Genomic DNA, 72089 nt, shown 5'->3' with positions numbered 1-72089 from the left:
TTTTTTTAGAGATAAATAGAGTGCCAAAGCAGTGGAAAAAAAATGAAGTAGTTCTTATTGTTTTCTGAACATGCCTTAAAATTAAAGATATTTTTAGGAAGGTCAGAATGCCTTTGATGTATTAGGTACTCTGCTGTTGAGAAGCAGCATTAGATTCACTGAAGGCCTGTATGTCATGGATAAGTCATGGATAAGGCAGGAAAGGGAAAGTATAAGGAAAACTGCTTGGATATTGTTAGCATGTTTCTTCAGAAAGTTGTGTAATAATCTGAATTTTATTGGTGACAACGGCCTTATTTGAACCTTATTGATACACTTTGAGGGAGGTTGTGAGTGTAAAGCAACTTGGACAGTTGGTGTGGTATTTTTCCCTGGTTCTGTTGATAGTCCTGCACTTGAAGTGTGTGTCTGTTAGCTGGTGAAAAGAATGGTCTTCTATCATTAGGCAATAGAATTGAGCAAGAGATGACATCTTGTCCTGTGATGGAGAAACGAGATGCTTCTTGGAAATGCACCAGAAAGTCAAGAATTTTGATCAAACATGAAAACCAAACAGATAAAGAACAGCTTCTTTACAGGAGTTTCGGGATTATTCACTTTTTTTTTTTTTTTTTTTTTTTTTTTTTTTTTTACTAATATATTGAGGAGAGAGGTTTTAGATGATCATTTAGATGAGGAGATTGATTTTAGATGGTGCAAACGGCTTTTTGAGGGGCTTATCTCCTGCTTTCTTATAGCAGTGATAGTGACCACTATCAGAGACAGGATATAGAAGTTTGCAAGTTCCTGCGTACTCTGATTTGTTGGTTGTGTTTACATAAAGCATACTTTCCCTCTTCATTGCTTTTAGTTTTAATGGAGAAAACAGATCCAAAAAGGCTAAATAAAAAGCCTGTGTGCCAAAAGAGTACTTCATAAAGTACACAGGAGAAGTTTCATGCATTTGAGATGTAACTTTTTTTTTTTTTTTTTTAATTATATTTTTCTTCCTGTAGGCAGTAAAACCAGAAAAGTCTATTTTGTCCTACTTTTAGGGCTTTCATAACATTTTTTATTCCTGTTTTTTTTTTTTTTTTTTTTCTGTTGTGAGAAAAAAACAAGCACTATAAAACAGCTACTGAATGTTCCCATTTATGTCATCTGCCTGACTGTAGCCAGTTCTGGGGTTCAGGCTCTGTCCTGTTTATAATGTCTAATTTTCCCATATATCTAGATTGTCACAGTTTATTGGATTTGTTTCTTGCAATGTAAATTAATTTTCCTGTCTTAATACATTTTGTATATGGAAGTGTTTTAGAGGAAACAAACAGCAACAAACAAAAACAGCAACCCAAGATTAGATTAATTACTATACAAAGTATTCCCCAAAGAAATAGCAAGCAAAAGGAAGCCAAGATTATGATGGATAAGGAATGTCAGGCTCTTGTGGCCATCAATGCAGGAAGTAATTTTCCTCCTGGATCCTTTTTGAATATAAGAACAAAATAAAAATAAAAGTCTGGTGATTGTAGGTATAGTGGATGGGAAATACTGAAAGATCATAGAAGTGTCTGGGCAATAGGATGGAGGTATCCCCGTATTAAGACACAGGAAGTGCTTTTGAATGGGTGAAGAAAAGGTGAATGATTTTTTTCATGTTTATGAATTCATAGCTCCTGATAAATTTTTTTTGGACATTACCATTAGTACACCAGCATCTGAAACAGAATTACAAAACTTTTTTAACAGTAGATCCTTTCTTAACAGTCAACTGATGTGATTGGCTGACCCTGCCTTTTTGGTTTGAAAAGAATGTTTGTTCACAGAATTGAACAAAATTGGAAAAAAGCTAACATAAAAACAAGCAAACCTCTTCACATCTCTTTCTGTTACATCAACTACACAAAGTACCTGTAGAAGCTTTAGGCATTTTAATAATTAATTAGAGGGCTATATAGATTGATTAAAAAGTTAAATTACATTAATTACAAACACACTGTATAAATTATTAAATACAAACACACTGTATATGAAACAATTTTACCCTGCTGAGATAATGAATCAAAACAATTTAATCTCCAGAATTTTACCTTTGATACAGACCAAATACTACATATGTTTATCTCTACACGTGCTATTTTCTGTAGTTAATATGTGATTTTCAGCACTTATTTACAGTTCAACCAATAGTGTTTTAACTGCTTTCTCAGGGGACTTCTTTAATAAATACATATGAGTATTATACATAAGTTCTATAATCTCTTTATAAATATATTCTTTAAAAGATCTTTTTTTGGTTATACAGTTATGAAATATCTTGCTGTTGGATTTTTGACTCCAGTGCATGTTTTTTCATGTGGTATTTCACAGTTGATCCTGGCAAATTAAAACTTGTATCATGTTCAAGAAAAAAAAATCAGAACCAAATAAGTTTATTGCTTATCTGGACATCTCATTTTCCAGCTGCATATTTCCTGCAGCTCACTGACCTTTCCCGAATGTTTTACAAAATTAATTTTTATCTGTAAATATTCTTTTCTTGTTCTGCATTTAAATTAATTCATTTCCAGTTCTTATTGATAATAAACAGTAAGGGCAAAGCAATTGCTTTCACATTTGATTCAGATTCAAGTAGCTTCCAGAATTAACAGAAATAGAAGTTTGGTGAGATAAACAGTCTGCACATCTGACAATTTTTTCCTTTAAAATGCAAAACAAAAGTTTTTAGAATATGAAATTACAACACTGGAGGGAAATAGTCTTCTATTTAGTAGCTGGATATGGGGTTAGGTTAATCTTGTAGGTTATTTCTTAGTGTCTGAGAAAGTGTTCATTGTTTTGCTTGCTTCAACTAATTAAATGCTTGCTAGATGCAATACACAGCACTAGTTTGTGTAAAAAGAACAGGCCAAGTGGTTAAACAGCTACCCAGTTAAGTTTACTTCAAATGCCCATATGAATTTCGCCAATTGAAATACTACCTCTGTTGAAGAAAATGGTAAAAACCCATAGACTTCTTGAAGGCAGATATTTCATTCTTGGTATCTCCCTCTTTCAGGCTCTCACCTGTAGATTGTAGTATTGCGTTACTGCACAATCAAGCATACAAAATAGAAAATCTGCTTCATTGCTGTGAAAATGGGAACTGTAGTTATGTGTATGATAGTACAAAATGTGATTGCCAAGCCTGGGCTTTCTATAGTTTATTTAATGACTCTCTGTTTGGATCACAAACAGGGTTATGGATAGTATAGAGAAAAATTATGAAGTAATCAGTATTCAAGTAAATACAGTGGACTCTGGAGGACAGGATGCAAGCAAACTGAGTAATGAATACTTCATTTCATTAGTGGGTAGAAATTATGTTGCTCAGAATGTAAATGGAAGTTGACAGTTGACAATTTTTGTGTCAAAGGAAAAAATGTTTTATTCTAAGATGAAACATTTAAATTAAAAAGAAAAGATGATTTGTTGAAAGGAAATGTTTTTAAAATGACATTTATAACATTTCATTTCAACATTTTTTTTTTTCATAACTTATAACAAATTTTCCAAGCAAAAATCATGCAAATAATTTTCCAAACATTTTAGTGACAGCATACTGGCATTTTACCCCTAGCAAGCTTGGTGTGAAAGATTTCATTTAGGTCTCAATGTTAAAACAAAACAAACAAACAAAAAGATAAGTTTACAAAATAGCTTTCAGTCAAGATTAACTTGCTAACTATTGCTAACTATACCAATGTAAATTTTAAGATATTAAAGGTCTTGTGGAAGCTGTGGCGAGTCCTCTGAAAATTGGACCAAGATACTAGCCTTTGGAAAACTTTCCACAGGACTGTGAACTCTCCTCAAAATTTTGTCATGGTTCCCATAAAAAGATGTTTTTATTTATTAAATTAATTATTTTCCTCCTTCTAGGCTACTTTTCCTAAAAAGGTCTCAACTACATAACCTATTTTCAGCAGAAATCATATTTCTGAGAACACTAGGTTTTCTTGGTAAGTGTTTTGAGAAAGATTTTTGGTTTTGTTGTGGTATTAGTCATGTAAATATTTAGGGTCTATGTCAATACAAGTGGTGAGTGAGAGAAAACGTTGTGTAGTGTTTCTACTGTAACTTTTTGTGTTACTTGGAACTTCAGTTTTATTTATTATAATCTTCATTATTCACTCTGTGTCTTCTAGTTTGATCTTCAAATCCCTTTGCCAATGCCAGACAGAACCTGCCGGGTATTGTTATCATTTGAAGTTTCCTCGTCTTTACTATGGCTGGATTGAGAAAGAATTTCAAGATCAAGGTCAGCAAGGCTTCTTGTAGCAGGAAGTCAGGTTACACATACGAGTCTTAATTTTTTACTGTTGCAGATGCTTTTATTTAAGTTTGGTCTACTGATTTTATGTTGAATTATTTCTGCTGAAGATGACTCTCATGTGGAAATGCCCCAGGAAGTAAGAATTTCACAGGGCAAGTCAAAATCAAGAAGTAAAAAGAGAGAAAAATTATAAAAGTACAATTTAATTCCTGAAAAATTTCAGCAGCTCTGCAGTGGTGGCTACTCTCTGTAGTTTGGAAATTAAGTATTATTAAAAGTTAATCCAGTAGGCTTTCCTCCTCAGGCTGAGTTGAAAAAGTAGAACATGTAAACCTGGTCACTTACATATAAACATCTTCCTGCACGGTCAGGATATGGTCTTGCAAGTCATCCTCATGCCTCTATGGTCCCATACCAAGGCTGATGGTGTTGCTACCTAGTAGTGTGAACTTGCTCAGCCTTCTCAAAGCTGAGTCAGTGATGTATTGCGAGGTACAAAATACCATGGAGAATCTCTTGGATTACTTATGTGACTTTATCAGCAACTGGCTTATTTACAGAACAGCTCATTGAGAAAATGTGTAGCGTGACCAAATGGGATGAATGTCTGGCAGTGACAGAACAGGGGCAGTGTGGTTTCTTGATGCTACTTTTTCTTTTAACCTGTCATCCTAAATTTCAGCCCTATTTGCATATATAAACATGACCACCAAAGCTGCAAAGTGACCTTCAAAAATCTTTCTGGCTATCTTAAGTGTTTACAGAGAATAAGTTGTGTTATGTAGATGTTTTTAAATATTAATAAATATTAATTATCTTTTATAAACATTATATATTTATATTTTATAAATATTAATTATCTAAATATTAATTATATTTCATCTCTTTCCTCAATCAGTTTCTTTGCTTTTAAATATATTGCACATTGAAGCCTAATCTCTCAGCAATGTATTATGATAAATGTATGACAGCCAGTGTTCATGAGAAAAGTCATATTTAAAATCACTTACTAGTTTAGAAACAAAATTGCTACTCATACACAATAGGCTAGTCACAGGGTCAAAGTGAGTTTTACTTTCAAACTAATCATGAGATTTTTGAGAGTAAAGGTTGGTAATACTGGAGATATTTTCTGTGATATAACAGGCCTTGATGATCTTTTGGGTCTTTTCCAACCTAAATGATTTTATGATTCTATATTATCTTTGAAAAAGGAAGTATTTTGCCTGAGCTTTCCTACCTGTCAAGAAAAACAATAGAAGTCCATCTAATACTCCTACTCAAAAAATAGACCAAATATATATATATGTATATATATATATATAAGGATTATGTTTATCATTGACAATAACATTTTTATGTAAAACATTTTTTATCATTTGGATAAAATGAAACTTTCACTTTTTATCTTAGTAAAATATTAAGCCTTTTAAATGTGATACTAGCACAGCCAACAATGTCTTCAGAGAACTAAGATTACAGGGAAATTAGAAGTATGAAAATATTTTATTAATTAACAATTTGATTTTTTTATGTGTGGAAGCCTTCCTTACTAAAAGTAATCCCACTTAATTTGCTTACCGTCTTGAAAACTGTCTGCCATTGCAAAGCCAAATATGACTCTGTCTCAGTCTGTGCTGCAGCAGGGACATATGAGTGCAAGTGTCTTTCAGTCCTTCTTGCCAGCTTTCATTGTAAGCTTGCAGTGATGCTTTGTCTGTAATTTTCAAGTTGCAGAATCAGGACCAGAGGTGTCAGCCAAGGGATGCGCTTGTTGTAGGTCAGCTGATCAGTTCCTGCCAGTGCATAGGCCAAGGAAATGGGAGGGAGGCAGATACGGTAATGTCCCCAGATCTCCTTCTGGGCAGACCCCTTAGAGGGATATACAGACATTCAGATTTTTCTACTCCACTCCTGTCTGTCAAATCTGGAGTTTCCTTATTGCAGTACAAGGATCTACAAAGCCCTTTGATCCTGCCTTTTACACAGCTGCCCCCAGCTTAGAAGAAAAGCCTTTCTCTTTCTCAGCCTGATTTAGATGCGCTTTCTCTTTGTCAAGGGTACCACTTCAGAAGGTAACTCATGCACAATGTCATCATTGCTTCTGACATTCTGATATCTATTAGCAAAGCAGTTTTTTATTTTATTTTATTTTATTTTATTTTGTTTTGTTTTGTTTTATTTTATTTATTTTATTTTCCCTCCCATAATTAGTATTTTTCCTTCCTTCCCCAGCACAGCAGGATGTGCATATGGAAGCAGAACTTTTCAGTCAGTGGCCAGCATTATAGTTGGTATCCGTTGTTTCTGCTTTTATTTTTTTTCCCCTCTTACTTTGCAATTAGCACTGTTGTTATCAATTGCTTGGTATGAGATAAAAACATGAAGTCTATTCGTCCATGTATAATTTCTAAACCTCTGCATCTTACATAGGAAGTGGAACTTAGCAGCCACACTCAGTGATTGCAAGATAAACCAAGAACTTCACATCCAAAAATGGATTTTGCCTTTCTTTTCCTTCTGACCCAAAGCCTAGAACTGTTTTTTCCTTTAGCAAGCAAATTCCTAGCTGTCCACTGTACAGTGGGTCTTGATACCATTGCTTGCCACCATCTGTCATGAGCAATTTGTCAACAGATTAGAGTTCAGGGTAGTTGTGTTATGCAACAGTCTTGTGCAATGAATAATTTCAGAAGCATGATGCCGATTCAGAGGATGTTAAAAGAGTAAGAAATGTGTAGAAAATCATAGAGTACTCTGACCCAGACAAGATGTCTCTAATGAGGCTTTCCTGTAGCTTGGGTGGAATCTTGTATCTCCCCTTTCCTGCTATACTCTTCATTGGGACTGGTTCATATTCTTTCTCCATAAGAATTTTGACGCTTCATTTCAGGCTTTGGACTGGTCTCAAAATACTGGTCTTCAAATTGTTCTTTATTTAGTCATCTGGTAAACATGTTTCTCCGGAATGCGTTGAAACTAACTCAATACCCGTCTGATTCTAAATATGGGGAGAACCTTCAGGTACTGTTTGCACCAATGTGACCCCAACGTCTACAGTTTTCCTTTCTTAATGACTACCTCTATTTCATATTTTCATCCTTGACCATCAGACAACCCTCTCTCAAAGTGTAGAAACACAAAGTTCTAGGTGTTGAAAGGTCAAACATGAAAAATAATAACTTAGACCTGACACTAACACGAAGTCAATATTGTATTGTAAGGAAGAATGAACTGCATTTAGAGAGGCCCCAGTCCTCAGCTATCAAATTTTCTATCTGACCCAAACCCGCACCAGTTTAGAACAGGAAACCAAGAAAAATCTGTTTCCTCCAGATCGTGTTGATGTAATGGTATGCAAGGTAATTTATATTCTGGATTTCAACCTGACCCATTGGAATCCTCAAAGGCAGAATGAGACAAGGAAGCAAACAAAACATTTCCTTTCTTTTCCAGAGAAAGATAAATAGGAACAGAAAAACAAGCTCTGACAAGCTTTAAAATCAGATATGAAATTGGATTGTGTTATACCACCTAAAGATGATAGCAGAGTTACCAAACTGATAAGAGTTGGTTGTTCCACTAAACAAACCTCTGTTTTAGGAGGAAAAAATAACAGCTGTTGACTAGAAACCCTAATGGTCCAAAACCAAAGTGCTATCTCTGAGACTAAAAGCTGAAGGTTTAAAAAGCCTAAACATTTTCTCGACATTAGAGGATGCAAAGCAAACTCTAAAGTCCTTCCAATCATTCCTCAAAAACATTTTTGTTATTGTTGTTGTTCTTGGGCCTGTTAGTTAGGAAACAACTCCCAGAGGTGTGAAATTTGCAGGAAAATAGTTGGACAGATCTCTGAATGGTGCAGACCAAATGTTATTGTATTTGGTATTACATCCAACTTTTGCTTAAAAAGCAAAACAATCTGCCTGAAGTTTACTGCCTGTCCTTTCCCTAATTTGATTAGGTAGAAGGTGAGAGAGAGAGACCAAATGTGCTTTTGCTCTCTGCACACGTGGCTACAGATTTGCAGCAGGCTACAGTTGCTGGTATTTGTAATGAACTGATTTAGTTGGCTCTTTTGGTATAGAGAAGATACCAAAAGTATCTTCTGCTATCAGAGAAGATACCATATCCTAGTGGGTTTTAAAGCTCTTCTTTTGATCAAAAGTGTGATGTATAGCAAGAGCTTTGGCTCTTACCAGGTTCAAGTTTTTCTCTTTTCATCTGCCACCAGGTAAGAAGGTAGTGCACTGATGTCCACTGAATTTAATGAGTGCAGTTTTAAAATTAATTTTATAAAAAAATTATCGCTTCTTTTATTTATTTATTTATTTATTTTTATGTGAATAGAGTTGTGTATCCAATGACAGATATACAAAACCCTCAAAGGCTGCCAAAGAACACAAGTTATACAAGTGGGCATGTCACAGGCTGACTCAGTGACTCAGTCTTGGCAGCTGCCCTATAAACAAAGCTACTGAATTGGTTTGAATCTGTCTCATCATAGAACTTCTTATGCAGCTCACTTTCAAAGATATGTCTTAAAGAATTACTAGAGAGTGAAAATATGATCAAAATGCATGAATTACTAATAAGTTAAAAATTAGAGTAGGCTTTAAAAATCCAATTATAATAGCTGTATTTCAGTCTCTGGGTTTTAATCAGACATGAGTACATGCTAAATCCAAAACAAAGATTTGTGAATCAAAATGCATTTTCATTCTACATTACTGTAATTTGTATTTCTGCTTTGGGACTTAGTCTCCAGCTCCTCTGCCAAACACCACTGCCAGAATTTTTAATCAACTACAAAAACTGATTTTTAATATCAGACAAATTTGGAGGATCCAGTAGTTGGTGTAGGTTGCTTAGTGGATGTTTAGAGACCTGTTCACACATTCTGAATTTTTAAAATTATATATAAAAAAAAATGCAGAAAAAAAAAAAAGTAAATAAAAGCTAATAGTTAACAATCTGTAGGTTAGATCTTTCCACAAAGATGTAAAGCTATAGAGGTAGCTGTGTTCCAAAAGGTAATGCTTGTTAATATATAACACTGATATTTGCTGGTTTAAAATGCATTTATATTTTAGAGTTTGATTAAAATGAGTGTTAAGCCATAATATTTGTTGAGGATACCTTTGCTAACATAAAATTTTGCAAGCAAGCCCTCTCAAGCAAATCTCTATAAATATCAAAAGTTTAGAATGATTTCATACTATAATGCTTTGTAGGTAGATTTGTGTTAATATCTACCTGTGACTGTGAAAAAGTAATTTTTACAGTTCTTTTGTTTTCTAATCATTTCTTCTGGAATACTGTTTGTTGCTACCTGTCCCTGGAGAACTAAGTATTTGTGGTTAGTTTGGTGTGACAGTGGTATTTTTGTTTAGAAACTGAGCCCGAGTTCTCAGCTTCTACATGTCTTTAAATATGATTAGCAAATCTTGACAGTTTGTCACTTCTGCTCTGGAATGATGTGTACTGTTATTTACAGCTTAAATCCATGTAAGCCAACTGTTTCATCTGCATTTTCTCCAGATTTGTGCAGCTCAGAAGCTGTGACCCAATAAATCTTGAGATGAGCATTAGTTTTCTGGGATAGTCCAAAAAAAACCACCAAAAACACAACACTTTGAACATTTCTCTGAAAATCCAGAAATTGTAGGAAGCTGGAGGCAAAGATAAACAAAACAGCTAACAAAATCTGCTTTTCTCCAGGACACAGCAATATTGTGCAAGAGGCATTAGAGTGAGGCAGAAAATTCTTTTTTATTGTGGGGATTTTTGTATAGCTCTTGCTTTCCCTGACTACAAGTGCTGTCCAAAACACAGAGTCCTCACTGGAATATTTGGCAAAAAGAAGTTTTGTGCCTTCAGGGATCTTTATGTAGTTAATATCTTGGTGCTGTATGATAATACATGACTTCTTGTCTATAGCACATATCTAGACAGATTCAGTTGACCAGTATACTTGTTAAGATCTCATAAACTGATGGGATATGAACATTTGCCTGAAGCTGAGCATGCATTTTAAATGCTTAAATGCCCAAGTTCCATTTTATTTTTAAAACAAAAATATTTTGTTGCAAATCTAGCACCAAGGCCTGGTGCCTACACCAATTTACAGAAATTAAATATATTTAGTTTATTTAACAGACTGATTTTCCAGCTATCACTAAATAAAAATGCTGTTAAAAAAGTCTAATAAATGTTTAATCCCCATATCTGTTAAACAGACCACACAGGTCTTTTTTGCACCCTATATTTCCATTTATGCTATCTTAGCATTTATGCTGTTCATGATCAAATGTTTTGAAAAACTGTCCTTTGAAATTAAGTTTGAATATTCCAGCACAGAGCGACTACTGAACCTTTTTTTTTTTTCCCAGCAGTTTATGGTATGATGTCAAAGTGAGGGAAAATTAATAGACAAAAGCAACCTTACTATTCATACCAGTAAGTATACAGACAGTTTTATTTGTTGCTCAGACAGATAAGTCTAATTCTTTCAACTACAGAGTTAGCACCATAGGCAAATATCTACCCTGAAAGAAATAGCTCTTTCTTTTTCTTCAGTTCTGTTTAGTTATACAAATTTTGTAATTTACAGAAATGTTTTTTTCTCTATTTGTTTTTGAATGATTGATGTGTTAGGCAAAATAAGGAGTGATGAGGAATAATGAGACTACTCAGATAATCATTTTTTCAATCACAAAATACAACACAATCCCTGAGGTGGATTTCCTTATCACAAAAGAACCTATATATTGGGGTTTGGACATGTTGTAACACTAACTTTTTAAAAGCAAAATACTGTTGTGTTCAGTGGACTGTTCTGTTCAATAAATGTGATGGCAATGTAGGCTCTCTTCTGCTTTTCTACTTGTCGTTATTCTTTGGATGAGTAGCTTTCAAAGGGAAGTTGTTTTTACATATCCCCACATAACATTTCTTTCCCCATGAGCATAAAGTAATACTAACAGCTAAGAAAAAAACAGGAGGAAAAAAAAAAGGAAAAAAGTAAATTCCTCCTGCCACAAAGGCTGTTGTGAAATTTTTGGGAAGTTTTCAGTACTTAGAATCACAAGAATTTCACTGACTGTGAAATTGGTCCACTTCTGATAAATAAGAAACAAAAAATGCAGAAGGTATTCTAACAGATAGGGTGATATTAGCAGGTGAATTTTTTAACATAGTATATATATCTCTCAGATTTTATGTCAGTTAATGGGAGAATGTTTAAATTAAAGACAATCTAATCTTGGTATAATTCAATAACTAAGAAGAAACATGAAATTGTAAATTAAACTTAGGCTAGATAAAACTAAAAAACAGTTCATGCAGCTTTTTAAGTGTATTCTGTAACTTCACCAAATGTCTGGCAGATGAATGTCACTGAAAAATAATGCTTTACAAGTTTTTATTTATTTATTTATTTATTTATTTATTTATTTATTTTTGGTTTGTTTTTGTTTCTAGCTTCAGGTACATGCATAGATAATGTATGCTGCTCCACTACCAAAATAATTCCTATTGAGTGTGTAGTTATGCAGACACAAATAGTTGTGGTGAGATGTATGTAATATACACTCATGTACTGAAGATGTAAAAATGAAAGCATTATAGTCCCTGTAAAATGTCAATATGTACTGTTCTTTCTCAAGGAAAATGTGAGTGTAAGATGAAGTGCTTGATGTAACATTCATTTCAAGCACCGAGCATGTGTGAAAACATAGCTCCATTTTCTCTAGCCTTTTGTTAACGCATACCAAGGAAAGTAACTCTCTTAAATCAAAATAAATTGAATATTTTTGATAAGTGCAACTAATTTGTAAGCATGGCTGAGGGCAATGTATTCAAACATGCTTACAAATTCAGAGAAGAAAAGAGCTCCATAAAGGAACACTGTATCTATTTGAAGTGAAATTGCCAGAAGGATTCTATACAAGGAAGCTGATTCACTTTTATAAGAGCTATACCAGAGTAAGTGGCAGAGATTTCAATGTTCTCTGCCCACCTGTGGGTCTCTTGAACTGCAGCATTCATGTGTATACAAAGTTAATTGCTGCAATACCTCTTCAAAGTCAGATGGTGTACAACATCCTGAACTCTTAGTCGTTTATGTAAATAGAAATATCTAGATGAGCTAAAATATAGCTTTTTCTGAAGAGTTATAAATTCCAGTGTTCTAAAAATATCTTTATTTCCTCTTCTCTTCTGTAGGTTTTGTTTGCAGCTGTGGGAAAGTGCACTGTTAGTTTTGCAATTTTTCTGAAACCAGGCAGAAGTGTGCTTATTCTCATGTGCTATAGGGAAGGGTCAAAGACGTAACTGAGAGCCCTATTTCCTATTCTTCTTTCTTTAGTTTCTCAAGATTGTGGCTGCTCAGACAAACATGCATCACAAAGAAAAGTGCTACTGAAGTATCTTGGGCCGTTTCTGTGGAGCATCATGTGAGCTGAAAAAATGACCTTTCAGTTTGTCTGAAATCAGTGAAATGGGTGAGTATGTTCTTGGTGACTGCTGAAGAGAGGCAGTTGTGTGGTGGTATATCTGGAGCTTATCTTATTGTTGAAATGCTTGTATTCATGGTTGTCCAATGGAAAGATACAGAAAGGGAAGTGGCAAGGGTTTGATTAGAGTGTCTGATGGATCTTTTACATTCTGCTTGGATATGACTATGCTAAATCACTGCTTCACAAGGCTAAATCTGGATGGCTTGAAGACATCCAGAAATCCTGGCACAGGTGTCAGACCTATCACCAGATGACTATCCTACCCTGAGTGATCTCTCTTTTGGATAAAATTAGGAGGGCTAGAAAACCTCTGATGAAAGTAAAAGTTGAGAAAGTACAATTCTGTACTAAGAAATCAATTCTGCCTCTTCAGTGATAATACTCTCCATCAGATTTTCCCAGCAGATGACAGCGATGAATTAGCACAGTTTATGAATAATTAAAGGACCTGAATACAGGTCCTTTACAATACAAGTTATGAATGCTTCACTGCTTAAAGCATGATTGCTTGAAAGTGGTTATGTTTTTTCATTAAGGTTTATTTTCACTCAAAATCTCCATCTTATCCTCTGAATCCCTAAAATAGTATGTTAGACTGTCTCTGTACACAAGTCAGAAGACACGAGCTTAGATTTGGTACGCAGTTCAGAATAATGTCTTTCTATATACACAGTGGGATTAAGCTGCTTATTTTAAAGATGTGTTTTAGGTTTGGCCTGTTTTTTCTTTTAGCACTTTTACTTCTTATATCTCTTTACCTGCCCCATTGTCTTACTGTTTATTGTCCCCTTCAAAGAAAGAGCATAACTCTGTGTTTACTGTCCCTATCGGTTTAAATTACAGATCTGACCTGATATTAAACTGTTCCTTTTTTGTACTGGAGGAAAAAAAAATACAAAACAGTAAGTCATATGATATTATCCTTCACTTTCATTGAACCATCTGGACTTCTGGAGCCAGAGCCACAAACTGTCAACATCTCTTGATGCAAAGCAAATAGACTTGGCTAAAAGGGAAGTTCAAGCTTAGAGAATCATCCTGTAGAAAGTTTAGAACAGTTCAATGCTGGAGGAAGGAAATAATTATTTGTCAGAATAACCCCATCCTGCCCCAAAGCCATGGCATTAGAACATGCTTAATGCTGTTCCCTTAAAGATTAGGCTCGTATGGAAGACTTCAGTGGAAATCAGATATTAGTTACAATGAAGTTTATTTTTTAGTTTTCTGTTTGCAAAGCTTATGTCCCAAACAAGAGAAAGAGGCCTAGCCTCACACATCAAGCCTCCCTTAATTAAAGTAAACTAGTCGGAGGACTAGTTACTGCTTGGATTGCTCCCTCAATAATAAAATTGACACATACGATTTTGATATGCATAAAAAAAAAGTCAATTTCAGGTTCCTGAGCTGTACAGAACCATAATTATTGTGGTGATTGGGATTATGTACATTTTCCCAAAGACTTCTTTGAATCAAGGAACTAAATAATATAAATAAATTAACATTGAAATGTCACAGAAGGGTGGAAATGTCTTATGAACTGGTCTTTCATGTGGAATTATAAGTGAAAAAAGTGTAATATTTATTCTTTCCCCTGAAGAGATTCCAGATTGAGACTAAGGACATTCTGAGAAATAAGCTTGTATTTTATAGAACCATAGCATTGAATGTTCATTACAAATAATGATCACCATTTGAGTCTAGATTATTACTTGTCATTTTATGTTCTTGGCAATAAGCATTTCTAATTTAAAATATTTATTTTTTCTTTTGGCTAAATTTCCATTAAGAACTGGAACAGTTGTCTTAAAATGATGATCTCCCAGGCAAAATAAATTAAGTCTTGGAATTATGTCAAGACTTTTAACTGAAGACAAAGTTTCAAAACAATCTTTGTGCAAAATGAAGCTTACTTTCTCCCTTTAGCTCATCTTTCTACCTACTGCTACTCCGGGTGTTTCTGTCTGTAAATCAAACATATGCTCTTTCTCTTGCTTTCTGGAAGACTTCCAAAGTTTGGGGGGAAGTCTTACAGGAAGCCTTTCCAAAACATATTTAGGAATTGTTCTTCCTGCACAGATGAAACCCTCAGATGTGTTTTAATACAGGCTAACTGAAACTAGAAAAATACAATATTTGGTTTGGGGCATTTTTTTAATTAAAAAGTAGAGGCTTGATGGCTATTTTTTCCTTTTAGAATTTGCATCAGGAGTTTTAGTTCATTGTTACTTCCTTGTTTCTTTTAGTGAGTTCCAGATGTGCTAATAATTTGAGATTTATTTTAGTATAAATGTTTATTTGATCAAATAAGCCTGTATTACATTCTGAGACTTCCTTATCAGATGGAACTGAATGCAGTCTTTACCCTTCATGAAGGAATGCTATATGGTTTTGATTCAAAAACTTCTGTCTTTGAGTTACAAAAATAATCCAGCATAAAAAACCTATATGTATAAGAAAGATATGGCTTTAATTCTTTCCCAAACATGGTCACTGATTTTCCAGGTGTTCTGGAGTCTAACTGTATATTTTATTAACCTGATTTTGTCTTGTGTGACTATTTGATATACCACATAAACTGAATCCATTCTTGGGATCGTACCAATTCATAGATTTAGAATTTTTTACCAGTGAAACACCACAAGTTAATTTTGCAATATCTAAAGTGATTGGCTCTAATTAACTTTAAATTTCTTTCCTCTCTGTATTTCTTTTTTGTTTTCTTTTTTTTTTTCTTTTTTCTTTTTTCTTCCAAAACATCAGAATTCTGACCTTCTATTCTATTATTTACACTCTTTAATTACAACTGATTAGTATTTGTTCTTTCATTGACCGCCTCCATGTTTAACAGATATTTGTTTTGGGGCACCAAGGAACAAAAGTGGTCAAGGCAACAGTTCAGTACATATATGTTCAGTACACATACTGACTTTATACGGTATTCCCAGCATTAGTTGAAGCATGTTATTAAGAGCAACTGCTGGGATACTGTCTAACTTAGTGTGGTCTTTGCTAGTTAGTTGCTTTTGCGTATGCTATCATTATTGTTATATATTCCCTTCTTAGTAAGCTGTCCTGAAATACCACTTAACAAGGAGAGAAGCAGCGGTAGGCGATTATCAGTATTAGGACCTGGCTAAAGTTTGGTTTATGTCATTTTTTTTTTGTGCTGTTTATTCACATATTAGGAAATATTCAGATCTTCTGTATCCTGCTCTGATGTTATTGAAATAGAAGTAGAAATTAATACTATCAAGTCAGGTAGCTGCATTAAGGAATGCTGATGGTATGGATATGATCATATGTAAATAGGCTTTAAAAGTATCAGTGTTAACATAGTCGAAAATGAACATGGGGTTCATTTTGAGTAATTCAAGGTATGTGTGTCTGCTTCTTTTCTTCTCCCCACAGTCTTGTTACTCCCTGACTTCCACAGAAGATAAATATTAGTGCTTCCACTCTTTAGTTATAATTCTGAAAAAAAGAAAGGAAACCAACAACAATGCTTAAATCACTGAAATTAAAGTCACTACTCCTAAGGAGGGTGACACATTTTTTCCTAGCTTTGCTAGGGGTTATTACATCATCTCATGCTATGAGCATATAAATTACCGTGCACAACTGTATTTTTATTCAGGAATGGAGCCTACAGGTTTGCTTCATAAGTATAACTAGTGATTGAACTAGATCAGAGGGTCCGGAGGAGCTCAGAAAATAGAAGTTTAGCTCCATTGCCATTATATGATATGCTCCATCTAAGAAGTCATGGCACCAAAATGGACACGTACAAAATATAAAACAAACAGATCACTCAGGATTTAATTCAGGTTTTAATCAATCAAGGAAGGAGATTAGATTTAAAGTTTCAGAGAATGAGATTTGATGAGTAAATAGACATTTCTATCAATGCCAAAATATTCATCCTTGTATATACAAAGAGAGAAATTTCACATATATATATATATTTATATATAAAAGAAAAAATATTTCAGAAGTATTTTATAAATAGCTAAAATCCAAGAAGAGAAAAATCTGTACTTTCTTGTATGATATGCTACATATTCAGTTTCATATATCAACGAGGAAAGATAATTTCGCTTCTTGTTCTATTTTACATATTTCATATAAGAAAAAGTAAATTTTAATTTTTTATAGGTATATTTGTCTCCTGGAGTCCTGAACTGAATTCCTGGTTTGAGGAATTCAGGATGTAAATAAGTAGGCACTTAGTACAGTGAGAAGAATTATACTAAGTCATGTCCAGAAAAATAGACATGGAATATGTAGATCAGATAATTGCACAGAACTACTGGAAGGAAAAAAACTGGCCCTTACTACTACATAATCAGAAATCTTCAGAGCAGTGTGCTTGTTCTACTGAATAAATGTAGAATCAAAGTAGGATGATAACATCTTCCTCATCCCCAGAGATGGATTTTCTTCTCCATTTCTGTTATTAGGATAATTTTGAATACTGTCACTACTCTGGGTACAAAATTAACATTTTTTCCAAAAGTTATTTTTTCCAACATTTTTTCTATTTAAGAAAAGCAAAAGATAATTAGCACAAAACAATTAGATTTATCTCTTCGATGATGTATAAGGCGTTTGGCTGTATTGTTGAAAATGAATCCCTTGGGATGCTGTAATCTTCATAACTTCTCCATTTAGCGTATCGTCTTCAATTATTGTTATCAGTCCTTCGGCAATTATTGATGGGCTTAAAAAAAAAGGGAGAGGTGGATGTTATTTAAGAATCTTGGAATATTGATGTAATAGAACATGTGAAAAGGACAGGTATGGAAACTGAAGGTAAATCTATACACCCTGGAACTTAATCTGAAATTTGAACAAATTTGTTTTCAGAAAAGCAAAAGTGGTATTATTGTTTCAGAAGAGAAATTTTCTCCTTAGTCATGACATACAACATAAGGCTGCAGCTTTACAAATCATCATTTATTTGCTGTAAGTATCCACATCCCTGTGGATATAGAGGTGCTGCTGAAGTTTTCTCTTCTGGGGAAGTGGGCAGAAGTAACCCTTACACAATCCTCTGCAGCTCCTTGTTGATTGTTTATCTTGGTTATTGTTGCAGGGCTGACAATAAGTTGAACTTTGTCACATCGGTTTGTCGTGGTCAATAGATGCAACATATCTGACATATGAAAAAGGACAGGCAAAACAACACAGATTTCCTTTGTTTGGAAGGAGGCGAGCAGCTAATTGTTAAGAGACTGAGAAAGCATTCTAAAAATATCACTTTAGGCCTGTCTTGTTCATGTACTTTTCCCTAGGTATCTGCTTTTGTCCTTTCTTGGCAATACCCTAATGGTCTAGGTGATGACTGATATGATTCACCATGGTTGGTACTGTGCTTTTATGAACTTAGTCCAGTTTTGTCCGTTGTTTGACGTCTATCTTGTTTCAATTCCAGGTGTTGTGGAAACCAAACCCTGAATCTCATAAGAAGTTTGATTAAACAAATTGATGGAACAATCCAACAAAGACTATTAAAAACTAATACACTGTCTTTAATTCAGGAATTTGATTTGCATTTTGCTGGAATTGGGAATGCATAAAGGGTATTATTACTAAATAGGTGATGCTCTTAAGTATGTGATGCCCTAAGTATCTGCCATTATTCCCTTGTATATAGGATAACACATTTGATTGACTTTGGTTTGAGACAGCATTTCCCTTTTTTAACTTTAATTTTGCCTGTTGAGAATCACTTGAAAATGTTAATGAGTGTACTTGTTCTTAATTTACAAGGGTCAAAAAACATTGTATGCGACTTGACTTACTCCATGACGCCATAGAACTGCATCATATTTTTGATCTCATCTTTGTATGAGAAGTATTGTCCCATATTCTCTTCTTTATCTATTGACTGTAGAATCGGCGTGTTGACAAATCCTGGACAAATTGTGTTGAGTCTCACACCATAGTTTTCTATGTTAGCAGCTAACTAGAAAAGAGGAGGTTAGGTATTCATCATCAACATTTTTAAATGGTATTGTGCATCTAATTTTTCAAAGAAGAAGATTTATTAGTAAGTATATTTCAGACTTTCCTAGTTAGCAAAATTTGTAACAAATTTGTCGTAAATCAACTTGTTTTGTTTCAACATCTAAGCTTGAAGTATGCTTTTTCTAGTAATTATATTTTTATTTTCCAACATCTATTTTGCTGGGAGAACAATTATACAAGAAATTAACACTTTTTTTCCATATATCTGTTTTTCCCCAAAATTTTTGTATCAATGCTCTTGACGTGTCATTTACCTACCTCAACTCAACTGAAATAAGATTTGGCCTGTACCGCTAAAGCAGTAATGCTAAACCTTTATAGCTGTTTTATTCTCCCTGCCAAGGAAGAAATCTATCACCAAGTATATACACTGGAAAATCCCTGTGAACAGGAAAGGGGCAGGGTTTTTTTCATGAGGCAGCTCAGGAATATGAGGAAAGTAAGCAAAATGTCTGGCTGGATCCTTCCTTTGTGGTGCTACCAGTGCATTCTTGTAGCAAAGGAGAAGTCTGATCAGCAGCCAGGTTGAATGCTGGATGAACTTTCTTAAAAATTGCGTAAACCTTATGAACTGTATAGGATATATCCAAGAATAACCATAATTGTTCAAAACTAAATTCCATATATGTTAACATTTTACAGGAACCCTTTCTGGTATCATGTAAATCACATTTCATTTTCATGATATGGTAGTTTGCCCTTTCAGTTTGAGAAAAAAAAGAAAATGAAGTCATAGACACTTTGTATCACACCTGTACAATGTTAGGCTGGACTGCCTTTCCTGGGAAGTATAGTTTATTATTCTTTTTCTTCTCAACTGTATCAGGTTCAATAGAAAGACAGCATTTCCTCTAATTTTCTGTGGACTCTTTTATTTTTGACCTTACACTGTGATGTTAAATTACATTACCATGTGAAAGTAAAACTAGAAAACCAGGTATGAAGTTCTTTCTGTGGCTAATATGAGATGTGCAACATCTCACATGTACAACAGTGTGCTGTTCTGCTTAATCTTAAGGAGTAATTTGTGTGGAGTGTAGGGAAATCAAATCTAGATAGCTACTGAAATGATTTTTTTCAGGTGCTTTATTCTAGAAATGAGTTTGGAATTCTTTTATAAGTAGACTGCTTAATCTATAAAAATGTAATTATATTTCAGTATCTCCAAGTTGTTTTCTCATACTGTTTGATTTGACTAGAAAATTTTGGAGTCAGACTAAGATGTGCTCATATACTATCTAACACATCCCATCCTAACTGTGTCATTTTACATTGTTAGTGTGTTAAAAGTTGGTAAGAATAAATAATGGTCAACATATTTGTGTTCAATCACTTTTTGCACTCTTTAGTACCTGTTTATCATTAAAAAAAAATATAATAAAAAAATAAAAAGAGTAATCAACCTGGGTTACAAATAAGGAAAACAAAATGCTAAATGACTGGGATGAAGTTATGAAAAATATTTTTTTAAAGCTTGGAAAAGAATGCATGACTTCTGGGCTCCTCCTGCTGTCCTTATATTATTTTACAATGTCTCTCCTGTGTTCCCTAAATCTTCCTAAACTTCAAATTGTTCATAAACACGCACATGCCGTACTTATTCCATCTTTAGATTCTGTTTGTAGAAGGAGGGAAACTCCAGCACTTCAGACACTATTTGCTTTAAGAAAATTAGTTCCAGTTATGTGACAATAAAGAGGGAGCATGAAAAACTTAGCATGTCCCAAGGAGCTGCTGACTCTGCTTTCAAAAATATATACTTACTGCTATTGAGCGCGTAAATCCAATTACACCATGCTTTGTAGCACAGTACACAGGTTGGAATGCAGCAGGCATGAGTCCTTTAAAATAAAAAGGTAGGTGAGTAAGGATGTTGGGTACCTCTACTTATGATTACCTTAAACATATATGTAAGTTAATAATGTAAAATATCAGTGATGGATTTATAGAGATGCAACAAAATAGACAGTTTAGTAAATATCTTCAAATTCCATTTTGTAATCTGAAGTAAGCTGGGAAAAAGGAATGAAATAGATAAAAACACAGGAAAGCAAAAGAGAAATATTGAAGAAAAAAAGTATAGTTTAAGATAAAAGTTCTCTCTCTCTAGTGTAAGACAAAACAGAGGACAAGATCTGGAAGAATACACTCAAAACCAAGAATTTTAGAGCCTTGTTTAATGAATCTGGATATATGCAAATAAATACTCTGATAAGTGATACCTTAACTACTGATACACAAAGAGGACACTTGCGTTCATTTTAGGGAAGAGGGAAGGTGAGGGAAATAGTGAGGGAAACACCAATGTCCATTTTGTCTACTGTAACTGAATTAGTATTAAGTGTTGTAATACATCACTAAATCAATAAATAAAATATCTGTCATAAATCCCTTGATTACAGTTTTTTTTTCTCTCTCTCTCTCTCTCCTTTTAGATCTTTTCCCCTGGCCCTAGTGCAGGAGAGAGGAATGCACATGCTGCTCAACTGACAGATGTACTGACAGATGTGCAGTCAGGCATTACATCTGCCCATGAAATATCATTGCTGTTTATTTGACAACATAGTTAGTACTATAACTATAACTATATAACTATAGTCAGTACTAACTATAACACAGTTAGTACTATAACTAACATATAGTTAGTACTATAAGAGTAACCACTATAACAAAAGAGTACATGCTCCTTTGCATAGTGTTTTTTGTTCAAAGAAGCAAGCATAAACAAAATATTTCAGACAATGTGCCATCAGATGCAGTGTAAAATTTACTTTACTGACAGCACTGCTATAGTAATATTTTGTAGGTGATGTTTTATAAGAAGAGATTTATATGAAATAGGGAAGTAATTCTGCAATAAGTAATGGAAAAAAAAAACACTAAGGAGTGAATGCAGGACCTCAGTGAAGAGAGGGTATGGAGATAAGTCAGTAAACACTGTAAATTGAATGATAAGATGAACTCAGATAGTGAGCAGAAAGAAATGAAAGCAGAGATATGGACAGGAAATTTTCTTGAAGCATTTTTTTAGACTGAATTAGGTAGTCTGAAAAGGGTTTCACTGTATGGTACATCCTACAGTGGGCCCTGTTCTGAGATGAAAAACCAGGATGATGCTATTTAGGAGGGGACGGGAACAAAAGAGTTAACAATACTTGGTAATAGCACTGCTATCTTTTAAAAAGAAAAGGAGAAGCAAAATGAAAAGTGACTTCTGATACTGTGAACCTTTGTGATGGGAGTGGCAGAGCATACAAACTTCATTTACTGTATTGAAAGAAGAGCAGAGGCATTGGTGGAAAAATAAGAACTTAGTTCTAGTAAGACTGAGTTTGATGGCAAAGGGCTCATCAAGAAGAGATGGACCATGGGTGTATATATGTATTTCTAAACATCATGACAACAGTATCCACTGTAAAATAAAAGCTGAACTGGACCACATGGATGCTCTGGTTCCACCTGAATGCTAGGGTCCTAGGAATAACAAACCACAGCCTGTCTTATAGTTAGGACAGGCTGATGACATTTGTGTTCTTGAATGTGGTATCATAAAACCTGGATGCTGATTTTGATGCCTTCATGTTTAGTTCTAATGGAGATAAGCTGGAGATAAACATATCTAAGATATGTTTCTTATTTCATATTTTTAAGTGATATAATCAAGAAAGAGTGTGACTTATCTCAGTGAAGATGATGGATATAATACTCAGCTATAAAGTATGGATTTGTCAGAAAAATATGTATGCCAGAGGTCTTTGCTCTGGAATCCACTTTTCCCAAAGAAAAATACTTTCTACGAAAGCTCTAATTACAACCCTGACAGCTTCAAGATTTTATCTTGGTTTAAATACTACTCTGGTGATCTGGTGAAAGCAACACTGTTAGTACCACTGTCAGTGCTGGGAAATGAACAGCTTAATCTAGTGACTGGTTATGTCCTCAGCTTGGATTAATGTATTTTGCTTCTGATTGAGAATCTGGTTTTGAAAAATGTCTTCCATGGTGTTTCCTCTGGGTTGTGATTGCAAGACTTCTCATTCCTCTGTTTGGTGACTTCTGATTGTCATCCATCATCACCATTCTTCATGATAATTAGAAATGTTGGGATGCTCACACATTGGAAATATATTATTATTATTGTTGTTGTTGTTGTTATTATTATTATTATTTAACCCTTGAGTAGTTTTACATATTTTAAAGATGAAATCAATTCCAATAAGGCCGCAGGTAACAGACATACATAAAATGTACTGGGAAATACAAAGGAGGAATTGAGAAGGTAATTTTGTTTGTTTTTTAAACCACAGTAAGGCAAGTTACTTTTTTTTTTTTTTTCTTGAAAGGGAAGAGAAATAAAGCAAGGAAGGAAACAGCTCACTGTACTGAAGTGGAAGAAGGTTCAAAGACAAATGTCAAAAGAGAGCAGAAATAATTTGACAGGAAGAGAGGAACAAATAAATCATCATTTGGTTAAATGAAAGCATTTAAACCAGTTCTGATTTATTTATTTTCCTTTCTAAAATGGAGAACTAAGAAGAAATCAACTCACTTTCAGCCAAAGCAGTGACAATGAAGAGCTAGTCCTAGCATCCTTTACAATGACAGTCCTGCCTCACTTTTGTTCCCAAGTTCAGTACTCAGTACCACAATGCAGTTTTCAGCTCTGAGCCATTGCCCTGCCCCAGGGAGAGCTGAACCTGTATCTGCTAATGGTGTGTCCTAAGGACTGTGCTAGGAAGTGTCTTGGGATGGACTGCTGTGTGACATTGATTCTGCTCTGCCTGAGTATTTATTCTACCAGTGCATGAAATGATTTCATAACATTTGTTAGTGCATTCATTTGTTAGAACATCTGGATTCTATTTGCTGATCCCATAAATATTTAGTTATCTTATGCAAAGTGGAACGGCATCTGAAACAGGCTGGAGAATGTTATGCACAAAATAACTGGGGGGGAGAGGGTGTTCACATGGGTGATGACTGAGGGTGCCCTTTGGGTTACCAAAAACAGTGCATCAACTATGTAACTATGTTTTTTTGTTTGTTTTTCTTCTTAGTTCTTCACAGGCTGACAGAGGGGAGCAGCTCATGCCCTTATTTATACCTGGTAAGGTGTCAAGACCAGTCGTTACCATTTCAGACATGGTGGCAGGCTTCTCACTACAACGGCTCAAGGTCAACTACAACCAAGGTCAATAGGTTTAGTTGAGTTTCGAGGTCCACATCTTGAGAAATTGTTATTGGAGACAGAAAATTGAATCAATAAGCTTGATTTGTATTAGTAAGCTTTATTGAAACCATTTTCTTTCAGTTCACTTAGGAATTTTAATGAATAAAGAGTTAAGGATTTTTTTTTCCAGGTATGCTTACCCACTGAATATGTTTCACTCTGAAATTTGAGCAATCTTTGGATAATATCTTATCTTTGGATAAGATATATTAGCATTTAGGTGCCTTTTCCAGTCTGTTTTCTTCATGAGTGCACAGTTAAGCAGCTTGGGACAAAATTGATTTCTGTTTGATAGTATCTTTAAGTTTCACTAATTCTTTGAAAAGTGTACATTCTGTTTGGATGAAAATATCATAGAGAATAAGAAACCACAGTATGTTTTCTAACAAGGCTGTTCATCTCACAGAGACTTTGAGCTCATCAGAAAGCAGTGCTTCTACACTATGATTAAGCTCTATTCCCAGTGATGCTTTAGGGAAATATGTTCATGATTAAAACATTTAAATATTCTATTAAAATATTCAAATTATCTCACTAGTGTTTCATAATATCAATACCTCGTACCATCCTAAATTTCTAAATTTTATTTATTTTAATGGAAATGGAGAAAATGCTGAAAGGTAAGTTTTGGGTCACTGATGGAATCCATTTTAAAGCAAACCAAAAGTGTGCTTCTTTGTATACTGGAAAATATTGCCAAAGTAGTTTGTTTCCCATACTATATTGGGTTTGTTTTTATAAAGTATAGCTATTATTGCAACACATAGAATACTTACAAACAAATAACATCAGAAAGATTTAGCCACATTTATTTAAATTAAATGTCTTTCCAAACCACATTACAGAAATCTCCTTTGTTACCCTGAGGCAAAAGTCTGAATAAACAGTATGGAATACGCTTACAACATCCTCTGATGGTCAAAGCCATGTGTGAAGAAGCAAATATATGTAAGTAGAAAAATGAGCTAAGGGCACAATGGTCCTACAGAGTGATGAGAGAATTGATTAAAAGGGTTCATATAATACCCTATACTTAAGAGTATGGTGGGATACAAGATCACGTTCACTATGGCAGTTGTGCTACTGTGATCTGTGCCAAAATCAAGGAGACATAGAAAGCCTAGCAAAAATTGTAAGCTGTGTCATTTCTAGGAAATTTTGTAACAGTGAACTGAAGTCTCTAGGGAGTAGTTTCTAAATTTTCTCATCTCATTCCTGTGGATTCTGCTAAGCATTCTCATTATTTACATAAGAGAGGAAACAGAAGCTCTGTCGTGATGCTGAACTGAAGGATTCAGTTGTACTGCCATTTATACCTTTACTCCACTGCACTGCATCATCATGATAAAGTCTTGCCTTTACTCAAGATGATATGAACCATATGCTTGGCTTTGTTCTTGTGAGATATATATAGAGGATCAAATCCTTAAAAAAAAAAACAAAAAAAACCTCTTTGTGAGGAAAGACTTTATATATTTCCTTTGGCTGAAGCTTTCTACAGGTGGAGGACAAACTCTCTGCTTGTTGGAACCTGTATGCTTCAAGTTGAATCAAATCACTGATATGATGATACAAAAGAACTATGCAGATCCACTACATATTGAACAACCTCTCATAAAAAGTTAGCATGTTAATTAGCTAAATATTTTAGTAGGTTTTAAGCTCTCTATAAGTTGATTTTTTGTGGAGTCCAGAAAGATACAAAATCAGTTTTACAGAATACCTTCTTAAACGTATGAAAGCTATCAAAAGAAATACGCACACATGAATTCCCTATTCCCTTCATTTACTAAAAGTGTATAGGTGCCAGCCACCAAAAGATAAGAGACAGTACTAAAGTTAGTCAAGTAAATAATTTCAGGAGTTAAATTTAGTATTGTATGGTTTTCCTGTTGCTTATAACTTCTCTGTTAAAGAAAATGAAAATTAATGTAAGTAGTTTCCTACAGAAGGAGTTTTAAAACAGTTTACTTTTTAAATCTGGAATCAAGTTTACCACAACGTATTCAAAAACCTGCTGCTGTTGGCATTCTCTTTTGGCAGTAAAGTACAAATTTTCCTATGATCTTAGAGTTTTACTGGAACTACTTCCTCTTAATCTGAAATCCCAGAGAATTAAGAAAGCTTCATAGCTTTGAGGAGCAGTGGGTTAGGAGTTGAGTGCTCCACGTGCTTATGTATTTCCTTCCCTTTCATAGTTAGTCCTGACTTGCTGAGACACTAAAGAAAGGAAGATTCAATACAGGAAAGGAATGGTGGGTGCTTTGGCTTTCACCCATTGTGAGTATCCTTGTCATGGGAAGCATTTAAGTAGGCTCAGGGGTGTTCTTTGAAAATATAAAACAGTAAGGCTAGATTCTGCCTCTAGTTCAATTATTGGAGAACTTACCATTGTTAAGAACTGGAAATTAAGAACTGTGTGAAGCAAATCTTATTCTTACTGAACATTACATAAGCACTACATATAACTCTACATGCTGCTCAACAAGATACAAGAACACTTGCTGTCTGTAGAGCATATCTGATATAATCTTATAGAGAAATTATATGGGAGGGGGATCAAAACCATTTGAGAGTTTAATGATCAACAGAAGCTAGCTCTGAGAAAACACTTGCAGGGAATATTAAACAAGCCCATGGCAGTTTGCCTTTTTTATATGGGGTGAACTGTGGGACTTAGACCTTCAGACTGTAAAGGAAAATTAGCACAGATAGTAAAATAAATAAAACTATAAAAACTGGGTGTATGTCAGCTTTTATAATGTGGCTTTCCTTATGTCTTTGGAAATGATTACTACACAGAAGACGTGTAAAAGCAAACAAAGGACACTTTGTTTTTGACAGATAACCACAACCATTAGAGCATAACATTAATTAAGTAAATAAATGCATATTTTAATAAGTACAATAAAATGAGCTGTTACCAAACGAAGAAAAAACAAGCTGTTAGATCGTAAAAGCAAAACAGTTTTTACTCAGTTCAGAACAGATAGAACAGGAATCAAGCTGCTTGCTACCTTTGCCCTTTCTTAAGCACTCCATGGGCATCAGCACTTCTGTGAAAACGTTTAATCTTTTACTTGTGTTGATGAACTCTTTTAGTGCAATAGCATTTTCCTTCAGGCTAATTTGGTCCCAGTACAATGTCAATTTTAGCCAATGAGATAAACATACTGGCTTCAGTAGGCAATGTGTCAGGCATTACTGCAAGTGCTGACTTAAAGGGACATGGAGGCTTTTACTAAAGAACTCCTCACCCATAATAGGCATGTGTATGTATTATGTCAGATCCTCATATGCTAAGAGATCCTCATGATTTAGCTCAATAGCGTGAACTGGATTTCTCATTACAAAGCCCAGGCTTACAATAGAGTTTAACAGTACCCAGGACACTCACACCTATTCTGCACTTATCCCCATCCACAATCAGGACCTGGGGCCACTGCTGTCTTACTGGCTTTTCACTGTTAGAGCACATAGGAGTACCCTGGAAAAAAAGTACTATTATTTGGTATTCTACATGGATACAAAAGAAAGCAGTGACAATCCAAGGATAAACCAGCATATATTTCCCAGATGTCATGACAATAGCAAGAAAGAATGCAAGCATTTCCCCACATGCTTTTTGAGGAAGGGTATCGGGGGCGTATCGTTCTATATTTATCATTTCCCTGTTGGTAGTGTTTTTTTGCAGTGAGCATGGCAACATCAAGCCTACTTGCAGGAAAGGGTATACAATTGTGCCTCACAACTCAGCAGCAATAATCCTGACTGACTTAGAAGCCATATAATTCTATTTCTGTGCCAATAAATTGGAATAGAGTTATAGCATAAACAAGCAGTTGAGCAAAGAACATGTCAACTTCTCAGTGAAATATGAATGTTAATTTTATGGCTTCTCAAGCAGAGGTGGCTCACCTCTGAGAGGGCTTGGAGCATAGGTATAGTGGTATTTGACAGTCTTCATTAATAGGTAGATGCAGCCTAATCTTAAATAGTATCACAGCTGGGCCCCTATGGAGGTGAGCAGAGGGCCTACTACTGCTTCCTCGCTTTCTGTGAAAAAGCTTATATGATTTTCCATATTTGGTGCCTGATAAATGTTTTATAATGTCAAAAATAATCATATTTAAAGTAACCTGAATTAAGGTTAGGTCTTCACATTAGATTATGTTTCACACTGTAGAGCGCATATTGTTGTAACTCAGCAATGTTACTAAATAGTGTGGAATAAACATAATGAATTAAGGCTAATTAGGTTTTGCTCAGTGTGGTACTACTGAAACCTGAAAAAAAAAACATGCTGTATTTACATCATGCTCAATATTATTAAATATGAGGCTGATATGTTAGGAAAATTATTGAATATTTTAAAGCAAATTAAAGTTATGTTCCTTTGTAACTTCTGTTACTATGATGAAAATGGGCTCCAAATGAGAATAAACAGGGAAGAGCCATAGAAAAGAAGAAAAAGTGTGAGCGATCAGTATGATTCATTGATTTTAGAAACAAATCAGTGAGGAGAAAGTGTTTATATACAAAATATTCTCACCTGCTAAGGATGAGATATTAATGATTACTCCTCCATCACCTCCATTTCCTTTTCTCATATATTCTAGGCCAAGGTAGGTTCCTCTAATCACAGATGTCTGACATAAGGGGAAAAAGGATAGTTATATTCAAAATATGTTTCTTAAAATATGTTTCTTTTGTGCTCCTAAAAACGGTCTTGCTTTAGTTGTGATGCTTAGAGTCTGTATTACTTTACTTGAGATTTTAGTTATACTTTGAAGATTATAAACAGAAGATATTCCACAGTAATGCAGCTCAATAACTTCAAAAGCACAATTGCAATGAATAGAAATTATTATTATTTCTTAATTATTTTTCTCATAAAGATATCAATAATAAAACTAAATAGTTGCAGCCTGAAATAAGCACTGTAAAGGAGATGAATCCAGACTAATTTATAAATGAAACGCATACTTTCTCTATAAGGAGTGGATGAACTGATCCAAGTCCCAGCATTTTTATTTAGATGAACTCTTTGTTACAGAAGATGTAAAGACTGAATTTGAAGATGTTGCTAACACTGATGGCGCCATTTGGCCATTTAAGGGCCAAAGAAACTTGCACTTTATAGGATGTGATCCTAAAAGAAGTTGTGAGATCTATTTCTGGTCCTAAAATTTGTATTTTCTGACTGAAGTTACATCATTTTTACAATGCCTCTCAAATGAAGGTAAGCCCAAACAGACAGATACAGATAAGTATTCTAAGAGATGTGAAAGAAGGTGTTGTCATATTTGCTGCAGCATGTTATTTTATTTTATTTTATTTTATTTTATTTTATTTTATTGTATTTTATTTTATTGTATTTTATTTTATTTTATTTAAGAAAGATCTTTGAGGAAGAAGACATTGTTGAGACCTGTACAATCTTGATTGCTTAAGATCTGTTTTAGAACCCTACTGCTGGGATTCATCCCACCGAACTTAAGACATCTAAACAGATTCCTAAATGTATGCCGAGCCTGAAGTTATCAGCCTCCTAACCCAGAGGAAGTCTGTCTCCCAGAAGGTAAGTTGCTTTACCATAGACTTTAAGAAATTGCTAATAGAAAGTTATGGTGATGCTTCTAGCAGAAGATAGTATATTTAGTGAAATATTGCTGCATTTACTTTAGTGAAATGTTACTGCAAGTTTCATAAATATTAATTGTTTATATAATTTTCTTAGATCTCTGCTAAAACATTTCATATTTGGTTTACAATTTCTACCTAAAATTAAAAAAATCATTTAATCTCTTTTATTTTTCCAGAAATATTTAAGTTTTTAAACAAGAACTCAATTTATATTTTATTTGTGTCTAATGCTATTTATTTGACCCAAACAAATTAAGATGCTCAACAAATGAAGTGTCCCTACAAATCTGTCCACATCTGCATGTAGTCACTTCCCTGAGAGTTCTGTTAGGGAGAGGATCAAGAAAGGTTTGCAGAACTATGAATCATGGAGAAGGAAATGTCCCAAAGTAATAAAACACAGTGTGTTTAAAAAAATAAATAAATAAAAGGAAATTTTAAGGCATGTATTGCATCTCATTTTTACTAGCTGGTGTTTTTAGACAGATATGTTATAAAACATAAGAATCTTAATTCAAGTCTTTTTGCCTTCTACAAGAAATATGCTTGTCGTTTTAACCAGAATCATATTTGCAAGACTGCCTGTGTTATGGCTTTTTCAGTGTCTGAGTAACATCAATAAACTGCACATTTACAGAGACAAAATAACTTGAAATGTCATTATCAAGTTTGCTTTCTAATATTGACATTGAATGAGCTTTTTAAAATTTTCTATAGTTGTAGTATTTTGTGATATTTTAAATATAAATATGTTTTCACAATACCATATTCTGCAATAACATAAAAATCACAATATTGGAATATTTCAAAGGTCTGAAATAATTTTTTATATTTTTTAAATTAAAACTTCCCATAAAAAGCTTTTTGTTTTATGTTTTTATTCTGGAAAGTTTTGGCACTAGAAGCATTTTGCTTATTATCAAAACGATGTTATTTATTGAACGCTTAGTAGTAGTCTTGCAGTGTTTAATGTTGATGGCCACATCTAAATTTCAAAGGATGTATTGAAAAACAGGATAATTTATGTCTAGTACCACTGCTGTGTGGTATATTTAGTCTGAAGGTAAACTCAATGACAGCTCAACTGAATTAGACTTGGTATTAAGGATGGACGGTGAGTTTATATATATATATATATATACACATATATATATGTACATATATACACATACATATGCATGATACTAGACATTTTAGAAAATCAAGGGTTAATGCTGTCTCTGTAGAGCAGGTGCAGGTCCTATCATGCCCTGCAGCAGTGGCTCAGCCTGCTGAACCAAAAAGGAGAATTCCATTTAGGATGATTAGAGGAAATAAATCAGCTGGAGAAGGAAGTAGCTTGGGGCTCCTTGAGGGTTTTTCTATTCCTCCAGCCTTCTAATTCAAAGAGATAATAAAGCAAGATGAGTCCTCGGCCAAACCACAATTAGAAGACAGGCAAAAAGTGGGTAGCTAGATGTTTCTATCAAAATCATAGTACTGCTCTTTTTTCTCTCTAGACTCCACTAGCTTGGCATCTCTTGGTGAGCTTGGTTTTGTTACATAAACCATCTTTGCAAGTGTTCAAATTGCAGCCTAAGGCTTCCTTTTTTATGAAATGTGCCTTTGGTTTCTGATGTGTTGGAATGAGAATATTATGGCTGAATTCTATAAGAAAGTTTATCAACTATTACTTTACTGCAACATCAAATTCACAACAGAAAGTAAGACAAAGAATGATGTGTTTTGTGCACCACATTTTCCTGGTTTTGGGAATATGATGGAAAAATGTCTACTATCTACTTTTCAATAAACTAAAATAAACTGAAGGTGTTTTCAGGTGGTGGAATTCTCTGTGTATATAAGAACAGTAACTTAATCCTATGCTCCTAACCAATAACAATTTGTAGTTTGTCTTTTTTAATTAGAAATTCTGGGAAAGTTCATACTTAAAATTTCCTAATTGGAAAAAAAAAAAAAAAAAAAAAAAAAAAAAGCCTGACATTTTATATGGCAAAGATATCCTGTGAGAATTAACTTCTTAGAAGAAAGAGTTGCATTTTAAGGTAGAATTTTTTTACAGTTCCTTAGTTTACAACTGCACACAGCTGTATGGATGTTCTCCATAAACATGTCAAGAACAAAGAGTAGGGAATTAGCCAAATTTACAATTAAATGCAGGAAAAGTGAAAATTAGGACAGTCGGCTCTTTACTAGCTTGTTTGCTCCTGGCTGCTGATAACTGGTAGAATGTCTAATGTTATAAGGTTGTCCTTATAACTGTTGGGAAAACAAAAACAAAACAAAACAAAACAAAAACAAACAAAAACAAACAAACAAAAAAAACTGTGATCTCGGTGATACTGCTGTTTGTTTTTTTTTTTTTTTTAAATCAAAATATAATATTTTACTCTAGCAAATAAAGAAGACAACCTATCAAGGTGTACTGCAGGTCTGAGTGTGCTCTCAAGGGAGGCAATTTTGCTCTATTCCTGCCAGTAGAAACCTTTTCAGTTAAATCTTAATGTCTCCTAATATTAGCTTCTGGAAAACTCAGATTTGCATTAGAGGAGATCAGACATTCTGAAGCATAAACTGATAAAACTAAAACTTAGTTTCTCACAACATGGTAAATTTTTAAAAGTAATTGTTTGAATGCTCGAAACATTTGCAGTTGCTATTGGAAGCATCCTATCAGTAATCAGCAACTTATGTAACAAGTTGTTTGGCAATTTATGTGTCAGTGTCAAAATCAGAAACAAAAATCTGAGGCTCTTGACAAGTCTATGTATCCCACAGCTGTATGGCTTTAATTCTTGCTCTAAAAGAAAGTATATATCAAAACTGATTCTAGTCAGACTGCTAGTCTGACCTCTAATTCAGTTTGTTCTGGCTCTATGAATCTGCTTACCCAGTGTTGTACAATGTTCTTGTATTCCAACCTAACACCTGTAAGTCGATTTTCATACTCTGTATTTCATTTTACCTCTTAGCATGATCTACAGGTAATAATAATAATAAAAGTATTTTCTTTTGTAGTGGTGGCTTCCAGAATATCTTTAATCATCATCATTTGCAAATGGCAATTCTTTGGGAAGTAATTTACTACACACTTTTTTTTAGTGTTTCAATGCTGAAGTAGTTTCTTATGACTTCTTTTGAGAAAACAAAATGGTAATCGGTCCTAAAATATAATGTAGGTTTCTGAGCTAATGGAGCCCAGGCCTTTGTGCTAGGCATACTGCACATAAAATGAATGAAAGAGCCATTGATTCACAGTTTCATAACCCATGGAAAATGTTAGCAGTTTTCTTGTAGGTCAGGGAGGTGGGATTTTTTTGTAGATCTTCTAGGAGGCAGTTGGGTAAGCATGCAAGTCCCTTGGCACTCCTATTAGTTTGCTTGCTATATGAAAGGAAATTTCAGGGTCTTGAGTTTGAGTTTCTGCCTCAAACTGTGGAAAGCAAGAAGTCCTAGGGAGGGAGAGGCAAAAGGAAGGGGTAGTAGGATTTGTTCCTTTTCTAGAATTCAATAGCTGTTTTACAGCATGGGAGTGAAATACTAAATTTAAGTTGTTTATTATGCAGTTTTTCTTTGCTTTTTTTTCCCAAATGTTCCTCAGGGACAGAGGAATAATATTGCTTTTTAAGTAGCTAGGCCCTATTTCAAAGAATGTGTCTTTCATTGTGTTTCAACATTGAGTACTGTAAACAAGCATTAAAAATTAACCTATGAAGTTAATTGACTTACTGTGCAATTAAGGTAAATCTGTGTTTCCTAAGACAATATGGACAGTAGAAATTATTATGCTTACAGTTGTTTTCTTTAATGTACTTAGAGGATTGATCCTCACTCCACCAATTTTAAGATGATAGCTACTTCTCACTTTTTAGTGTCCGTATCTCTGCCTAGGCACGTAGTCCTGTTTCTAGCATCAGATTATACCGAAGAAATAAGTGACTAAGCCATTGAACAACAGAGTTTGTGCATTTCTTGTTGCCTTAGAATGCAAGCTTGACAAACTAGTTACTGGTGCCATTTACTCACCTACAGACAGCACTGTGTTTTGTTTTTGTTTTGTTTCAGAAGGTTTCACTTTGAGCAGTTATGTTAGTAGCATTAAGAAACAGCACTTGCTTGTCTGTACTGTGGGGCCAGGTTGTAATTCCCAGCTGCTGAATCCAGCCATATGTCCTGTTCATATTATTTTGGGATGAAAGCTCAGCCCTTGTAATTTCTCCTGGTACACTGGGAAAGGAAAGCAAGGTACACGAACCTTGCTGCATACACCCTCCAAAGCAAGGTGAAGGTTGTAGCACACGCCCAAGAGATTCCTTATCTGGCTTGCACAAGGGAATGGCCTTGCAATGATCACCAAGTATTTGTCCCCAAAATCAATAAAATGAATCACTTCTGATGTTTGCCTACTTACCCTTAAGGTTGTTATTGAGATGCTAACTGGCCTTTCGAGGAATAGTTCCTTACTGATGAACACATCAATTGATTCTGCAAGGTTTGCTAGTTGCTGGAAATTTTATTTCACCATGAACTGTATTAAACTGAGCCTCACATTCATGCTTCTCCTAGTGTACTTCATCATGTGCACATGAAACTTAACTACCTCCTTACGACCCAGGAAATGAGCAATGCAAATGGGGTACGCAAGGGAGTAAGACAGCTCTCATTACTTAATTTAATTATCAGAGCAAATGATAGCTAGCTACTCAAATCTTTGGGGATATTAATTCTAAAATTTGGCTAGCATTTCAACATTTCCCTAAATCTCTTCCTGTGACTATCCTCAAAGACCTTCTAGATGTTAATAAACCTCTTCACAGGCAGTTCTTACCCCTCTACGCATACTTCCACGGTATATCAGGAAACAAAAGCTTGGTTTGCCTTAAGAACACTTCAGTCACAAATTTCTGATAACTGACTTTGGACATTTTGTATTTATGCTGACATATTTTGTAAGTATATTTTTATTTTTTTCCTTTTTTTTTTTTCTTTTTCTTTTCATTTTACTGGTGTTACCATTACAATGCAGACAAGGGATTAAGTAAGAACAATTCCACTACATAGTTTACTTCACACTATTTTATTCTGAATCCTGAATTGAGGTAGCATGCCAACTTTCCCACTTTCTTCTACTTTTGCCTAAAACCACATCTTCTCTTATTTTATTAAGATTGAGGAAATAATACATGTTTTAACTGTCATTTAAAATTATGAACTGTCCCTGAAACAATTTTCAGAACTTTTTATTACAATACAATATTATTACGTCATTTTTGCTTTAGAGCATAAAGAAAAAAACACACCACACAACAACAAAAAAGCTACCTCACAATTCTTTTCCTGTGAAACTAGATAAATAAGATACATAAAAACTAAACAGGTATTCACCTACATGTTAATTAATAGTGCTTTCCTAGCAGAATGCTTTAGAGATTTTTAGAGGCTTATACTTTCTGGACCAAATTTGTATATCAGGAAATATATATAATCTTTGGAGATCAGCATTAAATTTCTCTTTAAAAAAACATTGACATTTAATTATTAAGTTGTTCCAAAATAAATTAGATGAAGCTATGATGCTGAGCAGGGTAACACTTTAATAATTGGATCCCGTGTGTTCTTTTTTGGTGTAAGAAAGAAAATAACATGGTCAAAACTTTATGTAAAATGCTCCTGCACTTTGAAATCAGGTAGTATTTATGATGTAAGGATATGTGACTCATGTACTGTTTCATTTTAACTGTATAGTGTGACCTATGTCAGTCTTCAGAAACCTCTACTATGAGCATAAAAAGGGACCTTCAAGTTAATTTGGGAATTCTGTTAGTATAAAATGTACTAAATACATTTGTAGAGAAAAGATACTGTAATTATAGCAGCCACTATAGAAAGCATACAACCTCAGGAAAATAAAGCCTTTCAGAACAACTTGTGTTTTAAAGCTCATCAAAATTTGGGCACTTTTTTTTTTTTTTTTTTTTTTTTTTTTTTTTCTCATTTAGGTGAAAAGAAGGGGGGAAGTCAAACTATAAAATATCTGGATTCCTTAGGTGTAAGTTCTTGTGAAGCTGAATGGAAGAAATGCTGCTTTTGTCATTCTGGATGACTGTAGGTAGGACTCTTGGTAAGAATGTATGTTCTTATGTCTCATTCCTTTCTGTGTACGGGTATGTTTATGTCATGGACTGTTGAAACAACACTGGTAATATCCACTTATGGTGGAATTTATATGGATATCATAGTTGAATCAATGTCTCAAGCTAATTTTGATCAAGTCAACACTACCAGCCTTGGAGTTTTCTGGTGGGGAATGTATGGCATTGCTGGAATGCTGAACTAAGAGTGTTAATAAAAATATTAATAAAGTAATTAAAAGGTGGATATTGTTTAGTACAAAATATAGCAAGATCTGGAAAGCACTGCAAGAAAAATCTTTCTAGTGGTTGATATTCTTTTTTTCCTTCCCATGTTTATCAAGCTGTCTTGTTTGCTTCACAGGAATCTGTACTGGATACAAGCAGGGATTGTGTTTTATCTCCTCTTTTTCCTTCTGTAGCATATCCCATTGTAGCAGAAATGTGCTCTTCATTTCTGTTCCTCATGTTTTTTTAAGCAGTGCTCTCAGGAAACTTCCTTGCCCTCCTTTAAAAAAGTTCTTGAAGACCAACCGGTTCTGTGAACTGTTTTAGCCATAAAGAACACACCCCGTATGTGTTTGCTCTGATTTATCTTGCTCTGTACTGCTCTACTTTTGTACTTTGTACTTTAAACTGGGGCAGGGAATATTTGTTGTACAAATATATAAATAATATCAGCAAGACAAAGATTGGCATGTAGAGTTTTTTTTTCCCCCTTAAAAAAAAAAATTAAAAAAAATCTGTCCAATGTTTGCATAATGTGTATCAAAATGTGTGCCTATTGAGGTTATTCATGTTCTTAGAGATAATGCAAAGGATACTTAAATGGCCTACACGGGAGAAATAGAGACATTTTTATATTGCATTTTTTGTACATAATTTTTCCTTTCTCTACCAGAAGCAAAACATATTTTATGGAACTGGTCAACATAGCATATTGCATGCAGCAGATGTTATTGTTCCGTGTTACAGTTAATAAGTAAGAAGCATAAAATGTTTATATCTTGGTTCATGGAAATTACAGTAACTAGATAGAAATGTCCTATGGAAATAAGCTAGGTAGTTGGCTCAAGGTTAGGTAGTTAAAGAATATTTAAATCAAAAGAATAATTAAGATATTTATATCTTAATGTGTCCTTAATTTAACCCACATGGTTGTGCATATACTTGGCTTGATCATTTTAAATGTATTTGTTCTAGTCATGAATTGATGCATTTATTCAACATTCAACTATGAATTAAATCAGAAGGACACACATAGTGAATTAACCCAAACAATCACGTATAAATTACAATATCCTCCCCCTACCTCCCACATTTGCAAATTTGTTTGGACATCAGTCTGTAAGTTAAGATATTTACTTGGGCATTAAATATCTTCAAGATTTGTTGACCACAGATACCTTCATTTTTTGAGCTAAATTTATATGTGAATCACAGACAAATGAGTTTCTCACATGGCCTTCATTTTTTTTGTGTGTGTGTTGTGACTAACTATGTGCAAGCACTTTTGACACGTGGATGGCTGCCTATAGTAAATTATATCTCATATTAATTCAGGCACAAAATAAAAAGAAATAAGTAATCTAGAACTTGAATTCCTTTAAATTCAAAGGATCTTTGACAATATGTATTCACGTTGCATTTAACTGATGATGTCACACTTCTGTAGGTTCACAATATGAAATATCCTGTTGTTTAATTTGTCAGAATACTTCAGAAATGAAAGAGAGGAAAAAATACGTATAGTTACATCTAAAGGAAGATATAAAGGAAAGACAAAGGAAAATGAACTTAATAAAAATAATCATTTCTCTTATTGTGGAAACGTTAATCTGTGGTCTCAGTTTAGCGCCTTCCAAGAATAAGCAAATTTGACCTTGGATAGATTTAAAAGGTAAAGAAAAATATTGCTACATTTATAACTTTTTTTTTTTTTTTAATATGGATTTCTCCATTGTTTTTCTAGAGCTTGTCTCATATACATCTTGTGTTACTTATCCTGGTCTTTTTTGATTGTCTGTTAGTTTTCAGAGAGATAGAATTCAAAGACTCAGGTACCTTTGTCCATAAAACTTTTGAGAAAACCAAGCTTTTAGTTTTCATATCCTGAGCTATACTGCTTGTCTGACAAATTCCACATTAATGATTGGACTCAAACTCCAAATAGTACTCTTCCATGCTTTCTTTTGCTAGTGCCTTTGCAGATCAAGATTGCTTTTAAGCATGGCCATAGGAGTAACTTGATGAATCACCATCCAATTAGAACTTCATAGGTGGTAGAACGCAAGCTGGCCAGAATTTTATTAAACTAGAAATTTGTTCTTTCTTTTGGAGCTTAGATCTCCTAACTGTGTAGCCTAAATTTTAAAAGCAAACAAAACAAAACAAAAACTGAGATAGTTACTGAAGTCTCCCCTCATGAGAGGAATAAGATTTTACCATAGGGTTAGCCAGATACCAGATAACGTCAAAGAACCAGTGGCAGTCTGCTTGAAAATAAATTTTACACATTCATTGAATGTATCTGGTTTTATCAAATGCTCTTAAGTGGTGTGATAGTGAAATAGCCTATATTAAAAACTCAAGCTGTATGCTCAGTGGTGAAGAAAATGTAGGAGTTCGTGGCTGAACAAGTTTTCTTGTAGTACCAACAGATGGCAACTTATTCTCTAATGCAGTCCAGCTGACTCTAACAGGGGACTAAAATATTCTAAAACATTCATATACACCTACTGGCCTCATGTAGGTGTAGCTCTATTGCGTTGGATACCAATTACACCTATGTGGGATTTCATTGGGCTTCATAAGAAGGAGAATGTTGTCTGGTATATGGCATAGTTACTCAGGCTAACATCTTGGATAGACAACATAAAGGACCCACCACACAGACATTTGTTTTTTGTACACATGCAGTTAGATGGTTATTATTTGAACAGCTGTGCTTGCCAGACTAATAATCCATGTTTTGTCACGTGGCATGATCTGTATAAGCCAAGGAGTGTTAAGTGTATTCCAGCATCAATTACTGAGTATGTGAAAAGAGATAATACTTACCAAATTAATTTGTATAGTGCTTTCCCAATCCTTCTCGTTGTTCACTCCAGCATTATTAACCACAATATCCAGCCTTCCAAAATGTTCAATTACTTTTTTGAAAGCACCTATAGTAAAATCCAAAGTTAAACTAGTACTTATAGAAAATAAGACACAGAAATAAAACGTGTATTCATTAAATATAAAAATACAGCATATACTTACAAACACATGCTTTATTAATCCACCAAAATGTTTCAACTGTTTTCTTCATCACTAATGAGCAACACAGAATTACATGTTTTATCTAACCATTCACTAATATTAAACATACTTAGGAAAACTGAAAGAATTAAGATACCACACTAAGCTTTTCATTCTGTTTCAAAATGTCTAACAACATGAGCAAATGAAAGTTCTTAGCACCCATACATTTTGTATTAGATAGGATGTTTGGCACCCTTATTATATAAATTAAGCACTTACATCTTGAGTTTGATGTAGTTAATAAATTCCAGATCTGTCTCCAACTATTTTAAATGTAAAATAAAAGCTTCATATGTTCAGAACCATGGACTCTGGTCTGAGTCTGAATTTAACTTATTTTAAGAATGCAGTACTTATCCAGTGATATAACTAATATGAATCTTTCAAGTAAAAACAATTCATCACAGTTCTTGATTAAATGTATCCATTTATGAAAAAGTTTTTATATGTCAGGTAACTTTAATAACATCTCACAAATTCACATCTTCTTCTGTTGATGAAAATAATGACCTGTCTTCCAAAGAATTTAAAAATAAAGAACTGGGAAACTTCCACAGTGACACTGTGTTCTCCCAGGTGACAGTGTTTGAACTAAGATAAAAGATGTGTATGGAAAAATACAATGATGTCATAGTGATGAGCAAACACATCTACTCTGGCCCTGCTCTGACAGAACAGTTGGATGAGATGACCTCCAGATGTTCTTTCCAGACTAAGTTTTTCCATGACTGCAGACCTTATCTGAAATACATATATAGCTTTTTTGTTTTTCCCTCCAGATATTTCTCATCACTAAACATTTTTCATTATGCAAAACACCCCTCCTCCACTATATTGTTTTAAAAAACATCAGTTGGTGACTGATTGAAAACCCAGAGTATTTCAGGTATAGTGAAATCATGCTCAGCGGGCCTTAATGAAACTGCTTCACCAAAGGGTGATCCCAGGATCCTCTGAATTCTCTGGTATTTCTCTGGTATTTCTTCTTTGGCTATTAGTGTGTCAATTAGGTCAATAGTAGCAGTAGCTCTGAGAGATCTAGCTATCTAGCTTTTTTTTTTTTTTTTCTTTTGGTAGTTGCAGGGGTTTACAAAAGCACCAGATGTTGGTACTGTTACAAGTTTATATTTACAAGCTGAATGACACAGGTCCATCACTGTCATCATCTTGAAATCAGAACAAGAGCTGGGCAGTAGCTAGGAAAGGTTTTATTTGTCCAACTACCCTTATTGTACAGACTTTCTAATGTTCTTCTGTAACAGAATATTTTAATATTTTAAAGCATCTCTTTTTGGCTTTCTGCCTTTCAGGGATTTGTTATGTTTATTGCTGTCTCATTCTCTGATCCCTTAACTCTTCAATCATCCTTCCTCATCTTCCCAGTCCTGCACAAGCAAGGGCAACTAAAAACTTGGCTTAGGAGCAGAACTGATTACTTTAGCTTAGTTTCAATTAATACAATAAATGCAGTTTGAGTACTCAGTTAGCTTCCAAATTTTGCAAAATGGCTCTCCCATTCACTTTTAAGCCTTTTTGAAATAGCCTATTTTGTCAACTCCACTCTTAAGAGAATCTTTTGCTTTCAAAAACACCAGAGATAGCAGTACTTCTGCCAAATAATATGCATTAACTATTAAATTCACACATTGACTTGACTAATTGTAGTTTTCTAGCTTGCACCTTAAGAAAATAGCAAAATGTTTTTCAGCTGTTTGCATATCTATGTTAAAATAAAGAATGATTATGAAATTTAAAATATTTCTGGTAGAAGTTTACCTGTCTACAATAGTCCATCTGTTACCTTCCCACAGAAAAGAAGATTCTCACTACAAATTCTTAAGAATCACAGAATCACAGAATCACAGAATTTCTAGGTTGGAAGAGACCTCAAGATCATCGAGTCCAACCTCTGACCTAACACTAACAGTCCCCACAAAACCATATCCCTAAGCTAACAGTCCCCACTAAACCATATCCCTAATCTTATCATCCACTCATTTTTCTAAACTGATTTTTCATTCTTCCCTTTCTGAATAGAGAATAATTCTGTTTACACTGCTAAGACAACTGTTAAGACTAGTTGTCTTATGAAATCATATAAAATAAAAGCAGACGATCATGCAGAACATTGATCATTACGATGAAGAAGAAGATCCATTTACATGGAGAGGAAACACAGTGGAAAGTAAGTCATAAGTGGAATACCAGTCATAAGTGAGCTTCCTAAGTTTCCAGGGAAAGCAAAATTCAGTGTATGGTAACTTAAAAAGTGGAACAAGGTTGAAGATTTTTGTGGGGGAACGTGTGAGAGTGCCAACAGAGAAAAAAGCACAGGCAAGAATTGAATATGGATAAAGCAGCTGCTTTTCTACCCATAAGCTCTAATGCTGTGACTTGTTTTGTATTGAAAGACTTAAACTAAGAAAACTAATGACATTGACTGTAAAAAACAAGTATAGGACTCAATGCATCCACTAAATGCATAAAATTCTAGGTTTATTAATCAGCAGTTTGCAATTAAAAGTGAGGAAAGAGAAGAGAAGGTAAAGCAGTAACAAACAGAAGTCCTACAGGATTTGAAGTTGTGATGGCAAATTTTTGCTAAGCACCCTGAAACGGGAAAAATGCAATATCAGAGAAGCATAAGGAGCTTCTTGCTCTTGCTCCTTGCCATCACTCCAGTCTTATTCTAATCATTCTTTTCCTGCTAACTTGGTTCCAAATCCTCCCCCACTGACCCATCATTCTTCCAGTTCCCAGAGCTCAGCCTTTAGGCCCTACAGTAGCCTGGCACTAAAATGAGGAGGAAATGTGGGAAGTGGGAGAGAGAAAACATGCTGGGGTAACAGCCATGCTGCAGCACTGTACTGGGTCTGGCTGGAATGTTAACTTTCCCGGCAGCAGCCCATACAGTGCCGTACTCTGTACTTGTAGCTGGAACAGCAGTGTTATCACACCAGTGTCGTGTCTACTGCTGAGCAGCAGTGGCACAGCATTGGGCCTTTCTCTAACCCTCCTAGGGGGTGGGCAAAAAAGTGAGGAGAGAAACATCACTAGGGCAGCTGACCTAAACCAATCAAAGGGATATTCCATACCATGTGGTGTCACACTCAGCAATAAAAGGTGGAAACAGGAAGAAGAGGGGAGGGGTGGGCTCTCGTTGAGAAGATGTCGGTCCTCCTCTCGAACACCGGCTGCGTGCGTTGAGGCCTTGTTTCAAGGAATTGGTCAATCATCGCTCATTTGTGGGAAGTAGAGAGTAATTTCTTTCCTCTGCACTTCCATATAGCTTTCATTTAGTTTGTTTGTTTGTTTTCCTCCCTTTTTCCCCTTTCCCTTTTATTTCCCCTTAGTTAAATTGTTTAGTTCATGGTAGTCTTTATTTAATTATTATAATTATTTTCCTTTAATTAAATTATCCTTATCTCAACCTGTGAGTTGTTCTTTGCTTTACTTCTCCCCCTCCTCATCTAAAGGAGGGGGAGTGAGAGAGTGGTTGTGGGGTTTAGCTGCCCAGCACGGTAAAACCACCACAGGCATGCTATTCCTACCCTTAAGATGCTTATCCTTGCTCCTGAGTTACTCCTCCCACTTGAAGAAAAAGTCAGTAATGAACCTAGCTGATAAACAAACAAAAAAGTTTGCTGATCAGAGCAGATCTCACGTTTAAAGTCCAGCATCTCCCACGTAAAACACTGGAATTAGGTATAATCATGCTAACTCATAGCTAGGAAAAATATTGCTGAGTTCTGGACTATCTGCAATGCTTTGTGAAAGAGGAATGGATATGCTTCACCACTACTGTTGAGAAAGCAGGGAGTGAAGCATAGTGCGTAAAAGTAGAACTAACAACACTCACGTCTAGCCTGACACAAATGAATCTGGGGAAAGGGTACTAACAACAGTTATGTCAAAATCCAAAAGTGACTCACTACCTGTGAATGTTAACTAAGAATGAAGCTTTAATGAAGTGATGTGGTGACTGTGAGATGTGAAGGGTATGTCAAAATTACAAACTATTCCAAGATCTCAGTGGGAAGCAGGATTTATTCATTAACATGAATGGCAATCATATGTGAGGGAAGCTTCTTGCCATGCCCTGCATCTGCAAAACATATGCAAAACTTTATCGATCCTTATCCAACCCCATGCTAAAGCAGCGTGCCATCTTTTGCCGACTCTTCTTTCGGCACAGCAGCAGGATGTTGAAGGCAAGCATGCTGTACGGAAAGAGCACTGCAACCCGGAGATTTATTACTCCTGTGATGAGAGAATGCAGCTTGGAGTCTGTACTGAAGCCTCATAAAAAGCAAGTCCGTGCTTTAAAGTTTATGTATATTACTCATAAAATAACAACTATCTTCTGCAGAGGCTTTTATGCAAAAATGTCACACAGCGCTCAATGGAAATGATTTCTCTGGCTTTTCTTTACGATGTGCCAAGTAACACAGTGAAATACGTGCGCGCTGGCAGTCATATTTCACATCTGCAGGTTCAGAAACAAATCCTTTTTGAGTCACTGTCAGGAGAGATTGGGAGTAGGCTGTCCTGCAGCACCCATAATTGCACACCTATAGGTGCAGCAGCCCGGGCTCCCTTGGCGCGCTGAGCCTGAGCGCAGCGTTGACGCTTGGTCCCTTACCTTTCAGCTGTTCGGGGTCCGTAACGTCGCACTGGATGAACACCGTCCTCTGCGCCTCGAACTGCTCGTCCAGGGCCTCCTTGCTCTCCTGCCCGGCCTCGAGGTTGCGGTCCAGCAGCGCTACCTGCCCGGGGACGGAGGGAGGGAAGGGAAAGAGCGGGGCTGAGCGGAGCCCCGCCGAGGCTCGGGGGCTGCCGGTGCCCGTTGCGGGGGCGCTACCCGGGGCTTACCTTGGCTCCCTTGCCCAGCAGCGCCTGGACGAACGCCCTGCCGATGCCCTGCGCCCCGCCGGTGACCAGCGCCACCTTGCCATTGACGTGCATGGCGCTGCCGGTCCGTCCCGCCCGGCCGGCGCACAGGAGGCTTCTCCCGCCCCGCCGGAGGAACCTAGCGCCGTGTCACCTGCCCCAAGTTTCCTCCCTCCGTCGCTCCCTCCCTCCTGCCCTCCCTCCTGCCCTCCTCCTTCTCCTCCTCCTCGCCCTCCTCCTCCTCCTCCCGGCGGTGCTGCTGCGGCCCATTCCCCCCCGCTCCCCTCGCGTACAGCCCCGAGCTGCCCGGGGCCGGGGGGAGCGGGGGCGGAGCGGCTCGGTCCCTGCTAACTCGCTCTCCGGGACAAGACCGAAGCAGCGAGGGCCGGCCAGAAGACCCCCCCCCCCCCGCCGGGGCAGAGCCCCCGGCCCACTGCGGATGGGCTGAGAGGGGGCTGCAGGCTCCGAGAGGGCTCCCGGCAGCCGGCTGAGGCTGAGCGCCCTGCGGGTGGGCCAGGCGGAGAGCAGCAGGGGGAAGGAAGCGCGATCCCGACAAGCAAACAGGCGCAGGGTGCTTGTCCTTTCCTCCCACCCCGGAATACCCCGGCAGCCCCCTCCCTAGCTGGCAACCCGTGTGAGGGCTTCCTTGTGTGAAGAAGCAGGCATTAAACGGGGCGAACGGCCCATGGAGATAACTGCTTTTGAGAAACGCTCAGGTCTGTGTGTAATGCAGCTTGTGTTTCCAGAAATGGTTAACCACTTTTACAGCTTGCAAGCCGAATATCCCACTACACAAAATTACGTTTGATTAAAAACGGATGTATCAAGACCAAGTAACATATATCACTGTATGTTAGAAATAAGAGCAGTCTTACTGATCAAAAAGCTGAAATCAAGTTTCTTGTTCATTAGTATTTCACTGGAGGCTCACAAATGTTATCCCACAGGAAAACCACTGCGGTGGAGTGTTGGGCAGATGGGAAAACCCATCGCTCCAGCCTTAAGCACAGAAAACGTACATATGTCAGGTATGCATCTGTGTATTATGACACGCTTTTCTTTGGGGTGCTCTTTTGCCTGGTGTATCAGGTTTAAACTTTTTGCTTGTGCTTTCGAGGCCCAAAGGTACTCTGACTCAGACTTCATCACTATCATTACTGTCTGTTGCAGTGTTTCCTTGCTTCGCAGCGACAGGAACAGGACACCTATTTGGTTTTTCCTCCCAGCTGCCTGTTTTCTCCTATGCTGCCTTCATATATGGAACACCCTTCATTCAATTTTTTTTTTCTTTATTTTTTTTTCTTTTTTCTTTCTTTTTTTTTTCCTTTTTTTTCTTTTTCCCTAGAAGAACCGAATTATATTACTCCTAACACCAGCAAACTGTTACAGAACTATTAAGGTAACTATGTTACCTAATTGAGTAAATTGAGTAACACAAGAACTTGTTATTATAACCTTTGTCCTTAAAAATGTGAACTAATATAATCCAGCTGCAAAATTGGAAAGCAGCCATCTAGTTTTCCTAAAGATCATGATTCACAGTACTTCAGAAAAGCAGTCAGAGCTGGTCTCTGGGATTAGTGATTTGTTTGACTATGATACCTGTATTTCTGGGAGGACTCCAGATTGCTTTGGAGCTGTGAAATTTGTGCCACCTAAACTGCCATGCCTAATGAAGTCTTTCCCAACCAGCTGAGCCAGCTTCCCTAATCTGCTGAGAGGCAAGCACAGTGCCTGGTCAAAGGCACATCATGAGAACACTGTTACCACACAGGGACCAAACAATAGCATTATAGCAGAGTCTTTCATACTCAACGCAACCCCGATAACTTCTCCCCTTCCTCAACCTTTGGCCAAGTCACAATCAACATCCGTCATGGTCTTTATTTTCACTGTGTATCAATATTTTTTTAAAGTGCTATGCAAAGGAAAAGATCAATAAAAAAAGCCTTTGTGTTGTCAAATCATTGTAGTCAGTATGACCTTTGGCAGCTCTTTTCTAAATTGTTGATAACTCTGCATAAATTTTAAGAACAAGCTGGACTCTTCAGTGACACTGGAATGCTTTAAGATTTGAGTGCACACACTCTGCATTAAACAAATCTTACGAGTCTGTGTTCTAGCAGTCAGCTTGGTTGAATATAATCCTGGACATGGTAGATTGAAGTTACAGAAAGTGAAGTATTGTAATATACTAACCCAAGCTTTCTAAATCTGATTTTGTTCACTGAATGTAGTAATGGAAAGGGTCCATTATATGTACTTGTGCAAGAAGGCAAAAACAAAACAAAACAAAAAAATCCACAAGTGTTCCGGATCAATACCTATAACCTTGGCAAAAATATATCTGAAATCAAAGACAGCATTCTCAGCTAGAACAGAATGTGCCAATCCTCCAAATACAGGAGGAAGTACCAGAAGGATGATTGTGATTTACCAGGGCCAGCAGAGATTGCTTGGCTGTAAGGGATATGTATGCTTTTCTCCTTCACACTGCACCAAATTTGTTGATAACTCACTGCAGTGACTCTGTAGAATTTTGTTCTGGCATCGTCCTTTACCAACATTGGTCTGTAATATGATCAACTGCATAAAAGATTAAATGTTGCCCACAGAAAAAAGCTCTTTATAGACATTTGCATTGTTAGAAATCCAGAGTTAGCATCTCTTCATAGACTTCTTGCTGAAACTTGGGTGGCTAGTTACGAAGGGTTTGTTTTCCATGACTCATAAATTGGCAGTTTTCAAACCTTGCCTTCAATATTCATGAAAGAACAGAGAAGCATGAGGACTTCTGCTTTTTATTGGTCCACATTTTCACATAATCTATCCTTAAGAAAAACCCATATCAGACTGTATATAAAAACCTGGAAGAACTGTCTCAACAAGCAACTATGAACAATGTATTGTCCTAAATAGTTTATAGAGACTGAGTAAATGCATTGGGTATCTTATTTAATGTGTGTGGGAAGCTGATTATGCCTATTTAAGAAAACATGACACAAAAAATGATGTTGCATTATTTAATGGTACAGTCAAACCAAATCACACCACCTTCATGTGTCCTTTTTTTTTTTTTTTTTTTTTTTTTTTTTCCCCAACTGGAGTGTACAGTAACACTTGCCCTAGGGGTTTGTCATACAATATGCTAACTGGACTCATAAAAATCACAAATGACTATTATCTGAAATCACAGGCATGAAAAGATTTTAAATGACTGCATGAAAGTTTGGTTTGGGTGCTTTGAGTGACAAGCAATTCCATACAGGTAATCTGCACTTTCTGTTCAAATTTTAAAAATATCAATAAAACTAAATAATGCCTTAGATGTTGAAGTTATTCAGATTAAATCTTCCACCCAGCCCCACTGACTGAAATGCTAAATACATGTGACATTTACGTACAGAATGTGATTTCACTTTACTGCTTTCCAGTACTAGTATTGGTTAGCAAAATTTCATTAATTTTGGTTTCCTTCTGCTGCTATGGTCCTTCCTCTTCCATTTCCATCCATTTACTTATATTTATTCTTTTCAATATCCCGTGACTCATGTTCCAGTGTTCCACACAGAACACAATGGCATCAAAGCATGAAGAGAATACCAGGTGATTTTAACCAATTTTTAAAAAGAAGATAGGAATATGATCTCTCTCAGATGTATTATCCTGTTCACTCATTTTTTTTTTTTTTTTTTTTTTTATTTTTTGCAGAAAAGAGATCCATGCTTAATTTCTGTGACCATTTCTGTACTCTGCAAGGTGTTATTCAAGCTGCTATGAAAACTAGGTAAGCAAGATCACAGCTCTGAATGGATTATCAGGCAATGAACGTAGGAGGGCATTCAAACACAGTTGCCACAGTGTGTGTACTTTTGTATGTCCCTTTATCCAGCTTCTGTGGGAAGGAAAGATGGAAAACAAAGCTAGAGAAATGTCCCAAGTACCTAAAATTATGTGGGAGAGTTAAAAGACAAATCAGGTCACAGACTTAGTGTTGTGTTACCAGGCATTCTTTAACAAGAAACCTTATTCATCATGTGTAACAGTTTTTCATGTCCCAGAGTTTTTTTTCATTATGTCATTTCTGTATGATCTCTCTGTTGTGCACCAGGGTAGAAAGGCAGCAATTACTGCATAAAAAGATGAGGTTATGCAGCTATGCTTTATTTCAGATATTATAACTTGAAATATACAGAAAAATTCAAGACATCTGATAGATAGACTGGTTGCCAAAGTTGTCAAACTAACTTAAAGGGCAAGAAACTGAATGAACAACAGGCTCAACGATTTGCCAAAAGGCATATTTACAGAACAAAATCACAGCCCATGCTAGTTCAGTGGCTGGAATATTTTGCTCATCCAGAACAACAGAAGTACATGCAGAAAAAAAATCTCATAGTCAGTGCTTTAGCACAATATGAGAATAAAATGGCTTGGTTTAGTTCCATAAGGAAGATCATGAAGAGAAGACTAGATCATTTTACTTTATAAAGTCAAAAAGAAAAGTCACTGGAAACATTTAAAACGGGAATGAGAAACTTGTGATGTGCAATTTCCTAATTTTTAGAAATGCCTAGAAAGCATGCAGTTTTTGTGAAAAGATTTTTCAGGGCTTGTGAGGAACATGTTACAGAAAATGAGAAGTGAGGGAGGTGATGGCTGGTTTTTATATTGCCTTTAATTCACATTAGAGAAGAGAAAATTATGAGAGATTTCTGTCACTTATCTGAAGTGACAAGAAGTCGGTGAAAACATCTACTATGGAGGAAATAAAAGTTTTATTGTAAAGAAAATTATTTAGTGGGAAATATCTGGTGAAGAGAGAAATAGCTTCCCAGGCTACTGACATGAGGATTTGGGGATCCAGTTTTGGTTCCTATTCTGAGATGTTTTTGAGCTCTCCAGCATGCTTTTTCTTGTAAGCTCAAGATCCTGCTTTTATGCTCAGCATTATCACTGTAATAAATATTAGAAATATTTATAGAAATAAAACCAAGTTAACAAAGTAAGTAAGCAAGTAAGCTATGAAGCAAGTAAGTTAACACAGTGCACAGTGATGACATGAGTATGATTTATAATGCTTTTAAGAAGTCACTAGACATCTAGAATATGGGGGGTAATTCCATGCCTGAGAACCAACACGTTTTAAAAAGGTGCTGGCTACCAGAAGAACATGAATGTCAGCATGAATGTGCACTGCCAGGGCTGCACAGGCCTCCTTGCTAGCAGGCAGCTCTGCTAGGCCTTAAACTTCTCAAGACTGGAGCCAGGCTCTAAATGAATAAGGCAGGATTCAGTGTTAAAGCATGCCCTGCCCTCTCTCTATCTGATATAATTACAGGAGAACCTTTAAAACCCTGTATTTGGCACTGTCTTTAAACACCACAGCAGTATGGCAGCTGGCAATAAAAACACAACAAAAATATGTGAACCCCTCCCATGCCTCTTGCAACTTTGGCAACACACCATATGAAGGACTGTCTACACTATTCATTTGATTATCAACTCATCGAGCAATGCAAATATCTATACATTTGGAAAGTAACTGTATGCTTACACTGCAAGGCTTCCTAAAAAGCTAGCCTGATAAATTAAAACCACACTATCCACAATAATGGAAAATGTGCTTCTTCAAACTGTATAATTCTAGTGTAACTGAGAGTTGTCTGCCTCCTTAAAAGACTATATCCACATAGCTAATGTTTATTCTCTTCAGCATTTGTTGAAATGCTAGATTCATATTAATCCTTATTTGATAAATACCAATGTGCTTTCTTCGAAAAATATGCAGTTGAAGAGAGATGGCATATGTTTTTGATTATGATTTAACTGTTAAAAAGTAGGGACTTAAAAAGAAAAAAAAAAAAAAAGAAAAAAAAAAAAGAAAAATCCTAGAAAACTTTCACTCCAACTTTGAAAAATAATGAATTAGCAGGGAGCCATGAATCTAATGAGTTCTCCTTATTTTGCTTTCCAAATTTCTGTAGGGTCAGACAGAGATAGTTGTCTTACAATCTAATGCTTTTGCTCTCTCCTATTTTTCTCTACACGCAATCACTGTCTGGGTACATCAATTTCTGGGCAGTTTGTTTTGGGAAAAAGTATCACATACAGAGCTTTTTTTGAGGTGATGGCAGAGCATTTTGTGCTGCAAAGTGATTGTTACACATATGTTTTAGGGAAGTCAGAGAGCTTCCATAATTGTTGTGTGCAAAATCCTGGAAGTGCTACACGGTGCTTGTAACTATTGTTGTAACTGCAACAATAACTACTTGTAACTACAGAGTGCATTATTGACATCAAAGGAATGATGCAGTGACATTCAGAAATAATATGGAAAAGTGAACCAAAACTCAAACAGAAGATATAAAAAAGTAAGAAAAAGAACTAATGAGAGATGTACTTACCAGAAATAACACTTGCTGTGATCTTTCTCGCATCACAGAGTGGGTAAGAAAGAGTTCTGGACCATAATCTCATGTTGCTTCTCCACCGGAGTGCCAAGAGCAACATCCTGGCAGAATGCAAAATGAAAGTGGAATATAAGTACCCTCGTTAGTCATCCTTCCTTTTTACCAATGGGGGCAGAATATCGTTTTGTTTGAGCTCTGAAAAAAGAACTGCAGTGAGAAAATAATCTGTAGTTCTTAGATCATAAAGGTTTGTTGTTGCTGTTACTTTTATTTTAATTTAACTCTGTTTGGAACAATAACCCTAAAAATAAACTGTGGTTCTTGCTGCAATATGAAAGGAAATAACCAGATATCCTGGTTATCCAAACTGTAAGACATTTTAATGTAGCATGGGGAGTTATATTTTTTTGACCATAAATGATTATTTGTTTGTTTATCAAGAGGTGTTTGGAACATCTGAGAATAAAAGAAAAACCTCTACTGATATACTTAGTGAAAAGTCTGCTGGGATAAATAAATAGTGTTCTGAATGGTAAAAAGTCAATATTTTCATTGAGATGAATCTCTTCTAAACGTGATTGCACAAATAAATGATTATAAGAAATACAATTATGGTAATTAATACTATAGCTTTGTAAATAATTATATAATGCCAGATAGAATACTTATAATAATACTTAAAGCATTCTTTAGCAAATTTCTAAGTATGTCTATATATCTAAAATCTAAGAAGTCTAATACATTCTTAATGATTAAAAATTTTTAGCACATGTTGCTTCATACACTGCTGTCAATTTCAGGCTCAAAGTTGTAAGATGAAACCAGTAAATGAGTTGAAAATCTTTTTTTTTTTTTTTTTAAGAAAAGAAAAAAACATACATAAAAACAAACAAACAAACAAACAAGCAACAACAACAAAAAAAAAACAAAAACCATAATATACATAGCATTTGTACATAAAAATGAATCAGAAACTAAGAAACAAAAATAACTATATAAAACTACCAGACTTATTTTCTTAAGGAAATGTAAATACTGATATTATTTTGTGAAAATGAAAAAAAAACAATCCAGACATGGATAACCCTACGTAGTCAATTACTGAATATTGTTTCTGATTATTCAAAATGCTTACAACTACAAAATAAACTGCAACTGGTAGCTGATCAAGAAAAATGTATTATGTGTTTTCCAGCTGAGATTCTCTTGACTTACAGAGGAGTTCATGTTTTTAAAGAACTTACCGATGCAGCTTGGTAAAAGGAGCGTATTATGCTGATATAAGCACCTTTATTATTTGTGAATGCAGCCACACTCTGTTCATACTAAAAGCTGTAACAGAAGAATTTAGTACAAGTCTATGTGGAGGTCAGGCTCCACCTGCATATGCTGAGTTCATTTGCAGAGAACTATGAATTAGTTCCCAATTGTGTAAGAGTGTTTACTTAATATGACCATTAGGAAGAAGCTAAAATCTTTGATGTACTGAGCCAAGTTCAGACTCACCATGGGTATCTGGAAATAAGTACATTCCTGTAAGACTATATAAATAACTATATATGTCTTCCATTTTATATTTCTGCTATTTACACATGCAGAAATACACTTATCTCTTTCTAGAATTAAAGTTTTCTGAAAGGCTTTCTTCCTACTGGATAAATTATATTTTAGACTATGTAATGAAACTCAGAATTTCCCACATAGTTTTGTGGAGATGGTAAACCTATACTACATTTTCTTTTCTTTTCCTTTCTTTTCCTTTCTTTTCTTGTTTTTTATTTTTTTATTTTATTTTTTTTTATGTGAAGCCTTTTAATAAGTCTTCCAATATGCTTCAGAAATCATATAAAACTAGAATCCACATTACCACATCAAATATGGTAACATACTTGGATATTCTGTAATGTCACCATCATGGAAGGTCTACTAAAATGACTAAGGGACTGGAGCATCTGACATACCAGGATAGGCAATGAGGGCTGGGAGTGTTCAACGTGTTGAAGAGAAGGCTAATGGGAATCTCAGGAATATCTATAAATTCCTGATGGGCGGGTTTACAGAAGATGCATTCAGGCTCAGTGGTGTCCAGTGATGGGATAAGAGGCAATGGGCAAGAGGCAAAATAAAAACTGTGAAATTTCATTTAAACACAAATTTTAAATTTTTGTTTGTTTGTTTCTTTGTTTTTCTGTGAGCATGGTCTAGCACTGGAAAATGTTGCCCAGAGATCTTAAACTGTTACTGAGTTTAAATGGACAACCTGCACTAGATGATCCTGCTTTGAGCAATGACGGATTGACTTGATGATCTCCAGAGGTTCCTACGAACTCAACATTTGTGTTATAAATAGCAAAAGGACAGTTTCCATTGCACTTGTAAGTTCATCAAGCTAACTCACCAGCAAATATATTTATATATATATTATTGTTTAGAAGGAATAAAATTGTTATTAGACTATTTTCATTTTTATTTTATTTTTATTTTAGTGTACAGCAGAGTTATGGATATAAATGTGCTATAAACATGCACAACTGATTTCTCCCTGCCACTCTGTAACATAGCATTATGCGTTCACATTTGCAGAACAACCCAGGCTCATGCTGTGGAAACAAAGAAGAAGGGAGATCCCCTTACCACCTTTTCCAGAAAATGGCTGGAGTAATACATCTGTACCAAGAATCTTTGAAATGTGCATTATACATTTATTTTTACAGCAACTAAAAGATGTTCAGCAAAATAATGCACTTAAAACTAGAACAGTAATTGGTTACTACTGTGAAGAAACAAAACTAATAACAAAATATGCTGCTTTACAGTAAAACCCATATGAAACTTCCTTGTTTAGGAAGCTGCCTTGCTTTGGAATGCAAGTATTGTCCAGATATATCTGATACGTATGTGCTTCCATGGAATTTGACTCAGCCAACATTTGAATATTTTCCCATTACTAATTACAGTATAGATTTAACATAGATTTGATAGTTATAGATATATATTAATTATAGTGTTGATTTAACAATAGATTTCATGATTATTATTATTTTCCTAGTTCTGCTTTGTTCTGGTTATTATTTCACAGCAGCTTTGAGAAATCTGTGTGTCTGAACAAATTAGTCAAAAACCTCTGCTTTGGGAATAAATTGTGAGATGTAATAGCATTTAATTTCCTAAACTTTTCCTTAATTTAACATTTTGAGCATGATATTTCATGCTAAAACTGTACAATAGGACTGAAAAAGAAATATTTAATTTAAATTATTTTTTCAAAAAGTTATTTAGACAGATAAGTTGAAGATGGAACTAAGACATTTAAATGGAAGATAGTTTTACAGAAGGATATTGCATTTAAATACAACAACATTTGATTTGGTAGTGGGATTAAGGAAGGAGTACATCAACGTTGAGATTATGAAGCAGTGGGTGCCACGGAGAAGATGAACACACTAGAACAGGTAAGCACATTGCTAGCGATGTTTATATGAACTAAATACTTTATCTGGTATATTCAAACTGTCAATGCGGCAGAGGGCAAGATGATTAAAAGGAATGACTAATTCTTGTGACCTTTCATATATTCAAACACACATTCATATTTTATTTTTCCCTGAGCTGCATGCTTCATGTGTACTTTGGCTGTGACACGCAGAGCTACGTCTGCCAAAGGACTGCAGTAGTTTTCAAACACGTGCTCAGCCACTGCACCCTTTGGATGTTTTTGTTTTTACCAGGAAAGCTGTCTCACTGACTGTGTTAATCTTTGTCTAGTACATGCATAAACCCATTTGTGTGGAGTCTGCCAGAATCCTGACTGGTTCTATGTGCTGTGACGTGACAAAGCGATGTGCACAGATACTGAGCTGGCCTTTGTAGACAATACTGGGGCAGCGCTCATTAGCTTATAGTGTGGTGCAATTCTTGCTTGTCAAAATAATTCTACAGTAGAATATTTGCCTAGTCTGTGGTTCCTTTTTTTTTTCTTCTTCTTTTTTTTTTTTTTTTTTTTCTATAAGAGATTGGGAAAGGTTCAAATACACACATCTCCCATTTGAGAGGTGTTGTTTACCCACTGAAATTTAAGCTGCTTTAGTGCTTGAGTAGTGCTTCTGGCTTTTTTGTCATATAGGGCAACACTGGAATTTCATTAGGCCAGACACAAAGTGAAATATAAAGAAGAGGACACAATAATTACCTTCCTTTTATTGTTTTCTACTTATTGCCTTAAATTTCGAAACATGACCAGTGAATGAGCTGAACAAATTTGTATTGAGCTAGGCAGACTGTTAATTTATAAATGTCTGTCTATATAAATGAAACATATATACAAATACTGAGATACAGATGTATTTTTATGGATCTACAAGTTCTGCTGTATGTGACTGAATTTAATTTCTTGGAATGTGATTGTCAATATCGTACCGATACACTATTAAATAAGATTAGTTGATTTTGTGAAATTCTCAATCCGTTAAATATTATTCCTATTTTAACTATTTCATGCCCTGTAACATTATTGAATAACAGTATAATGTATGATATATTAAGGATCAATTCTTAGTCTTTTGAAATGGTAAGTGAAAAAAAATTCTGAAAAATATGAAGTTAAAAATCCAAAATAGGAATATGAGAAGGAACATAGAGAAATACTCAACCAAAAATCTCTGAAACTCAGATGCTCAGTGACACACTGAGCATTTTTGTAAATATGAAGGGAATCAGACTAGATCACTTCATTATTCTAGCTCCCTGGACCACACAACGTCCCAGGTCACTATTCTCTGTGAGCAGGGATATTCGATGTTTCAGTATTAGGAAATCCCTTCTCTCTTATGGAACCACATTTGTTTTGCTAAGTGTAGAAATAATGTTAGAACAAGAATATTCTTATTTCGTTAACAACCACATGATTCATTTTGGCCAAATTAATGTCTCATTCTGAATTTGCATCATTTAGGATTTTATATCTTATTAGTTGTATTATGCCATTGTATATTTTCTGTCATATGTACTATTTCTTGTTATGTTTCAATTTCCTTGCCTTTTTTTTTTTTTTTTTTTTTCCACCCAGAATTTCCATACCACGAATAGTTGTGAGATTTCATGGCTGTGAATTCCTTTTCAGTAATAAACACAACTGTGAAATGTGAGAATTTTCCATAGAATTGATTTTCAAATTCTCTGCCAGCCTTGTCATGGGTTTTTAAGGCTTATTAGACAAATGTGTTTAGATGTATTGTCAGCCTGGAGAAAAACAAAGATAAAATTTTCAGCCTCATAATATTACTTGACTGCATGCCTGTAAGTGAAACCTTCAATTAATAATTTTTAATGTTTTCTAATTATTACCTTTTCTTTTGCCTCAAATCATGAAGCTCTGACAAGATAAGTATGTCCTGTATAAACTTTTATTAGATATACAAGGATATAGTAAAAACATCCTACCACTTTTGGAGGGAAATTTTAGGTTGGCTTGTGGATCACAGTCTAGGTGCAAAGGACTACGTAATCCATTTCTAAGCAGCTGAGACAGCAAAATCTGTAAGGTAATTTACAGTATTGCAGCAGACTTCTTCAACAGAGTTTAATTAAAAAGTGCTCTGGTGATCTGAAGATACTCATAATCCAGCACTGAAATTAAAGAAGTCCACATCAACAGAACTTTTTCTCAGGCTTATGATGCCAGTTGGCATTGCTATACATATATATGTATCATGTATAAATCTACAAAATAAAATAAATAAATTCAACCACCCCCAAGTAAGTGATGCAACATCAAAATATGAAGCACCTTGTCCCAGCTGGTAGATTCAGATCACTTAAATGATGCATTTAGGCTTTTTATACAGTTCATGGAGAATGTTAGATGGGTGATCTAAAGAGGAAAGTTTTCTGCTGAGTTGCTTTGAGCTTGCAAGCAAGGGTAGATCTTATGCTTGCAGTGCACAGATCTGCACCCTGTACTTTGGGTGTCTTCTCATTTGGCTCCAGCTCCACTTCTGAGTATCAATGTTTAACTTGAAGGGAATATTTGCATATTCATGTTAATGGCTGTAGAATTACTACAGTATACATAATGCAGCTAGACTGTGTAACTGATTGCCATGCAATGTGGTAATTTTACATGGGTTAAGGAAATATTTAAGAAAAATTATTTTAATTAAATGCAAAGTTACTAGCAGTGAATGTGGGATAGTACATTGTAAAAGAATTGCAAAATATATATCTTCTGTTTTGCTCTGATGACTGTCAAAGACAGGATTGTGAGATATGTGGATCTTTATTCAGAATGAGAACACTCGTTTTCAGTATTATAGCAGCACTATCATGCACACTAAGTGAACTAAATCTATTCCATGTTTCTCAGATTTTTTTTTTTTCAAGAGAAAACAGATTATTCTTGAAGCAAGTCTGATTTTTTTTTTTTTTTTTTTTTTACCTACTTTAGGTATATTCTATTCTGTCTTTCCCTCTATATTAATATACATTCAGTCTTCAAAATACATTTATGCGTGTGCATATGTATACACCTATTCTGTATACCTTTCAAAACCTACGAAATATTCCAGTTCTCCATGTCACTAATTTCTATTTGAAAGATAAATTATCCCATTATGAACTCCCCAAACTGGTACAACCTGGCAAAACAGCAATAATATTTACAGAGTGAGTTTATACTTTTCTTCCTGGCTTAGGTGACATTAGGTGGAGCTGATATAGTTCATTGCCAAGAAAAGCATATATGTATATCTCAAAGTGCCTTTTAATGAATTTATCTGTTTCAATACCTCAGAAAAATTATTCTTGTTCAAATGAGAAAGAAGCTCTGATATGCGATACATTTAGCACTTTTAAAGTACAGGTTTTTGTTCTTTCTCCTCTTGGAATTAGTGAGATTAAGGTCAAGCACTAAGGTCACAGTTTCTGTATGAATCTAAATTAGTTTTGTACAAGCTGTGCCTCTTATGCTTGTAAGAACTAAGAATCTGGTATGATCATGATCCCACATTCCAAAGACAATATCACTGCAGAGTTTATAATACATAAAAAAAAAAAAACAAAAACAAACAAACAAAAAACAAACAAACAAACAAAAAAACAGGGAATCATCATTTGGTAGGGGATGAAGGAATAAAAACAGGTAATCAGTATTTGGTAGTGGATGAAGGAAAAAATTAGCAGTGGTTAGAAGAAAATTTTATGAATATGTTATTTTCATAAATTAGAAAGTTACAAAATAATAAAATATGCTAAAAGTATTCTTTGCCTTTGTAATGCCTATTGACCATCTTGAATTACATAAAAGAAAGAAGTTTTTCATAGGGAAAAATAGTACAATGCCTCTTATTATCATAGTGTAGTTCATTCCTGAATATGTATATTTATTTTATTTTGGACTTTTTGCTTTGACAAGTAAGCCTGGTTATTCCTTTTTCCTTTTCATTTAATTAATGTCTAGCTTCTGTAGACTTGAAATATGTTATCTTGAAGTTAATTATATAGGAGATTCCCAGATACAGTACACAAAAGTAAAATCTGTATGTGATGAATTAGAAGTGGCTAGTAAATACAAATTGTACTGCTAGGCTGGAGCACCCGGGTCTTTTTGTCTTTTTTTTTTTTTTTTTTATTTCTTTTTTCTTCTTTTTTTTCCAGCTTTGGGCCTGTGGATGGAGCATTTGTTTGCTTAAAATTTTCAGAGTACCTACTTCATACGAAAAGTGAGGGTGGATTTTGGCATCACTGCAGGTTCTTTTTCCAGAACCTTTTGGCCTTTTTCAAGTGTCTGGGCTCTAACTCAAAGTTACTAACCACATCTGGAGCACAGAAAGTTCAAGGCAGGGTGTCTCAACAGCCAGCAAAGAGTTCCAAAAATTTAGAAAGTAAGTATGTGCAAATTGAAAATCATACACTAGGAATCTAGGAACCAAGACATATCAAATATTGAATGACTAAATATAACCCAATGAAGCTGAATTATTTCATGCTGATTCACTTAGGTGTATGACTAATCAGTCAGAACTAACACAGTAGCAAACTCAAAAGGGTGAGAGAGCTTCAGAAATCAGCAAAGTTGGAGAAAGAACCAGTAACTGGGAAAACACTTTGCTTAACATTTTTAATTTATTGCACTTTTGCTCTACATCTCTCAACCATTATTACCAGTCCTAATGGTTAGCTGATACAGTACTGCAAGCACTAGCTCTTGTAATGCCAAGGAAGCAGTCCTAACGGTAGCTGATACTGTACTATAGCACCAGTAGCTCTTGGCATGCCTCACTGCAGACAACAAGGTGGTGAAAGGTAGTAGCAGCTTTCCTGTGGTAAACGTCTCCAGTTCTTTGTAGCAGTACAATTACTCTGGTTCAGGGGACTCGGGGATTTTCAAGCCAACATCTACAAAAATATTAAAAAGCTAAAAGTGGGGCTGAAGATGAGTTTTAATAATCGAAATCCAAGACTGAGACTTGGAAGCTCTGCTGAACAGTTCTACAGACTATATTTTTGGTAGTCATGCACAAGATTACATTCTTCCCTTCAGTGGCTGCCATCTTGTTAGGATTAAGAAGGACGTTTGAAACCTAAATCTGACCGGTAGTCTGGAAATTTATCTGCCCAAGTATTTACCTGTCCTATTTCATGTTAACTTCAGACAAAATATGGTTGTTTTGGCCACTTTCTTTAAATTTAAAGGGTATGAGGTGTGCTCTGTTTTGCAGAACACCTTAAGGATTAGTGCACTTTGGTAGAGTATAGGACCAAGCAGTTCAAGACTTTCAACATTATGAATAAACCAAAATCAATGTCTCTCTACAAAGTGTCTTAACCATGAGGCTGCCAGGCTGTATATTGATACTATTCTGATTCAGGGGACTGCCCTTGTTTTGAGATGATGACACTGAAATCAGTGCTTCCTGAAGTACGCTTGTTTATGTTAGACTTAATGATCAATTTATGTAGCTGCAGAAATTGCCATCTTTATGTTAGGTGTTTGTTTGTTCGTTTGTTTGTTGTAAACTTTAAAGTTAAAATATATACTAACAAGATTTATTTAAATTCTAAACTTATTAATTATTTTCAATGGTCGCTTTCTAATACTATGGGAAATAAAAATCCATAAATTATCAAGCGTGATTAACAAATCTGTCTTGTGATAACTGAGGATTAATAATTTCATCTAGATATTGCAAAAATAGTTTTCAGGAACAGCATGAACTAAGAGCGATAGATGCTGAAGGAAAGGTAGAATGATCTGTGTGAATCTATTGAATTCTTCTTTGGGCTTGTTGTTGCTCATTTGACTTAGAAGTTGCATTAGCAGGAGATGTCAGTTATCATGAAAATGAATTGTTGTGACTGCTGTTTAAAAAAATGTATTTTATTTGAGAAAAAAAAAAAATGAGGTAAATATCTCGAGTATAAGCCTACTGTGAGACAACTTCTGTTCTCTCTCTTTATCTGGAATCAGATAGCATTTTTTAGTTATGGAATCCAGCTGAGTTTTCAATGCTGCAATTCTGAAAGGCACATGGAGTCAGAATTAATGCAGAATAAGAAAACCAGAACTATAAAAAAAAACAGAGGAAAGGGAATCTGCAGTATGTGGTAACCACAATTTAGTAAATCATAAAGGCAAAATAAATCATAGAGTTGTAACTAAGTTTCTTTTTCTTCCAAATATCCAAAGAAAAACAAACTCAGGCCTTAAGCCCATATGTTTAAGAAACTGGACTATTCATACAGGTAGAAAATGTCAACTTTACATTGAAATTGTAAGAACTTTATTGTATTTATAGATTGTCTTTAGTACGGTAATTGGAAAATAAACAGTAGTTAACAAAAATGTAGATTTACCCCTTATAACTACATTTTTCCTTTAGTTCAGAGTTGACAAGAAGCCTGTCATGGGTTTTGTCTATGTGTACTAAGAGGGTGAATATCCTGACTTTTGAACAGTAACTATTCTGGGAAGATCTCCTGTTCCTTAAGAATTTTTGATAGAAATTATCGTATCAGTTTTTGCTCAGAAGTCCAATACTGAACTAAATCTTTGACTCACACCTTATTTCATAATACAGAATTTGCTTCAGTTCAGAGACAATACTGGGAAGGATTCACTTGCTTAAACACAGGCATCCTAAGTAATTTTAGATGCTTTAAGGAATCTTACATACCCACTAACAGACATGACAAGGAACACAAAAGAAACCCAGATTTTCTGGAAGAGTGTTGAATAATGTAACAGTGAATTCAAATCCCTGAGACACAACTCTGCCCAAGTTTAACGTGGAGATTTTTCTGTTAGTAGATGAGTTTCTCTGTGGCATAAAGACTGTCATATCCTGTTGAAAGTCTTAACAATCATGGGGTCCAAGAATTATGCTGAGGTGACAGAACATTTGTGGATGTATATCTGTATCTGTGTCGTACACACATAGGAAACAAGAAGTTAATGAGTTCAGGATAGTGTAAAATGTTTGAGATCATATGGATGATTAATTCTCAACCCATTGTGAAGTAATTTTAGATTAAGCCTAATGCTCTCTCACCTTAGAGAAACTCATGCTAGAGGCATCCTAGCCATGGAATAAAATAAGGTCATAAATCAAGAATAATTTAAATATTTTGTCTGTCATACCAGGATGTTTACAGCTACAGAGGATGAAATGAATTATTAACTCAGGATGACTCCTGGAAGATATCACATTTGTATTTGGAAGATGGAAGATTAAAAAAAAATGTTGCCTCTGGCACTTGTGAGTCTGCTATGCATTTCAGTTTACTTAATAGATTCATTACTAACACTTAATTTAGCTGTAGTGCATATATGCCAATAGTTGCTGTATAGACTTTTTACTGCACAAGTAAAATCAGGTGACTGTTCATTCATGTGTCTTTAGTAGGATTTTAGCTCCTCAGTTTACTCCTAAATACTGGCACCCTTGAACAGAGGATGGATTTTTCAGGCAATCAGAGAATATTCTGAAGATCAGATCTATGAGTGTCTAAGTTTTCTTTAAAATTGGTCATTTTTTTTTTTTTTTTTTTTTCACTAATGGTGTTTTCCCAGAGAAAATACTGGTAAATTGAAGCCATAAATTGTATTGAGTTCAACAAAATTTCCAGTAACATGCTTGAGATAATTGAAAAAAAATATTTTATACTATTGGGGCTTTACTATTTCATTTCAGTTTGATGTCGGAAAGTTCTGTTTCTGTTACATGTTATTGCATGTATCCATTGACTGAGTTCACACTGATGATGCTCTTGGCTCACTATAGCAAACTCTGGTCACAGTTGCAGTCTGCCCCTCATAGTTGAAAATTTGGTCATTTGAAACGGGGCCTGTTTACAATTGTGCTGGGAAGAGACTGCCGAGAGGAACAGAAATAGTAGCAGCACGAGAGCAGGCTGATTGCATACATAAGTATACTTCCTGAATGCTGAAAAAGAGTATTGGGAATTATTAATAGTCTTTGACTCAAAGAAGAGAGAAAAATACCTCTGATAACGCAATATTGCTGCTTGATCTGGCAGCCTCACAATTCCCAGATCAACAAACTGAGTTTATGGTTCTAGGAACAGCAGTACAGGCTGTTCATGGGCAGCATTCCTCTGAGCAGTACTGCAGAAGGAGAAATAGAAGAAAGTTAACTTTTGGAAGAAAAGGAAGCTATTCCACTAATATGGAAGTTTTGCAACATGCATCCCAGGCATTGGTGAATATGAATTTGCCTAAGCCAAACTCTGACCTTGAGGTACAGCCCATCACTTTAAGAACATTAATGACGTGGAAGAGGAAGATAATCACTAGTCAGGCTAGGATCACTTGAGATAACTTCTTCAAAGTCTCAAGAGTTGCTGGCCATTTCCCAGAGATTATCTGTTCCTTCTGTAACAGTGGTCTACTTTCAATTCTGGCAAGATTTTTTTTTTCCACAGCACCTAGCCAGAGAAGGTCCCTGCGAGGAGACCAAATATTACTCAGTAGAGACCATCTCTGCTTATAATTGCTAAACTACTTCAGCTTAAGTATCCAATACTATTGAATGGCACAACGGCCATTTGCCAACATTCTGCAGATGCAGAGACAGTTTTGGCTATGATCCCAAGAGGGTGGGGACATCAAGCATGATAAAACACATTGAAAACAATCATAGAACAAATATGCCCCAGAAGGTTACTTCAGGAGAAAAGGAGGCGAGGTCTGTGTCTGCTAGCAATCTGAACATAACACTTGCTATTGCTTCTTATGATTTCATCAGTTCATTCCAGCAGCATGGCTCAACAGACTTTAGCAAGTCTTTTCAGAGGCAGCAAATATGATTGCAAACACCCTGGAGCCATGAACTTGGCCATGTTATGTGTGTGGATGCTGGCCATAGTTATGCTTTCTTCTTGGGAAAGACAACAATATTAGATGTTTTGTAGTTACTTCTGTTTCTAGTGACAGGTTCCTCACAATCTGTTTTGTTAAAAAGGACAGTTACCAAGTTCAGTGGTCCCATGAAAAAGCACTGCCATACAGAGAGATGTTGGCAGAGTCCAACTTTCCATGCTGACAGCTGTCGGTAAGATAGTACTGCCTCTTGGATCAAATGAAAACATAAGGTAAGGAGAACAGGTCCTACAAGAACAGCCTACCAGGCTGTGCATTGGTATCATATGAAAAAAATGTACTCTTGAAAGTGTCTATGGAAAAGTACAATGTCACAAATAAGCAGGTCTGCAAAGCTTCTGGTGGGCTTTTGGAATGTGACAATAAATTTTAATAGGCAAGGTCAAATGATAATTTTTAGCATGACAAATGAGAGGTTTCCTAAAACGTATGTGGTTGTATTTTCCAGGTCCCTTTAAAACCCCAAAGTGAATCATATTATTTGTGGACACTGGCATTCCTGAATATTTATGAGCCACAGTACTGATGTGTTATTTGCTGTGCAAGGAAAAAAATAATACAGAAATCCTGACATCGCTGAAATCTATTTGTTCCCAAACAGTATCAGCTTTTTGCCAGAATCACAGCAAAAGAAGAAGGATATAGGGAAAATAAATACTACAATGGGTTCTGCTGCTACTAACAGTAGCATCCAGTCCATCCAGTCACAGAGAATAAGGTATAATTTACCAGTTGCCTCTTCCCATCTGTAGGGGTGCTGCCACAGCCAGAGAGAAAGAGAGCTTATTTAGGGCTTGTTAGTAATTAGTAGCTGAAGGAACATTTGCATCAGGTCACTGTTGCATGTCTCTCTGTTTGCCATGTAACAGGTACATAAAGGCATCTTGAAAGTACCATAATCTCAGACACCCTCGACAATAACCTGGGGCTTTACTTCAGGTGCTTCTTGAAGAATGCACTCTGCATGTGGCAGAGAAGACCACTGACCTTCTGTATCATGAGGGCGGGAGGGCGGGAGGAAGGAAGGAAGGAAGGAAGGAAGGAAGGAAGGAAGGAAGGAAGGAAGGAAGGAAGGAAGGAAGGAAGGAAGGAAGGAAGGAAGGAAGGAAGCGGTAATGGTTCTTAGAGTTTCCATGACAGTGTTGAAGAACTTCAGAAAAAATCAACGGAAAGCATACATTCATTTCTTCTTTTTCATCTTAATTCCAAGTGATATGGAAACGTTAATAGTTGTATTTAACATCTTGTAAGCAGCAAGTATTGCAAAACTTTCACTGAGAAGGAGAAGTGGTTCAACCCCACAGCTCTAATTCCAAAAAATTACAGATATTATCAGGAAAATTATCTGGAAAAGCAGATAAATTTCATTTTGGCTATGTGATAATACTTTAATATGATACTTCTAATACTTCATACTTCCATTTCTTTGTAATTTTTTTTTTTTACTCTCATCCTTCCCATTTAATTTTTATTTATTTTGTTAGTTAGTTGTTGAACATATAAAAAGTCTTCAAATCTATCTGCTTTCCAATACAGGGAAATACAAATCAACAAGGTTGGAAAACTTTGACATTTATCAAATATCACAAAAATATGGTTCTTAATCATCTTTGGCTTCCGAAAATGTTAAAAGTTCTGGTTACTGAACTGAACTGACCCAAATATTTTCCACGGCTTCTCAATAAGTACTCTAAAAGTCTGATACATCTCCAGTTCATAGCTTTAACATCTTTCAGAATTAGTCTTTAAATATTGCTGCCAAACCGATTTTGAACTTATTTTGGTTGTGTTTTGTGCAATGTATGTCTCTGTTTTTTAACTCTGTAGAGGCAATGAGGAAAAGGGCCTAAATAGATGTGTTCCTCTAGCTCTTTTAAAATATCTGCTATTTTTCTAGTTGACACCATCATGTAATATAGACTGCATCATATAATTGCATACTGTTAAGTCAAAGTAAATTCATGTGCTACTCTCTAATTGTGAAAACAAAAATAACAGCCACAATTAAAAAAAAATGTTATAGGAAATAGCAACCTTAACTAAACAAAAATGTAATAAAAAAACAATTGCAAAGTCACTGCTGAATGGTGTAATTGAAAACTATTCTTCATGCTTATGCTGTTCTTATACAAACAATTATTATTATTATTATTATTATTATTATTATTATTATTATTATTTAATAATGTTGTGAAATGTTGTTTTATGGAATTTAAACTTTCTGCTAATACAAATTCAGTCATTTTGACAAGCTGGTGTTACTTGGTTGAGAATTCAGATTTAATATGCAATGGGTAAGAATTGAAAATCATATATAACACATGTTCTTCAGCTTTACACCTCCAGCCAAGTCTACTTGCTTACAAAAGCATATTCTTTAAGCTAGGACAAATGACAGATAACCTCTGAGACCTTGCAGAACTGTACAGAAAATAACAGGAACTAAACAGTCTGACACTAAAAACACAATTCTTACTGCTTGACAAAATGTTAATAGTTAACATTTCAAAAGAGAAAGCAGTGTCCCTCTCTGAGGAAGTTGCCAATGTGTATCTCTGAGGGATGTCTGATGGCATAAGATATGCTTTGGGCTGAAGACTTCCTGCACTACAAATGAAGGGAGTGAAGGATTACACATTAAAGAAGTCAGAGACAGTGATGTGCCAATTCTGAAAAAAATAAATATCTTTGAACAAAAAGACATGGTGAGCACAGAAGGTGTGATCAATGTAAATGCAAAATTTTTTTTTTTTTTTCTCCCCATGATTTCTTTAATATATATACATTAACGGAAAGATGGAAAGATTCAGGGCTTGAACTGGGAGACTAAAATAAACTTCATCTAGTATAAACTGTCAAAAGCAGTTATCCTTGTGAGGTAGTACTTTGCCCTTAAATTTGCATGAATGCACAAGGAAACACAATGACCTTGTTTATAAACTGCTGATGAGGAAATTCTAGCTGATCAGATGCAGTTTTTGGGAGAGCAAAAGGCAGTGCCTGAGGTATACCTCAGTAATAGGTAATACCATAATAACAACATTTCATGCACAATCAGATCAAAAGGCCAGTATTCTCTGGTGGTAGCAAATACCATTTTGGTATAAGAAATAAGTCACTGCTGAGTGGTTCTTTCACTATCATACATATGAGGACCTAAAAGGTAAGGGAAAACTTAGTTCAATCTCAAGATCAGAGTTCCCCTTTAAAAAGCAGTCCCCATGCCTCAGACAGCACTTCTGAATGAGAGTCATTCCTCCTTAGCCATTGGGCAGACCTTGAAGTTTCTGTCAAAGTGTCAAAACATGCAGCTGCAAGAAGCTGCAGTGACTAAGACGTGGAATAGGAAGCAGAAAATAAGTTCTGTTTTGGCTGCTGATCCAGAAAATTCAAAGAAAACAAAATTCTATTGAATCAAAATATGTTTTGTTGTTTGCTGTACAAACAACAGCTTGGTCCTTGCTTTCATCCCACACCTCTTAGCAAAACACCTTGTTCAAAAAAAACCTGCTTTCCAGGTTTTATAAGAAAATATTAAATAAAAATTAAAAAAAAAAAAAAAAGGAAGAAGTGAACCAGTGAAAGATCATGTTTCCTTTCCTGTTACTGGATATTGAAGGTATTTATTTAGACACACAGACTCAGGGGCTTAGTGTTCTGTTCTACCTGAGACAAATAATGTCCCTTTACCTTAGAGTAACCTGACTACCTCAGTGTTGAATGGCTATCTTAACTACCCTTGTTACCATCCATCCTGTGGAAACTGCAGAAAGAAAACACTGAGACACGCTAAGCAGGAAGGAAAACGCTGACTCTGTTTGGGCATTGGGACATTCATTATAGAAATGAGACACTTTGATTCCTATTTCACTGCAGTGCTTCATTACTAGGGGTTGCAAGGATAGGTTGAAAGCACTTTCCACTGTTAAGGCCTTTCGCTTAAGATGTGGGAGATACAAACAGTCAGCAAGTTGTGAAGTTATTTTCTACAACTTTAATCTAAGACAGCCTTTTCTACACAGGCTGGCACGTAGGCAAAACAAACAACAAAAAATTCTTTTCATGTTTTCCTTATTTTAAGGTTTGAAAGCATTAAGAATTTTAATGTTCACTGTATAAATAATAATAATAATATATATATAAAAAAAAAACTACCAAATATAAAAGACTTTACTAGCAAATGAATCTAGCCACTGTGGATTGACTTACAATATTTGTTTTTATTTATCTGCACTTGGATGTTACTATTTTTTTTCCTTCCTTCTCTCTCTCTCTAAATGCTTATTATTGTATGAGCAAGCATTACTCTTAATCCTATTGTGGTTAAATGACAAGATTTAGCAATTTCACTCCACGCTTTCATCTTTAAGTGCTCTTACCCATGCATGCAAGTCTCTTGCTACTGTTTCATCTGTCCTGAAGAGATTTAGTCCAGAATGTCATCTGAATGGAGTTTCATTACATGTTGTGAGCACACAATTTGGGGTCTGGTAACAAAAAAAAACCACAACATTTGTCATAGGTTTGCACCTTCTCAGTGGGAAATAGTTAAGAAGAAATACAGCAAGGCTATAAATTGCCATAGATCCATGAGAAAAGACAAATGTACCTTTGAAATGTCCCCACCAGGACAATTCCAGAAAAACAGCCAAGGAGCAGGCTGATGGTGCTAAGCCTTGGTGTGGAGTCACCTGGAATAGTCACAACTCTGGTCAAAGACATGCAATAAAATGAACAGAAACTAGTTTTTTTTCAGTGCAGTGAAGGCTACTGGGGTGACAGAAGGAATGGAGAACCTGACTAATGAGAGGTGGAAGGGTGTGACTTGTTTAACTTTGCAAAAGGAAGGCTGAGAGGGGATAAGATTGCTCTCCTCAGGGATAAACACCACAAGGGAACAGAACTGTTTAAGTAAAAGAACAATGTTGGCACAAGAACAAATAGATATAGGCTGACCCTGAACAATCTTGGATTGGGTATTAAAAGAAATTTGTTGACTATTAATAAAGTGTTCTTTGAGTAGCCACAGCCATCCTGCAAGGATGACCAGTGTACACCTATACCTGAAGTAATGGTATATTTGCATCTCTGAATAAGGATGGATACCCCAAAGGCAGCAGAAAGCCTAGCCATGTATCTATGCTTGTCTAGTACTTTTTTTTTCCCCTTTAAATGTGGTTTATGAAATCAGAGTTGTGCTGTGTCATTTTGATTAGCAGGAATCCATGTTTAATGACTCTCTTCCAAGCTCTTTCCAGCATGTATTCCCAGCACATATTCCCATTAAGCTTCTACAATTTAGCTGGTAGAATATTATCTGTACTGATACCTTTACATTGGGGTTCATTTTTAACTGATATGTTCTCATTCAAGAACAAGTTCCTGGCTTGATGCAGCATTTATTTGCTAAATTGCTACTGATCTACCATGTGATCTTACCAATTCCTTCTAGCCTTAAAGCCCATTAATCTGTGAGTGACCTGACTCAGAGTTCACTGGAACCCAGGGGAATCTTCCAATGGTTTCATTGGTATGTATAGATAATAAGCACTTTTTAAAAACAGTAGATTAATTTTGCCAAAAGGGATTCTGTGAGGTGTCAGCTATGAAAGCTGCCATCAAGCATTGTTATGACACTTACAAGGACAAAGTAATAAGCTTTGAAAATTACATCATTTACAATAGATTATTTACTTTTGGCTGTCACTAATGAAAGATTTAGAGCTCTGCCCAAGTTATTTTGCAGAAGAACATTAGGGGTTATGAACTTAAAAGAACCTGTTTTATTAGCAGGCTAATAAGAGTTGTACTATCATGTGCTGTAATGTTTTCCTTGCAGGTAAAGCCTCTGCTTTGCTGACAGCATTACATTGAGGAAAAATAAATCTAGCTACTGAAGAGGTTTTCTAAGATGTCTTCACATTTGTAGGGAACAGTGATACAGGAGCAAATTCTAGGCATAAAACCACAGAGGTAATGTCTATTAAGAACAGTATAGTTAGATAAAATAAAATAAAATATTCTTCTGGAAGAAAAGTTGAACCTATTTAATTCCCATCTTTTTCTAAACTAGCATACTTACTGGTTTTAGTAGTTTTTTGTAACTCAGAGGAGAATAGCAGTTTCAAAAATTTAAATTATTTCCTTGACCTAGATAATTTACAGTCCAGTGAATCAATCCAGGAAACATTAGGTTAGACATAAAACAATAATTACAGAAGCAAAATAAATATAGATTCTTGCCAGGATCAACATAATATTTAGAGTGACAACAAGTAATAATGTCTGATTTGCCCAGCAAGGAATAGACTATTCTCAAAACAAAACAAAACAAAACACTTTTCAAAAAAAAAAAAAAAAAAAAAAAAGTGGTATATATATCTACTTTCTTTCAAAAATATTGTGATTTCTCAAACCAGGTAGCCCAATGATCACAAGGACTGGTTTATTTTGTTACCAGTGTGTGCCTCACATTTGACTTGTTTTGGTTTCTAGAAATGAAGCAACTTTCCCTATGGCAGAGTATTTATAAGATGCCTCTCCCATGCAGATTTGTTATTGGTTAGTAATGTACAAACTGACTCTGCACATTTTCTTAAAGTTCAAAAACTGAATGGTCTGTATTTTCTGCTTGGCCATCTATTTTCATAGAAACCACATCCACCCTTCTACAAAATTTGTTTAATATCTGCCAAGCTGTTCAAGAGTTTTTAGGAGAAACCAGACGGTCAGAAAAAAAATACACTTACAACACATTCACATACATCTTGTTTCCATGAAAAATCATATTAAAAGTTAAATACATTAAAATTACTTTATGTTGGCCTTCTTTCTCTGACAACTCATTAATCATCTTGACAGTGATTTTATTATTTTATTATCAGTAGATATCATAATTTGACATAAAACAAGGGAATGTTGCTATTTATGTAACTCCCTTCACTGTTCATTTCAGGGTTGCATATGGCCTTGAACACACTAATGATTTTTAAAGAAAAAGTCACTTTATTGCTGTGCTTTAGTTTATTATTATATTAATGCAGATGCTTACCCATGGATTCTTTCAGATAACTGTAGTACATTCAGCATTTATCAGACATCAGGAAAGGAAAGCAATTTTTCTCACAGGCATTAATGGAGATGCTGTTAGAAAATGTAGAACTTTAATGATGACATGTCAACATAATTCCTAAAATGGGATATGAAGAGACATACAAAGCAAAAAGGAAGTCAAGTGAAACTTGAGTGAAACACAGTCTAAAGCAGAAGGAACAACTTCTCTAGAATAACTCCTGTTTACTTCATTGGCAGTATGTGAAATAGCCAGCACATTCTTTGAAGCCTCCTTCTTGGCTTGTCACAAAAGCAGTGTGTGAACTGGGTTCTTGGAAATAATTTTTGGGGCTTCAGAAGAAAATTTTCTTTGTATTGAAATGTTTTGGTATGATATTTTGTCTTTTGTGTGTGTGTGTGTGTGTGTGTGTATGTATGTGTGTGTGATTAAAAAGTATTGATTAAATTAAGAAGAGAACTGAAATTTTGTCATTCTGGTGCCATATGTGGCTGCAGTCCTCTGGGATGAGATCTGAGGGATTTCACACAGGACCTGGCAGTGCTGGGTACAAGAACCTAACAGAAATGAAAGAGACTTGAAGTCTTATTAGCCCAAGTTTCTTCTCAAATATGCCCTTATGCTTCCTCACATGAGAAGTGAGAAGCTTTGTAAGGGAACTAAATTACAGAATTTAAGCAGAAAAGCATCAGGTCTGAATTTTAGCACGTAGATATTGCTCTGGGATACACTGACTATGCATAGTGAAAATTATCTTCAGATGAGTCAGTGAATGGCAGCCTCCACTTTAAAATGCATCCCAAGCACCTTGATTCATAAGGTAATTTATTACTAGAAGTCATACTAAAAGGTGCTTTCTGGCAGAGCTAAATACAAAACAGATATAGACCAGGTGCAAATACGGGAAATGTTACAAAGAGAAACTTTTCAGAGCTTCCTGTTCTCTGAGATCTGAAAGAACAAGCTGTAACACCAACACCTGCCTGGTGCTCTGTGTGTCATTTCAGCAAATTTCCCATCTGTTAAACACTGAAGCAGAGAAAAAGCTGTTTCAGGCCTGCAACAATGTTTACAGGACTGCTTAGCAGTTTCATATTGTAAAAAGACATTAATCCAGAATGTAATGTTCAGATACATACATGAGATTTGTCAAACATTTCTTAGTATCTTAAATAAATAAATGTTTAGTTTAATCATGGTCTTAGTATTATTATAAAGGTACAGAATATTTCAAACATTAAAAAGGGGAACAATTTCTTTCATTTTAGGATAGGTTAGACAGATCAGTAGCACTAAACAAACCAACAAACAAAACAAAAACAATCAACTAACCAAACAACACAACAACCAACCCAGAAGTCTAAGAAGTCACCACCACGTGGGTTTCTTCCTGGTAGAACTTTGGTGAGACTCCCCAAAGTGGGTGCCCCATACTGCTGTTACACCTCAGTCACTGATTGTTGTGGGAAGAGAAAGGAATTGGCCTAACAGTGAAATTCCTATTTAAAAACTGATATATTTTCTAGGCAGAACTCACAGGAACCTGGAAATGCTTGTTGTGGAAACAGCACCCCTCTTTGGGAAGTTTTAGGGACTTTCAAACTTAGTGTAGGTTCTAAGGGTTTTTCTCAAACTTCATTAAGATTTCCTGTGGTTTCTTAGCAGACTGTTTGGTTTTGCTTCAGCAAAATATACCAAATATTCAGTGAGAACGCCACTCAGCTGGCATACCTAGCTAATTTTGCTGGGAACAAAAACATTAGAACTATCTGCGATAATAGATAGAACAGATAGAATATTCCCTGCCCTTCCTCCCCCTGCTCCCCCCCAGAAAAAAAAAAAAAAAAAAAAAAAAAAAAGAGTAACAGATATCGTCAAGGTAAAGAATATTTCTTTCTTTTGCAGCCACACCCGGCATACTGTAACCATGACTCAGTCTTGTGTTCATCTTATACTGCAAAGCTATTGGGCTGCTATTGGGCTAATTTTGCAAGGGTAAGAATAAATGACCATTCTTTTCTCGTCTGACATCATATCAAGAGACAACAATAAATATGCCCCTTCCAAATAAAAATTATATAAAAATAATCTTCAGCGCATCTTCTTTCTCAATATGGTTGATTGTAGCTGAAGATATGGAGCCAGGCTTTATTTTAATTTGCAGTTG

At 35.4% G+C, this 72089-nt stretch overlaps 1 protein-coding gene and 1 long non-coding RNA gene across 5 annotated transcripts; one reads left to right on the top strand and one right to left on the bottom strand.

Moving 5' to 3' along the window:
- Positions 1–12676: 12676 nt before the first annotated feature.
- LOC309877776 lies at positions 12677–18605 on the top strand. The gene is made up of 3 exons (XR_014317431.1): positions 12677–12798; positions 13657–13715; positions 18245–18605. It is a non-coding gene; the product is annotated as an uncharacterized lncRNA (long non-coding RNA).
- HPGD (15-hydroxyprostaglandin dehydrogenase) lies at positions 16622–67245 on the bottom strand. 4 transcript variants are annotated; one of them, XM_082759520.1, is made up of 8 exons: positions 67230–67245; positions 50451–50557; positions 43796–43919; positions 38908–39014; positions 28623–28719; positions 20605–20681; positions 18615–18778; positions 16622–17530 (listed from the first exon to the last, which is right to left on the bottom strand). In XM_082759520.1, exons 2-8 carry the CDS (start codon positions 50481–50483, stop codon positions 17392–17394), a joined length of 741 nt encoding a protein of 246 aa, XP_082615646.1. In that variant the 5' UTR covers positions 50484–50557; positions 67230–67245; the 3' UTR covers positions 16622–17391. The 4 variants fall into 4 exon arrangements, with proteins under 4 accessions (XP_082615646.1, XP_082615645.1, XP_082615644.1 ...); XM_082759519.1 differs by lacking the exon at positions 67230–67245 and adding an exon at positions 51701–51834; XM_082759518.1 differs by lacking the exons at positions 50451–50557; positions 67230–67245 and adding an exon at positions 44026–44199.
- Positions 67246–72089: the final 4844 nt, after the last annotated feature.

The sequence above is a fragment of the Aythya marila genome, assembly GCF_965140915.1.
Source record: "Aythya marila genome assembly, chromosome: 4".
NCBI classification, from domain to species: domain Eukaryota; kingdom Metazoa; phylum Chordata; class Aves; order Anseriformes; family Anatidae; genus Aythya; species Aythya marila.
The sequence above is the reverse complement of the archived record's forward strand: the minus strand, read 5'-3'. Positions and strand labels throughout refer to the sequence as shown.

Excerpts from the sequence above, each read along its gene's own strand:
- HPGD (XM_082759518.1), bottom strand. The coding sequence starts at position 44,118 with ATGCACGTCAATGGCAAGGTGGCGCTGGTCACCGGCGGGGCGCAGGGC. Across the intron at positions 20,682-28,622 it reads TAATATCTCATCCTTAGCAG|GACTCATGCCTGCTGCATTC; the intron begins GTGAGAATATTT and ends TTTATTTTAAAG. Across the intron at positions 18,779-20,604 it reads GATTTACGCGCTCAATAGCA|TTAGCTGCTAACATAGAAAA; the intron begins GTAAGTATATAT and ends CCTCTTTTCTAG.